This window comes from Thalia democratica, chromosome 7 (assembly GCF_965202585.1).
Source record: "Thalia democratica chromosome 7, ktThaDemo2.hap1.1, whole genome shotgun sequence".
Lineage (NCBI taxonomy): Eukaryota > Metazoa > Chordata > Thaliacea > Salpida > Salpidae > Thalia > Thalia democratica.
This window is the reverse complement of record NC_139171.1, coordinates 6,712,774-6,784,862: the sequence shown is the minus strand read 5'-3', so window position 1 is coordinate 6,784,862 and position 72,089 is coordinate 6,712,774. Positions and strand designations below refer to the sequence as shown.

The 72,089-nt window shown below is 24.1% G+C and overlaps 2 protein-coding genes across 2 annotated transcripts; both read right to left on the bottom strand.

Annotated features, from left to right (window-relative positions):
• Window positions 1-23,008: 23,008 nt before the first annotated feature.
• Window positions 23,009-29,117, bottom strand: LOC145840765 (spermatocyte protein spe-26-like). Its single transcript, XM_082948093.1, has 4 exons — window positions 28,883-29,117; window positions 27,247-28,152; window positions 23,957-24,032; window positions 23,009-23,129 (listed from the first exon to the last, which is right to left on the bottom strand). The coding sequence occupies exons 1-4, from the start codon at window positions 29,115-29,117 to the stop codon at window positions 23,009-23,011; spliced, it is 1,338 nt and encodes a 445-aa protein (XP_082804219.1).
• A 12,333-nt stretch (window positions 29,118-41,450) lies between these two features.
• LOC145840764 (kelch-like protein 26) lies at window positions 41,451-68,751 on the bottom strand. Its single transcript, XM_082948092.1, has 4 exons — window positions 68,235-68,751; window positions 67,822-68,101; window positions 46,031-46,221; window positions 41,451-41,845 (listed from the first exon to the last, which is right to left on the bottom strand). Exons 1-4 carry the CDS (start codon window positions 68,749-68,751, stop codon window positions 41,451-41,453), a joined length of 1,383 nt encoding a protein of 460 aa, XP_082804218.1.
• Between the last annotated feature and the right edge of the window lie 3,338 nt (window positions 68,752-72,089).

Below are 72,089 nucleotides of genomic sequence, written 5' to 3'. Positions count from 1 at the left end.
AAATTTGAAGGCTTAGGAAAATATGGAGAACTGTAAATTTAAAATTGACAATTACTAAGTTTATTTTTTTATTTTATCAAATTTCCTGACTTTTCCTGATTCTTTTTCAAAACCAACCCTTATTAATTCCTGACTTTTGTCAAATTTTTTAGTTTTTCTTAACTTTTTTAATTTTTTTACTTTTCCTTACCTTTGGCAGCCCTAAAGTTCAAAAAGAACTTGTATCTTTTTAAGTATATATAAATCAAGGTTGCCACTCGTTTTTCAAATTTTTTTCCAGGTTTTTCAAACTTCTTCCAGGTTTTTAAAAGTACACATTTTTGGGTTTATTTGTAGTTTAAAGTTTAATTTAAGGTAAGAAACGGCGTGAAACAGTATAAAAAGATTGAAAAGATACTGTAAAGCTACTTAAATGTATTTTTTAATAAAAAAATTTTTGGTGATGACAAAAATTTTTATCTATAAGATTAATTTTTTAAGTCAAACCAAAATTTTACTACTGAACATGAACTCTTAGAAATTCCAGGTTTTTTGCTCAAAATTCCAAGTTTCAGGTTTTTTTTTTAATTTCTTAAATGACAGGTTTTGCCAGGTTATTTTTGCCTAAATTGTCAAATTCCAGGTTTTTCCAGATTTCCAAGTAAAGTGGCAACCCTGATAAATAAACTTTTATAATTATTTAAACAAAAAATAAGACTTTTTTTCTTTATTTTCATAAATTTTTTTACTAAAAACAATACAGCTAAAACAAGCCAATTTAGCTCATTAACTGATAACAATAGTTTTTATTAACTGTTCTATGTTATAAAATTGTAAGACACGGTAAGCACAACAACATTCTAAAGTACAAATATAGAGATTTATTCAATTTGAACAAAAAAAAACAGCAGTCAGGTATTTAAGTATAAAGCTAACTTTCAATTATATTTTATGGGGGTTTTATATCTAAATATAATAGCTTATAACTATTTAACTGTTATTAAACCTATTACAAAAAAGAAAAACAAAGATTCTAAAAAATATGTCATTTAATTATTTTTTACACATTGAACTTTGTATAAAGTGGCCAAACAAATTATTAAAAACCTCAAATGGTAAATTTTTCAAAACCAATTATAAGATCCACCTGATTTCACTAAAGAAGACATTCAAGTTTCAAATGCTAGCAATACTAACTTTGAACTTTAAATTGCTGCAACCTCGTCAGAAACAGTTAATAGATAGTTTATACATTTATACATAAATTATTAACGCTTCATGTAAACTATTTCGTATCATTGCATTTTATATAACATTGTTGCCAAGCTGTAAACAAGTTGATATTTCTCCTTGAATCTCACCTGTCAATCAGCAGCACTTGATTTCTAAAATGCATCTTACGAAATGCTGGTCAATGGTTGCACCAAAGCATGCTTAAATTTTACAGATTTACTGTTGAGCCACATATCTTACTATGTTATTATACACTCAGAATGCTTATGGTCATTCATTACCTCTAGATAGCTCAGGATTTTAAAGTTTTTTGAAAATATCAGTTTCTAAATCTTTTAATCTTATAAGACTTTATAATTTTTAGGATGACTAAGGACAGCTTCTGAGACATATAAATTTTGACACTAGTTGCCAAAAGTGTGTTGTAAATTTAGCGGTTGTAGGCGCAATAGCTACAATTCTATGAAATAATTACTAAACATTCACTCAAGCATAACATTTTAACTAAAAATAGATAAGTTTTAAGTAAGCAAAAGTTTAAGAGATCTTAATACTGAATAATGTTAATTTAAAATAAAAATAATTTTCTCAATGTTATTTAAAGCTTACTTCAAATTGTTAATATTTACTGCTAACTATACTAATTTAGAAATTAAGATGAATGTTATTGATTTAAAGTTTTTCACTTATTAAATGTTCAACTAATGTTTAAGTACATATTTTCATATTTTACATAAAAAAATGTTCCAATAAAAAATTAAACTTCTTAATTTTAACTAGAATACAAAAATCAATACAAATCACAGCTTAAGTTCTATTTTTTGTTATAAAATGCTAATACAAAGCGTTTGGTTAAAATGTACTATTGTGATTATTGTTTAAAAGAAAATAAGTAGCACAAAACTTAATAGTTAAAATAAATGTTTTATAAAACAAAAAATTTCTTTAATGACAAATAAGATACTTTAGTATTTAAAATAGTTAAGTTAAATGTTGAAAACTTAGCCCTACGTTACTGGTGTTTTTGTTTATATGATTAAGTGTAAAAAAGTTATTTTACTATACATTTTTAGACAGAACATCGTTAAAAAAAATAAATTGTCTTATTATAATTTAAATAATTTTCAAGCACTTGCAAAACATCAAAATAAAGCCAAGTTTCAAATTACCAAATATTGTAATTTTTGATAGTTTTGTATAAATAAAACTCAAATAAATTTCATAAAAGTTTCTGTATAAACAAAAAATGTTTTACTTTATAATACTACTTTTACCGTTTTTTCGAAGTGAAAAGTTTTGAACAAATTAAAATAAAAAACAAAAACTGCTTTTTATACCTAAACTAAAAGATTTTTAAAGTAAACTTATGATGAATTTTTAGACAGAACATCGTTAAAAAAAATATATTGTCTCATTATAATTTAAATAATTTTCAAGCACTTGCAAAATATCAAAATAAAGCCAAGTTTCAAATGTCCAAATATTGTAATTTTTGATAGTTTTGTATAAATAAAACTCAAATAAATTTCATAAAAGTTTGTGTATAAACAAAAATTGTTTCACTTTATAATACTACTTTTACCGTTTTTTCGAAGTGAAAAGTTTTGAACAAATTAAAATAAAAAACAAAAACTGCTTTTTATACCTAAACTAAAAGATTTTTAAAGTAAACTTATGATGAATACTAACTAAATTTACATTTTTAAAAACTAGTTATATTTTTATCGTTTATGGTATTAAGTTTTTATCTCGTTTCAATTAAATATTAACTTTTTTTTTTAATTTTTTAAATACCGAACAAAAAGTTAGTATACAAATCTCTACGTGAACTACTTTAAAAAATTAAAAAAATTAGGTTTTTTAACAAATATGTTAAACAAGTATTTAAAACTACTATTTGTTAATAAAATCATCTTACTAAATATAATGTTTCAGTGTACTAGTTCACCATTTTTTAAATCTCTATAATAATTATAAGAGCAACATCTTGCTGTATATACATATAATATTAAATGGGCAATTCATCAATGAAAACAAAAGTGAGAGGTAATTGCTTAATTGCAGATTTATCTTAGAATATAATCTTTGATTAAAGCGAGTGTTTGTTGGAAGTTTATAGCTTTACAGTTATCTTTGTTTGTCGAGTGCAACATCATTTTTTAGTTCAACTAAACTGTATTAATATAAAAACAAAAAAATTTTGCTGGTCTTAATCGTTTAATATACTAAGTAACACAAGCTCTTTTTATACTAAAAAACATTATTACATAATAATATAGTTTAAAAAAAAATATTATAGTAGAACCATGTGTAGTTTTATGTTAATATGGTTTAAGCTTTTTAGCGTATAAAAGTTTTGGTTTATATAATATCTCTGTAATTTGACAAATTTACTTACACTTTTGTGCATAGCGAAAGTTTTGCTAAAAGTCTTAGTAGTGTTTATTGGATAACTGTAAAGTTCTGGATACAATAAAATTTTGTAGAAAAGATAAAATTATTGTTAATAAGCTAATTAAGTGAAACAGTTTAATCTAGAAAATTTTGGTTGTTTTAAAAATAAATTCACATAAGTTTAACTTCTTAGGTACTGCTTAACTTAGTATTTTTATTCAACATTAACATTAAGAATAATTTTTTAGTAGTTAATAGTTTCTAATGATATTTAGTTTGTTTTCTTGCTAGTCATGTATTAGTATTTTAAATTATATTTATACTAAAAGTTCGTAGAGTTTTTAAAAAAGTTATAACAGTGTATCTTTTGTATAACTTTGAATGACAACAAAAAGAAATAATTTTACAGCTGCGATATTGTAGTTTAAATAGATTAATTTTAAAAATTATTGTTACATTATTTCAACAGTCTTATGTTACTTATCAAATGAAGATTAACTTTTTCAATGAACTGTTTTATAAACAATTTTCTAAATTGCGCAAAAATCATTGCAATGACGATGTTTAAAAATCTGCAAACACTTGTTTTTTTTTACTTATATTACAAAGTACAGATTTCAAAATAGAAATCCTGACAATTTTACAGTATATATCGAACAACAATTGATTTATCTTAACTATTTTCATTTAGAAATTTTAAAATGATTCTTTAAAAAATTAAAGTACAAAAGTAATTTGCTTCTACATAACCTACCTATTATTTATTAAAAAAATATAGCAAAACAGCAAAGGCTTATGTAAAATTACTTACATAGTGCGATATTTCTTTTAATTTTCTTAGTATTGCATTTAAACAATTTTTTTGATTTAAAATACATTGTTACTAATAAAAAATTAATATTGTTTTACTATAACCATTGTTACTATATAACCTGGAAATTTAAAAAGTTTTTGTATATATATTAGTTTATTTGAAGTATTTACTCATTTAACAACAATTTATTTTATAAAGTTAAGAATAAACATTTTTTAAAAGCATTTAATGTGATATAAAGTTGTACTTAAGAAAAAAAAATAGTACATACAACTATTAGCTGTCTCGTTCAATTTTAAAAATATTCAAAGTTTAATGGTCCAAAAAAAGTTTACAGCATGATAAATTGTAGAATAGGGTTGTTTACTAAAATTAAATCTAAAATAGTTAAAATAAGCTATTTTAATTTACTTGTTTTATACTTAATATTTATTAGATAGTTTGAACTGCGCATTAGTTTTTACTGACAGTGCTATTAACTGTTTAATGAAAATATCTGTAAAATTGCTTAAAAAGGGGTGAATTGCTTGGGAAAATCTTATTTGTATTATCTCTTATATTTTTTTTTTATTTTTAAAAATAAAATTTTCCTTTAGTCACAGAAAGTTAAAGAACTATCCTTTTTTATATTTTAAAAATGCTATTTCAGTATGACTTTTACAGTATCTAATGCCAATTTAAAACCCCGTAGGTTTAACAAATCTTTGATCTTGTACTTTTGGACTTCCATCTCATATTTCAAAACAATTTAGTGAATGCTTCTAATTTCGGTTTAGCGGAAAAGAATTAAATACTCGTAGGCCGCATACCATGAAAATAGCATGAAGATAATTTTTAAATATAACATATTAGACTTTAATTATTTATAATATTATGCAAACATCGTTAGAACAAAATAGTCTATGTCTTTTTTGTATTAAATTTTGAGAGCCATTTATTCGCAGGCCATAATTTTACCTTTGCCGCGCTGGATTTTAGTACAACTTAGAAAAAATTGGCGGGCCGATCATTTTTACTTTTAGTACGTTGCTAATTCTAGCTCAAAACCGTATATTTACCAACTTTGCACTTGAATAACTACTAATATTTTGTTTTTTTAAAGATAAATATTAATTAAAGAAACAATTGAATAGTTTAGATACAAAAGATTTTAAAAAAATTAACCGAAATTTAAATATTGAACTATATGATAACCCTTATTAATTTCCTTTTAATGGAAATCATTTTAAATGAGATATTAAATTTGTAACTGAATATTCGAAATAAATATAAATAAATTATTTTGTATAAAGATAAAACTAACTAAATCATTTCTAATTAAATTGAATTATTTATATATACGCATTAGTTGCGCTACATACTAGTAAAGAAATTATCTAACTAATAAAAAAAAACGTTTGAATGATAAATATTTATGTTCACATATGTGATTAGTACTTATATTTACAATTTATAACTATTTTTAATGATAAATATCTATGTTGAAAGTAAGCGTTTGTTTGTCAGCGCTATTTAAACCTACCTGTCCAAAAACTATTTAATTATAACTAAAAGTTGTGAAAGCTTTAAAACTACAAATACTTTACTTTAAACGTGTTTTAAACAATAAACATAGTAATTTTAATTTTGATGATTTGAAGCTTTTTTATTTTCAAGTACATTAGGTAGCTATAAACTAACATAAGTAAAAATATTTACTACTCAAGCTATATTTATATTAAATAATTAAAACTCTGCAGTTTAAATATAAAGTAAATATGGTTTTTTAAAATGAATAACTGTAAATAGTTATTAAACAGCTATTATTCAAATAATTATTAAGTCATACAAAAATTATATACAAAAAAACTTATTAGATATGGTAAAAAAAACAAATAAACAATTTAAACAAAAATAACAATTAAAAGAAAATACAAATACGATAAAAACACATCAGTGGTAATGTTAAACTGCGGTGAAAACTTTCTGGCAGATAGCTTAGCTAAATCTAGACTAGAGGGGGGTTTATAATTGGCAACGGATCTAAATTGCACAAAAATAAAATTTCACGAGGATACTAAATGCAAGAGTGGACCAAATTGCACAAAAATAAGATTTCACGAAAGCACAAAGTTGCACGAAGCCAAACATGCAAGAGGGCATAAAATTGCACGAGGGAACAATATTGCACGAAGACGATTTTGCTCCAAGGGTCAATTTTGCAGGAGATATATTTTTGCACGACTGTAAAAAAAATTAAAAGTATAGAAAAAATAAAAAAATAAAATATTTATTAATCAAAAAAAAGCTTCCGACCGAGGGTAAGGGTAACTGTAATAGTAAAAAAAATACTAAATAAATAATTGAAAAAAAACAAAACAATTAAGTAACTTACCGACCGAGGGTAAGGGTTAAGGGTAACAGTGATAGAAGAAAAAATATATATAATAATTAATTAATAAAAAAAATAAAATAACCCGTGCAAATATGTCTCCGTGCAAAAGTGAATCATCGTGCAAAAAAGTTTTCGTGTAATTTTATCTTCGTGCAATTTTGTGCACTCGTGCAATTTTGTACGGTCACCAATTTAGACAGCTACCCTTGGAATTAGGCTCCATGTTCTTGATAAAGCTTTGAGTTTTAGACAATTTCAATCACTCAAAAAAATTAGACAAGCAAACAATGTTAAAAAACAAATTTAATCAATAAAAAGTCAGTACAAATTAATACAAATATAGAAAGCTATTAAGTTAAATATTTTAATAATAAAAAAACCTAGCGGTGCAACATTTTAAATTAATATAAACCCTATTTAACTTACAAACAGTAGCAGTTAGATAAATGTTCGTTCAGTTTATACTTAAAACAAATTTCTCGTAAAATAAACAGTGATTTTGACTACAAATAAGTAGACAATGAGTTTGTTTCCATTTCAACTATTCAAAACTAAATACAATACACAATTCTGGTCTAATAAGCAGTGATCTTGACTGCAAATTATTTAAAAATGAATTGTTTTAACTTTAGTCAGCAGCAGCAACTGTTAGTATATTTGTTGCTTAATTTTTACATTCAGTTACTTTTTGATATTTATAAAACTTCTGCTATTACCAAAGGTACATTACCTATGCTTTACAACAGGACAAACATATATTAAAAACAGTTGTTGTAGGTGTGATTTTTACTTTTCTTTAAATCAACTTTTGTTTAAACATTTTGATAGTTTATAATAAACTTTACACATTTAATTTTTTTAAATAAAATATTAATATACTGAGATTTTAAGTTATGCAATTATTTAAAAGAATAAATAATAGGATTTAACTTTTCTTTGAAAACAGCTTTTAAGGAAGTACTACAGTGTAATTTTTTGTAGTTTTATAAGTTTTAAATTCTTTCTTACAAAATGAAACGTTTTAAAACTAAAAAAAACTTTGAAGTTAATATGTAATCAGGTACAAATAAATATAACATAGCTTTCTTGAAAATAAAGTGTTAATTAGTTAGTTTAAGACATCTTATTTAATTAAAACTTGTTTTAACCATTTAAACAAAGTTTCATGACATAGCAGACGATAAAAATTTTAATAATATACTCATATTTAGGTAGATTGATACTTTGCGATTTATAAGTGCTGAAATTAAATATTATTAGTTACTTTTAAAACACCTTTTATAAAGCAGTTAGAATATACAAACAAAATATTGAAGTTTACATTTGTGTTGTGTTCGCGCGAATAAAATTATGATTACTCTTTTGAAAATGATTTATTGACTTTAAGAAGTAAAACTATAAGTTAGAGAAATTTACAAATTTTGTTAAAAGGAGTAATTACTAACAATATCAAAGAACTTTTATTTTAGTTTATATCTTTATCATTAAGTGTAAGTTTATTATTATAACCTTAATTATCATTTATTAACTCTGATACACATATCTAATATTAGTGTAACTACTATTTAATTAAAGCTAAAAGTAAATTTAAAGTAAGTGTACATAAACCTTTACAATTTGACACAAATTTTTAAAGAGTAGTCAAAAAATGTAAATTTAATTTGATGTTTTACGTTCTGACAGCACTAATAATTAATAATTTTATATGAAAGTTTAAAGTAACTCTCGATATAACACAAACATTTTATTTTTTAAATTACGAATTGCTAGTCAAAACAAATATATTAGAAAATACAACTTGTTTTTGTACAAGGTAAGGAATTGTTTTTCATAAAAAGATTTGCAAAACACTGTAATTCTTTTAATTTTTTGGTAGAAAACTAATTATAAAAAAAAAATTTAAATTAGTATTTGATAAACTATAAAAATTATAAACGCTGTAATATTAATTTTAAAATTGCAATAGATTTTTTTTTCAATTTAGTAAAAAGCATCCGATTTTTTTTTCACAGTAGCTAAATAGTTATCTAACATATAATTTTTATTTATTAAGTACTTACCACTTGCTTAACAATAAAGTATATTAAAATTTATAATATATATTGATGTAAAGTTGGCAGTTACTATGGTAATTTTGATGGAATTATAATGTTTGTTTATAATACTACGTGGTTTATGAATAAAATAAATAAAACTTTCAAAACAAATATCTTCGAAAAAAATAAAATAAAAAACCTTAGACCAATTTACCAACTTATTTAGAAATAAGATTTTCCCTTTTTACTTAAAAATTGATTTTTGTAATAAGTAATACTAAATTCACAATTAAAGTTGAATATATCCGTCTTAAAAGAAATTTTTCGTTTTTTTTCAAACACACTTAACAATACAGCGATCCAGAAAAACTCATTGTAACTATATATAATAACTGTTTATTATCGCATTTATTTACACTTGAAATCTGAAACAATATTTATACAATACAGCCTGTGTGTTATATAAATTGCAATGTATATGTTCTTTGAAGTATCCTTGACGTTTTAACCATCTTTTTGATTTAAATTTTCATTAAAAAAGTTTGTATTCGGTGCCTAAATAAATGCCGTCACCTTATAACTTTGTTATGTCAAGTATAGTAGTACTTCTAGTAATCTAATAACAAAAATACTTTTAGAAATCCACAATTAACTACCATAATCTCAAAATTTGACCAAATAAATAAATTTTTATAATACAAGATATGTATTTTATTTGAAACTTGCTCACCTTTAAAATTCAAAGCTAGTTTTTTATAAAAACAGTCAACAAAGATTTATGTAAAAAAATTGTATTAGTATACTTACAAAAATAGCTGCTAACAATTTTAGACAAGTGGCCACTTGGGGTTTAGAAAAGATATTAAGAAGGCAAAAAGGTGAGCTTTGAGCAGTAAACGAGTCACCATGGGGGCCATGAAGTCATAAGTTTAAAATTACACTAGATGCTCTGGAGTTCTCGATGAATGGCAAAAAAAATGTCTTAGGTATTTAATGTGGTAGTTTTTCAGTAATCTTTGTACATAGGGGCCATAGTTTTTTTAATTTCTAAAATGGGGATATTTGAAACAAAAAATTGGATAACATTGATCTAGAGCAGGTTTTGGGAGGCAATTTTAGAAAGTTAGGGGGCAATAATTATTAAAGAGGTGGGGCAATTTCAAATTTCAAAAACTTACATAAGATGTTCTTGAAGGCAAAAAAAGAAAGGTTCTAGATGTTTTAAATCGTAGTATTATTGGAAGGGGCAATAGCCTTTTTAATTTCTTCAATGGGGGCAAGTTGAAATTTTTTTTTTGAAAATCCTTGCTTAGAACTACTATTTTCAATAAAATAAAATACTTTTATTCATATGTTTTCTCTCTTATATACTAAATAAGTCATAGATGGATTGAATCCCTCTCCCCTGACATATATGATACTATGATAACCTGACATGTATGCTATCTAGGATTGTAAATTGTTATGTTAAAATATTTAAATAATAATCGCAATTAGCTGATGAAATATAAGAAAAGCTGTAAAAAAGTTACGCTATAAAATGTTATTTGAAAGTAGAACAACATTAACATAAACTTTATTTTAATAGTTTTTAAGAACTAACTGCTTGCATTACATCAAAATAAGGTTGAAATATAAAAAAAATCCCTGTTAGTAAGTACAAGAAAACAGTTTTTCTTTTGTACAGAATATTTTAAAACTTTAAACTCTGTTTATTAGTTAAGTCACCAACAGTTGATTATTAATTTTAAGAAGAAAAATTTCACAAAAATAGACTCCAAGTTTAAACTGTTTGTAACAGTTAATTAACTCATACAAAACTTAAATTTAAAACCAGATAAAAATTACATATAAATTTTTCTGCAGTTTTATACTAACTTTTACATAAATTTGTACAACTTTTGTATAAAGTTTATACTTATATAACTTTAAAAGTGTACTAAAAAACAATAAAAGATATCTTTTCAAAGTTATGTTTATTACACAAAACCAAAAAGCTAGTAATCTCTTTGGTTATAGTTTTTTTTTACAAAAATCAATTTGTGAACAACATACATTTTTATAGCAACTTTTAACATTTTCAAATGAATTTTAGATAGTTTCTTTAGAACTTTAAATAGAACTTCTATCATGTCATGAATTATAGTTTTTTAGATTTTTATAGTTAAAATACATTGTATTGCAGACAGAGGGCGCATGGTTACTTTCTAGTTGTAATGATCAAAAAGTCACTCAGCGGTAAACTGTGGGGAATTATGAAAGGTTATAAATTATTTTGAAGCTTAGAGAAAGTTTAAGTATAACTTAGTTTGTCTACTTAGTTTAGACATTTTTCTATAAAATAAACAAATTAACGATAGCGATTAATTATCTATATTATTTGTTGAACAATTATGAAAATTCAAAAAAAACATTTTGATTTAAAAATTGTCTTTGTTTACTTAATTTATAGGTTTTGTTTCTGTCATTAGAATATCAGTTTAATCAATGATTACTTTACACTGACTATTTTTTGCACTAGTTCATTATTAGTTTTAATGTTTCTTTGTTTAAGAAAATACTATTTATAATTTTTAGTTTTTTTTTATTGTAACTTTCTGATGAAAAGTAGAGAAATACTTAGAGTCAAAAAAAATTTAATAAAAATAAGATCATATATATTATTTTTAAACTTGTATTTGAGCCTAAATAAATTTATCCGGGTGACATTTCAGTTCGAATTCGAACAACTCAAAATCCGAAAATTCAAATTCTAAAAAAAATTCAAAAAAGCCTTATCTTAAAAAGTAATATAAATTTTAAAAAATAAGAATAAACAAGTAGGTTTTATTGATATCTACCAGCCACTGTTTTTATTTTTTCAAATTTAAAATACTTTTCAAGTTTCTTTAAAATTACTAGGAAAAAACTATGTTTTTTACTTTATTTAAGCCATATCTGAAAAAATATTTTAATTTTTGTAAATAGGAAATGGTTGTAGATGTTGATATGACCTAATTATGTAATTTTTATATTTGTCAAATATACATTACTTTTTTTTGTTGCTGTTACAAAATTTATTAAGAATTTGAATTGTCAGAATATGAATTGTCCGAATATTTATAGTCGTGCATCCATTTTACCGAACTGTAAAAAGAGTAAAAGTAAAAAATGTAATTACTTAATGAAAAATATGCAAGGTAAATTAAGTATTAGCAATAAAGAAACACAATACTATACATAATTTAATGTTTTGTATATATTTATAGTAAACCATGCAACAACGTAACCAAATAATCAACGAGAAATCAGAATACCGAACAACATTTATTTTAAATATAGATTATTTAACATTAAAACATTAAAAAAACCTCTAGTGATACTCATCTATTATATTTAGCTCTTAAAATCCTTAAAATATGACTTAAATAAGTTAAAGACAACCCTGTCTAACATATAAAAAAATTCTTTTTCGAACGTATAACAAAGAATAACTATAAAAACTAGTAATTAAAAATAAAATTAATACTAATATAAATAATATAATATTTTGTACATATTTATAGTTTACAAGGAATAATGTACCCAAATAATCAACGAGTGTTTGAAAGAAAAAAAAATATACCGAATAACATTTATTTATACAGATTGCTTATCTATCATTTAAATCACACAAAAAAGTTGTAATTAAAACCTGTATTGCTACACAACTGTTGTTTTTAGCTGTTAAAAATTTAAAATAAGACTCAACCAAAGTATAGCCAAGTCTAACATTTTTCAAAGTTTTTTTACAAACTTATAACACACAATAACTATGTAATTTAAAATTTAGATAGTAAAAAAATGTTACTTTTTGGTTTCTATATACTAAGTTTACTACTGTTTCTTAAGAAGTTGTAATAGGTATTTTAGCACAAGAAAAGTTTGATATACTTTTTGTTGCTTCACATGTTATTTCTGACCATTCATCGTTTTCAACGTCGTATATTTCTAAATTACCTTTGTCGCGAAGCACAAAAAGCTTGCTTCCAATTGTAATCACTTCATTAGGATCATATAAATAAGATCTAGAATGTAATGTAGGTTGTTTTAACAAAACAAACTTATTAGTAGTTGAATCAAAAACTTCAAAAGGACTAATTGACCCATATACACCAATTACAAACAATTTGTGTTTTACTGCAACTGATTTGTGACAATTTCTTACATTAATCATATTTGGCATGTTTTCCCAGGTATTTCCAACATGGTCATATGCTTCAACAGTGTTTAAACTAGTAACATTACTATATCCACCAGATACAACAATTCTTCCTTCAAATACCGAACAAGCTGAAAACCTTCTTGTCATGCTCATTCCTGATATTTCTTTCCAATTAAGACTTTTTGTGTTAAACACAAAAGAAGTAGCTGTATCGTCCTTTAATCTTAGAAAATTATCCATACGGCCGCCCATAATGTATACACAATCCATAAAAGAACAAGAAGAAAAATATATTCGGTTATCTATCATGTTAGTTACATATTCCCAAGTGTTAGTAACAGGTGAATACTTTTCAACTGTATTATTATCAAAACCACCAAACACATAACATTCACCTTTTATACAAACAGCTCCAAAACTTTTTCGGGCTTGTTTCATTTGTGGAAAATTATCAAATTCATTAAAATTATTTACTCCAAAACATTTGACATCAGTGACAGGTTTACGTAAATTAAGATTTTTACCCCCACAAACTAATATTTTAAAGTTAGTTTGGTTGCAGTACCTCCTATCGATATTGCAAATATTTGTGTTTAATTGTTGTTTTTTGTTTAAAACAGCTGAAATAGTATCACCACATTCTTGATAATTTAATGATACTCTGTCTAAAATTTGTTTTAATGCAGGAATTGATAGAAGCGGAAGTCGAACTTTAGACAAAAGAGTTTTCGCGTACTTTCTACGTTCAGTTATGTCATGACACAACCATCTATCTACTGCATTAAATATTTGCAGTTCTGTGTCAATATTTAATCCACTGCTTGAAAGTATCTTTATAATACAGATAAAATCTAACTCTAGAAAATTTTTAGAATCAGCAATAATTGGAAAACAGCGCTCAATAAGATTCATGGAAAGTTTAGTCGAACTTGATAGGTTGAAAATATTTGATAAGCTATGAGTTACTAAACAATTTTTTATATTGGTTTTGGAAATCATAACTTTGTTTATTTTAATATCTTCAATTTTATTCGGTAAAATCTTGTTAAGTTTCATTGACGTCACAAGTTCGTACTCGTCCATAGGGTAGTTTTCTATAAAGTTTAAATGTTAACCATTCAAAAATTTAATTCATTATTTATTTATAAAACATAAAAACTTTTAGAAAGCTACTTTTATCTGGCAATATCCCCATTGTTTCAATTTTTGTGGTCAGGGTAACTAACTAGCAAAAGAGTTAAACTTAGTTGTTTAATTTTATATAAGAAAGGCTATATCTGATAAATGGGCTATTATTTTTAGGTTTTTGCCTAGCGAGAGATGAATGAAATAGTTTTCAAAAATATTGGTTTAATTTCACAGTTTTTATAGTTCAATAAATACCTTAGGTTTTTATTTGACTAAAGTCTAAGTAAAATAAAATTCATGAGACAAATAAAATGACAAATATAGACTGTTAGTTAAATTTGTTGGAAAACATTGCTCAATTAAATTCATTGAAACTTCAAGCAAAATTTGATAACTTGAAATTTTTCGACGAGTAATATAGTGCTAAATTTTTTAATATCTATTTTTTACAATATAATTTATCATATTTTAATCCTTAACATTGTTCAAGAAAATAATAGCTTTAAAAATTACATCTAGCAAACGTTTGTCCCAATACAATTTAGGAATTTCTATAGAAATTACATTATATAATAATAAAACTGAATTAAGTTTTTCATTTTAAATAAAAATATTAAATATAAAAAAATTTATTTTGGTCACTAGTTTTTTAGAATTTTCTAAAAATAACAATATTACTTCTTAGGGTTAATTTTTAATATTAGGCGAAACTAATTGGTATAAGACGATAACTAAATAGGTTGATAACTAATAAAAAACCTATAATTTTTAAACTTGTTGCCAAAAGCGCGTTTATCAAAATTAATTTTTAAATTCCAATCTAGTCCTATAGTTTTTACTGATGCATTAAAAATTATTAAAGTAGTTTTTAGTTATATAATTAAACATTTTACAATTCGAATAAAGAAACTTTGAACTATTTTATTGAATTAAATATATAAAAGTTAATTATTAAACTCTAAAAGAAAACTATTTTTTATTTAACGGAAAGTATTATGTAGTTTACAAAATTATATATATATTTAAACACAAAAATAGATAACCTTGCTTCCCGTAGTCTTTGATATTATCAAACACTTTTTCGTTCAGAATTTTAAAAGTTGCTTTCTTGATCAAAATATCAAATTCAGGGCAGTTTTGGTCGACAGTATTTGTTTGCGACTTGAATATACTCTGTCTGGCATGTTCAAGTCTTGTTTTCATTCTACTTGGCTCTTCCTTGCAGATTTCCGCTTCTTTGGCTCGTTTTCGCGTATTATTTTTGAAGGTTTTTGACATTTTTAATGTTTAATAATGTTACAAAATCTAAAAATTGAAAAAAATCATAAATAAGTACAATTTAAATGAAAGATAATCATTGTAAAAAAGTTTGAGAATAAATGTATACAAGTGTAAATCAGGAATTTCTAAACGTTTGGGTCATTTAGATATTTAGTAGGCCATAGACCCAAAAGGAGTCTTTGAGTAGTACATGGGACATAGGATATCAATAATGCCATTATTTTACATCTTCAAAAGATATTCTTAAATTGATGGTGAAGAGCAAAAAAATATGTTAATTGTCTTAAAGGTGGTTTTCAAGCTTTTCCTAAATTTTATGGGAAATTTTAAGAAGTTTAGGCACTATAAGCTGTTAAAGGAGGGCCACAAGGCCATAATTTTAAACTCACACTTATTTTTCTGAAGTTTAAATTGATGAGCAAATAGTAGGTCTTAGGCGTTTTTAGGGTAATTTGGATATTCTATAAATTTTATCGAAAGTTTTCAGAATATTAGGTCGCTATAATAAGTGAATGGGGGCCACAAGGCCATAATATGAAACTTACACAAGAAAAGATGATGAGAAGAAAAAAAAAAGTTTTTAAATGTAGTTTTTTGAGAAAACTTGTCAGAGTGAATTATAGATCTTCTAATTACTTTTCTAATTATTTTTTGTAACATCTAAAAGCGTGTTACCTAAAAATAAACTGTTAATATGAAATATATCAATTAAATTAATAAAGTATACCTAAAAATTGAAAAATTTTTACTAGAATACTTCATTTCTTTTTAAGTATAAAAAATATTCAGCGTCTTACATAGTGTTTTTGATAATTATTTTTGTAACTTTCACATGACTAAATATTAATTTGAACTTGTCTCACGGCACAGGTTGATCTATTCTAGAGTTTGTCTTTAAAAAATATTTTGCTTAAGTTTTATTTTTTATTTAAACAAATAATAGTTTACTCAGTTTTTAGATACCTTCATTCTACTTTCACCTTAATATGTAATATGCATTACCATAAAATGTCCTGCTCGAAAAATTATTTTGCGATTATCTTCTAGAAGTAAAGCAGCTACGCCCACTACCTCTAGATTAACACCATATTACAATTTTTGCAACAAGTGTGTATTTGAAAGTCTAAGAAAAATATCTTGGAGTAAACTTCAAAAAAACTAAAGTGAGAATTTATTAGAGCAACAGCATTGAATAAGTAATGCTGTGAGACAGGCTCATACTAGCATAAAGTCGTATGATCAATAAAAGATACTATCATTAAAAACCCTACTTAAAACCTGACTAAATAAAATATTTACAGGGTGGCGACTAACCCTGGAATTTGGTAATTTAAGCTTATAATCCTTAAACTTGAGAAATAAGAAAAAATTCTAGAGTTTTAAACCATTTTAAATGTTAAATAGTTAAGTTTTGACTTGGTACAATTTTTTTGTCATTATTAAAAAAAAAGTAATGAAAAACACACTCAAAGTACCTTGTTGTTATACTACTTAACATAGTTTTTAATCTTTTATTTAAGTTTGCAATAAAAATTGACCAAAAACATGCACTTAGAAACTTTTATTTTAATTTAAAAAAACAAGGGCCTGCCTGTGCTTACAAGCAGAGTGCCTGTGCCATTTTAACTTCCATGATGTTTTAAAACTAAAGACTAGAAAATATTATAAATAAGAAATAAGTATTTGTAGTAACACAACTACATTAGGCACAATAAATATAAAATGATTTTTATCAATGTGAAATATGGAGAAGAATGTAAAATACGTTAAACTAATTTTAGTAAACAAATAAAAAGCTTCCTTTTATTTCTAACTATACTTATTTTTTTAATGAAACATTTTAACATTTAAAATTAATATAACAAGGGTTAAACATGCTGTTAAACTTTCTAATAAAAACTAGCTAAAAAAGCAGATTTTTTTTTTTATATTAACTCTAAATTGTAAAATTGTTTGCTTACTTAGTAAAATTTAAAATCTAATTAAAATTATTTGTTTATAAAGTATTTACTTCAAAATTTTCATTAAAAAGTTATGTAATTTTTTGAATATTACTAAGTAATATTAGAACTGAGAAAATAAAACATTTACAAAACTTAATTTTGAAACTATAACAAATGGTACAAAAGTCAATGTAGACCGGGGTTTCCAAAATTTTGCCAAGTGGCCTCCTTTTAGACCGTGAAGAGCAAAGGACAGTGGGCATGAACAGTAAAAGAGCTAAAGGAGGCAATGAGGTCATTATTTGAAACTTACATTAGATATTCTGGAATTGCAAATTAAGAGCAAATAAAAGAAAGATTTATTTGTTTTAACTCTAATTTTTGCAGTAACCCATTTGAGTGGGCCAGAGCTTATTTAAGTCCATTAGAGGAGGGCTTTAAAAAAAACTTAGAAAACCTTGATATAGATCTAAAAATTTTTTTTGATGCCAAAAAAAAAGTAAAAGTTTATTTAAGTTATTTTTATAATTTTAAAAACTAATTCTTATTTTCAGCGCAAAAGTATAATGTTTAAATGATATCATTAAAAAAGAAATATATTAAAAAATAACTCAATATTATTTTTTATCACTATCAATGGCTTTAGTCAAAGTTGCTAAAGTTGATTTTCCAGCAGTAAATAAAAATATGCTATAAACTCTTGTTTTTTTTCTTTGAAAATTAATTTTGACTACATAAAACTTTATGTTTAAACCACTTTTAAGTTATTTTCAAAACTTGAGGCAAATAAAAATAAAACATAAGATTGTTGCTCTATATCAACCTTTACGAAAATTTATACAACTTTTGTATAATTTCGTGTACAACAGGGTTGCTAAACTTTTTTTTCAAAATTTTCTTCAGGTACAGATCTTTAGATCAATTTTAGTTTGAGGTAAAGTTTAAGATAAGAAACTATTTTAAATAGTCAACAAATATTGAATAGATAATGTATAGCTTGTTAAAATGTGTTTTATAATGAAAAGAATTGTTGATGGTGATAAAAAAAAATATCTATATAATAGATTTTTTGTGTCAAGTTAAAATTTTACTACTTAACATGTTATTTTTTTTTTAATTCCAGATTTATTTAGGTTTTTTAAATGATTTTTCTTAAAAATCCGTTTTTTTTTTCAAATTTCTTAAATTCTGGATTTTTAAGGTTTCCAAGTATTTTTGTAACCTTGTGAAAGGTTAAATTGACATGAATTTGAACCAACTGAGATAACTAACAGAAACTACTCATTGAAAGTCAGAGGTATGTTTTACATATAAGGCTAAGCAAAACCAACTAAAAATATAAGTATATTTATAGTATATAAGTAATCTAACAAAAATCAGTTTGTAAGTTACAGACTTTTTCAAATGAACTTTTAGTAGGTTTTAACTGCTCTAAATGTGTTTCTATATAAAAAAAAAATATTATAAGGACCATCTTTTTCAATAATATTTTTTTTTTTGTCTCATATCGAAAATTTTTTACTAAACAAAATTTTTTTTTTTAATTTTGAGTTTTTTTACAAAGTTTATCACATTTTAGAATCTTCCAGGTTTTTTAGGCTGAAATTTATAATACAGGTTTTTCTTAGATTCAAGGTTATGTGGCAACCCTGATATTAATAAACAGAAATTTTTACTCAACTTAAAAATAAAATGTCAAATGACTTGTTAGCATTACTAAAAAAATTTTAATAATGCAGTTCTTTAAAACTATACACTGCAGCTTTGCTTTCAAAATTGTTCCATGATAATTACATAGTTTCAGATACAGTTAGTTACTTGAAGATCAAAAATTCACAAATATAACTTTTATCTCTTTTTTTTATAAACACTCTAAGTTTGGAATATCTTTATCTATTAGAAACCTGTAAATTAAAAAATATGAAACTTAAAATGTTTAAACAAATATCAAGTGTTTTAATTATTGCCACACATTAATATTTACTGATAAAACTAAAATTGTAAAATACAGTCTCAAAACTTATTAAAAATTTTTTTATGAAATCGTTTTAATTATTATAAAATTGTAAGTAACAGTATAAGTTAAATAAAATAAAACCATTGGGAAGATACTGTTAAATGTATTTTAATGAATAAAATCGTTGATGGTGACAAAAATATATCTATTTATAGAATAGATGTTTAGTGTCAAACCAAAACTTTACTACTGAACATTTTTAAGTTGTTAAAAACTCCATTTTTTTTTATTTTTTTTTTTGGTGTTTTATTTCAACATTCCTTGTTTTTTTTTTCAAAATTTCTCAAATTCCAGGTTTTTCAAGGTTTCCAGGTTTTTTAACAACCCTGTTAACTTTACATAAGTTTACAACCAAAATAATAATTAACACTAATCATTGACAGTCAGTGGTAAGTTTTACATCTAAGGCTAAGCAAAACCAACTAAAATTGTATAACTAATCTAATAAAGATCAGATTGAAAGTTACATACTTTTTAAAAAAAACTTTTAGTAGGTTAAAACTACTACTGCTCAAAATGTCTTTCTTTAATTAAAATTAAAATATGTAAAAAAAATTTTTTAAATAATTTTTTTTTTGTATAAAATATTATTTTATTTACTTAACATAAAAAAATTTGTTTATTTTTCTATATTTTGCAAACTTTTATTCATTTTACGTAATTTTAGGTTTTTAAATCTCAATTTTTAACATCTAGGTTTTTTCAGGATTTCAGGTTTTTTTTCCACCCTGCCCTAAATGAACAGAACTACTTACTAAAACAAAAAATAACCTCAAAAAATTTACAACATTACTAAACAAACTATGATAATGCAAAGGTTTAAAACAAAAAACTGCAGTCTTGTTTGAAAATTGTTCAATGACAGTTAACTAATTTTAACTACAGTTAGTTACTTACAGAAAAAAAATAGATAATTTTAACTACTTTTGTATATAAATAATTAAAACTATAGACTATTTTAGCTATTTAAAATATGAATTTAAATATTTTTTAAATTTTAAAACAAAAATCAAACTTCTTTTTTATAAATTTTTTTAATAAAAACATCAAAGCAAAAGTTAACAAATTAAGCTTATAAACTAATAACAATAGTTTTCATCAACTCTATTTTGTTATAAAATTGTAACTAACAGTAAGCACAACAACATCACTAAGTACAAATAAGGAGACTGAATTAATGTTTGCTAAAAAAACCCAGCAGTCAGGTATTTATAATATAACTGACTTAGAATTATTTATTATACCACTATTACATTTAAATGAATTAGCTAAATAACTGTTTGATTTAATTAAAATTTTACAAAGTATAAATACAAGCATACTTAATCTAAAAAAGTAAGTTATTCAAAACTTTCTTACAAATTTTGCTTTGGATTCAGTACCCAAACAAATTAATAATGACCTCAAACTCCAAGTTCTTCCACATCCATATCAAGTTCTGCTTGGTTGCACTTACAAGACATTCAAACTCCACATGTTAGCATTACTAGCTTTGAACTTCTTTTTAAAGGTTCTCCATCATAGTTAGAATCAAATAATTAATAAATTTTACCAAAATTTAACACACCATTTAACACATGTTAACTATAAGGGATAATTGAATTTTTATTAATATTCTTGCCAAACTACAAAACCAATGTTTTCAAATAAATTTTACCTGTCAATCAGAAGCACTTTGCTCAAGTTGCTTGCGCACTTTATTTCAAGTATGCACCCTACAAAATGCTGGTAAATTGTTGCACCGAAGTTTGCAAGAATGTACAGGTTTAACTGTTAAGCTATATATATTACTGTGTTAGCACACAATCTAGATGCACATAGTTTCAATATAAAATAACTAAAGATTTTTTAAATTAAAAAAATATGTTAACATTTTTAAGGTGTAAGATATTTAAAGACAGCTTTTTAAAAATAAATAATTTTGACACTTGTTGCTAAAAGCATGGTGTGGTTTTTTAACTTTAAAGAGGAAATCTCCAAGCAATTACTTGAACATTATATCTTTTCTGAACAAAAATAAAGTTAAGAATACAAAAAATTAAGAGTTTTGAAACCTTAATTTAAAACATTCATTTTAAATTAAAAAACCCTTTTCATGTCATTAAAAATTTAGTTTACATTGTATAGTTCTATACTCTTTAGCTAACTATGTAAATTTTAAAAGTTGTAAAGAAATTAATTTATTTTAAATATGTAAGGTTTTATTTTTGAACGAAGAATTAATAAAATACTTTCTATACTAAACGTAAAAAAATTTATTATCAAAAGTTGAACTTAATTATTCAAACTAAGAGTAAGTGTTAAATAAAGATCATAGCTTAGGTTTTGTTTTATTTTATAAAGTATTAAAAAAAAACTAATGTTAGGTTATAATGACGCTGGAAACAATGACACAAAACTTTAATGTGATAATTAAATCAATTAGTAGGCAAAAAACTGACTTGAAAAATTGAAATTGATACTTTAATACTTATACTTCTTTAGTGATACCTTAAAAAATAGTCATAGTTTGCTAAGGCTCTTTTTTTTACATAAAAGTGTAAATAAATGTTATGCTATATTTTTCTTTATATTTAACATAGAACAATATAAATTTAAATCTGTATTATAAGGTAAAAAGTTTCATACCTTTTAAAGACTACCATAAATTATAATAAAGCTATTATAAAAATCACAAAATTTTTCTAAGTTTATTAGTAACTACTCAAAAAACATTTTTTTTTTTCTTTAAGGAGTAAGTTTCACAATAATAGAGTACAAGCTTAAGTTATATTTAATAGTTATGTACACTTATAAAAAATCAGGTTTAAGAAAAAAAAAACTTTAAATAAATTTGGACTTTTATTTTAACTTTTATAAAAAATTATACAACTTTTAATAATACTTAAATTTTCATAAAGTAAAAAATAATCTGAAAACTATTAAAGATGCCTTTTGAAAGATATGTGTAATACTTCTATACAAAAACTAAGTACACTATTTGATTAAAATTTATGATAATTTACAAAGAACAACTTGTGAGATTTATACATTTTCAAATGAACTTCAGACATATAAAAACTTTTTATAGTAATAAACTACTATTATGTCGTGTGTTATAATTTTTAAATAAATTTTACATAAAAATACAAAAGAATTAAATTTAATGGGAATATACTATTAAAATGAATAATTAATTAAGAAAATAACTAGAACTAAAACAAAAAAAATCAATTATTAGTATAAAACTAAAAAACAGTTATTTTTTTTTGAAGGAAATAATTTGCACTATGATAAACTCCAAGCTTAAAATATGTTTAATAGTTATTAACATTTATAAAAATAAGGTTTAAGGTAATGAAAACTATTTTTGAATTATTTTGCACTTTTATACTAACTTTTACATAAATTTATACAACTTTTTACAATATTAAAACATTCATACAATTAAAAATATTATGAAAACTATTAAAAACATCTTTTAAGAGATTTCTGTATTATATCAAAACAAAAACTAAGTACACTATTTGATTAAAGTTTATGATAACTTACAAAGATCAACTTGTGAGTTACATACATTCTCAAACGAGCTTTAGACATTCAAAAAACTTTCAATAGTATTAAACTACTATCATGTCATGTGTTATTCAGTATTTTTTAGTAAAATACATTGTGTAAGTGCCAAAAATCGCCTGGTTCCTTTCTAGTTCTGGGGCTAATGTTGAAGAGTTAGGACGACCCTCAGCGGCCACTTGTTTGGCTGTTTTTCTTTTAAGGATTTTTGTCATTTGTTTAATATGAATATGGAACAGAGTAAAAAAAGGTAAAATTAGACGACATTAGATAGATCAGAAATAAGAAAGAGAATACGCATACTTTAGTTGTTTAATCGCGACTATCAACACTATTCTAAACGACCTCAGTAAAATTGATTTACCCTCCACTAGATGAAAGATTGGTTTAACAAAAAAAAAAAAACTGTGGTAGATGACTTCTGTATTGTTCTCTTGTCTTTTTATAAACAACATTACTTAAACACGATTAGAAAGTTGAACTTATTAATATCTAACGTTTATTTATTCTTTTTAAAACTAAACTTTGTTAATTAAAAGTTAATATATCACAGAAACTTAAGTTTTTAAAAAAATGTCTTATAATTATTTTTAACACTGAGGTTAGGTACTTATATATTTTTTATTTTGGATATTTAACCTTCCTAAATAGTGACAGGTACTAAATAATCTACATACGTAAATACATTGAGAAAGACAAGAACTAATAAGATTAGATTTCGATACTGATAAGATTAAAGGTATAACTTAAATAACACTTTTGTTTCATACAAATAAAGCACTGTAAGGAAGTAACTCTACTTTATATACGTAAACTTCACCAAACGACAATATCACACTTTCAACAACGTTTTTATATTCCGGAAATTCCTGTATAGTTAGCTTAAACTGGGCAATAAAACAGGTCAAAATGCTTTATAAGTATGATGTCTAAAATATTTTGATTTGGACGAGTTACTTTTAGTTTTAGATGACCGCTTGACTAAGCTTCTCACTTAAAAAAAAATCACAAAATTATTTAACTTCGACTTGACATAACACATGACGTAATAACCAACAAAGCTTCGCAACTCTTTATTAGAAAAAGAAACCCAATACGCTGTTACGTTGTAAATTATTAAACAGTAACATTGACTATTAGGGTATAAAAAATCCTTTCATCATCAAATATAGCGCTTTTTAGCAGAAATAGTTTGAGAGAGTTTGATTTCTCTCGGCAATCCACTTAGTTAACTGGGGAAATTTCCTTTGATTTAATAAAGTAGATATTGAATGGGCAACACTTTTCAAGGCGAAAAAGTGTCATACATTCAAAAAAAGCGGCAGAGATGACTTATATACTTTTTAAGGTGACTGTTTATTTTATGTTTTATGGATAGGACAGTTAAAGGTCATTTTCTTCACAAATGCCTTGACTTAACAAAAGATTTAGAAAAGTTTAGAGCTATGAATTTTAATTAAAAATTTTTTTATTATTTTTTAAGGAAGAATATTAAATTAAATTATACATAAATAAAATTTAAATAATTCTTAACGCTTTTGTTTAAAGCGAGCAAATACTCCTAATAGTTTATTTTATTATTAAAGACATTTCTTTTTTAAGAGTTCACTTTGTTATTGATTAAAGTGAGCATTCGTTGGCTAGATGATAAAGTAACGTCGAAATGTTGTTATTTCTTTCAAAGTAGTACTTTTAGTAACAGAATACCACAAATACTAATAGAAACCAACGTTTAAGTATTACAATATCAAAATATAATCTTATAAATGAAACAATGTTTACATGACATACTTTTATTTGATACATGTAAATCTTCAACACATGTTAAAAGTAATTTATATTTTTGAGTATTAATTAACACTTCGATAATAATTTTTATTCATAATTGTTTACAAAATCATAATTTGTTTATAACTAATTAGTAATTAAATATATTTCTTTTATTACAGTTATAAAAATAACAAGTCTACCTTTATTGCTTAGATAGGCAGTTTAATAGTAATTAAAAAGATCATTTAATGATAATTAAAATAAAGCTGCAAAAAAATTATTTTTTTCATATTTTACAAATGCATGTTGTTTTTATTAAATGCCTAAATTCAGCATCGAATTATTTGTATATTCTAATAGTTTTTAAAATGTACCTCTTAGAAAATTACACATTTACGTTATATTTACAATGCAGGATGTGTTCTCAAAAACTGTTTAATATTAGCATTTTAGTCTACAAATTGAAAATTTCAAAAGCGTGTTTTATTTTTTAATCTAATAGTTCGTGTACCGGCTATTTCTAAAGGATTTTTTTATTTACTTATTTTCTTTCACTTTATTTTTTGCACTACACTCTTAATGCTAATTAAGAATTATAAATTTAATTTTCAGTATTTTTATTTATTTTTGTTGTCATTGGACTGTATAGTTTTAACATATTTAAAAAATAAAATAAATTAAAGTCTTTAAACTTCAATGTTCATTAGCCAAACTTATATGTTTCTTGATATTAGTCATATTTAGTAAGTTAATACTTTATAAATATAACTTTTATTTTGTTTTTTTAGAAGTTTGTTTAAGCTAAATGTGACGTTAGCAATGTAAAACACTACTGCTTGCGAAAATCTTACTTTTATATTTAAAAAGCTCTTAATTAACATCATATAAATTTTCAAACTAAAGTTTAAACGGTGCTAAGCCCCATCCATAACTTTTCTTTCCAATTTTTTAACTAAGTCACTTATGTTTGGAAAGTACTGAATTTATTTTATTATATACTAAACAACTGAATAATGTCAAAATAAAAAAAATATTCAAACAGCAGCTTAACCAATATTCTTCATCAACTAAAATTATAAAATGGAATATAAATAATTTATGATTTACATATCTTAATCAATAATTTGATAGTTAGAGTTAGTTAGTTTCAACTAAAAGCTCAAAATCATGGAACAATATATTGTTTGATTGTTAAACACAAATTATCTTAAGGATTAAAACTGAGAAATGAAATGTATCTTTTACAGAAGAAAAATAAACCTAAAACTGCTTGGATAGGCGTTGAATTTTTAACTTTTAGATTTAATTTTGTGTTGACGTTAATGTCTTACACATATTTTAAGCTCTAAAAGGCTTATTTATAAAGCGTAAAAATATCTTACGTTTAAGGTCCTGATTATTACCCAAGATAATTAATCACGTGGTTAACTAAAATAACTGATAATTAAATTTTAATATTAAACCATTTTCTAGTTTTAAATATTATAAGACTATTTTAAATTTGTTTTTTCTGCCTATGATTTTTTTTTTTAACAAAACTATTTAAGATAAACAATCAAAACAATAAAGATAGGTTATATGGGTTATTATCTTGCGAAAAAAAAAAGCTCAAAATAATTAGTCAAAAACCTGTTGTATAAAAATCTCTTTTTTGCTTATCAAGTCGGATAAAACTTGGATTTTGTTTATATGTTGTTAAAGAAAAAAATACCAACATACTACAAATGAAGTATGAAATTCAAAAGTTTTCTTATCATAAAATAAAATAAATATGTTTAAGCCAATAGTTGCTATTCTTAAACTATGTGTACTACCTACAATCAACAAAATTTATAATTTAAACATAGAAACAATATTATCTTTAAATAAACAATATTATCTTGTATAAAAAGCAAAAAATATGTCGAGTATTTACATTATACAATATATTTATGATAGACAATAAATTTGTATACCTTTTAAAAATAATTTGATAAGGTAAACTTTTAAGTTAAATTACTATCACAAAGAAAAAAAGTTTTCGTATAGAAAAAACTAGCGAACAACAATTGTTTGAAAATTTTATGAACTATACATTAAATCTTAAAAAATACCTGTACTGGCACTAACTTTTTATTAAACTTCAATGTTATCAAACTCTTAAAACTTACAAAAAATTATTTTGTTTTATCAGTTCTACTTCTATCTGTAAAACACGTAAAAAATACATGTCAAAAAATTTAAAGCAAATGAAAATAAACAATGTGTTTGTTCTTTTTTTACTGAGTGTTTTTAATATTTTTCTGAAACGATTTGAAAGGTATTACAACACAAGAAAAAAATCTTATATCTTTCGTTGATTTACAAAATTTAACTGACCATTCATCGTTTTTAAAGTCATATATCATGACTTTACTGTGATTGCTAAATACGAAGATCTTGTTGCCAATTTTAATCACTCCTGAAGGGTCATGTAAACAACGTCTAGAAACTATTGTAAGTTGTTTTAAAAGAGTGAACTTATTAGTAGCTGAATCATAAACTTCACAATTGTATGTATTACTTCCACCAACTACAAACAGTTTGTTTTTTACTGCAACTGATTTGTGGCTATTTCTTCCATTAATCATACTCGGCATGTTTTCCCAGGTGCCTCCAACATGGTCATATGCTTCAACATTGTTGAAACTACTATTATAATACCTTCCACCAGATACAACTATTCTTCCTTCAAATACTGAGGAAGCTGAAAGCATTCTCGCGTTATACATTCCTGATATTTTTTTCCATTTCAGACTTTTCGTATTAAACTCAAAACAAGTTGCTAACTCGTGACTAGTTATAGCAATACCCATACGGCCGCCCATGATATAAACATTATCCATAAAAGAACAAGCAGAAAAAAAATTACGTTCATCTGTCATGTTAGTTACACTCGTCCAAGATTTGTTATCTAGGGAGTATTTTTCAATTAATTTTATAGCATTTCCTTTATAATCAATGCCACCGAAAACATAAACTTCACCTTTAATACAAACTGCAGAAAAATAGCATCTGGCTTCTTTCATGTGTGGCAAGCTATTGACTTCACTAAAATTGTTTGCATAAAATAATTTAACATCATTGGAAACGTTTTTTAGTTCCAAATTTACACCACCGCAAACTAATATGTTAAAACTATTTTGGTTGCAGTACCTGGTTGATTTTAATTGTTGTTTATTATTTAAAACAGCTTCAATTATTTTACTACATTCAGGATGCTTTGATGACACATTGTCTAAAATTTGTTTTATTGCTGGAATTGATAGAAGCGGAAGTCGAACCTTAGACAAAATATCTTTTGCATACTTCCTACGTTCATATACGTCATAACACAACCAGCTATCTACTGCATTGAATACTTGCAGTTCTGAGTCAATGTTTAAACCACTGCTTGAAAGTATCTTTTTGATAATAATAAAGTCTAATTCTAGAAAATTAACAGTGTCAGCAATCATTGGAAAACAGCGCTTTATAAAACTCATGGAAATTCTAATTGAACTTAACAACTTAAAAATGTTTGATAAGTTATACATTACTAAACATTTTTTTATATCAATTTCAGACATCACACATTTCTTTATTTTATCATCGTTAAATTCAATAAGTAAGACTTTATTAAATTTCATTGATGTCACAAGTTCATCCTTCTCCAAAATATAGTTTTCTGTAAAGATATAAAGTTTTATATTTAGAAAACTTTATATAAAATATTGCGTAACATAGAAATTTTAATCAATCTCTCTAGCTTTTACTAAACTTCATTAAATGGGCTATATTACCCCTTATGGTTAGTTTTTTTATCAGGAAAACGACTATTTAAGGGGAAAATAAAATTGATAAGAAACTGTTAAAAACAATTATTTGATACGGGTCAATATTATTTAAAAGATTTTTCCTAGTGGGTGAAAAAGAAAACGAGTTGCAGAAATCATAGTTTAGTCTTACATTGTTTATAAGTGGTAATGAATTACTTAATTTTTAATTTGTAAATATCTAAGTAAAAATGTTATGTTTTGCATTTCAAAACAAGTTACAACTTTGAACCTTAACCTAAATAAAAATAAAGTAAACAACGATACAGATATAAAATTAAAAAAGGAGATACTTGGTTTTTATCTAGATAAAAACCTTGCAATATTTAATTTAAAAATTAAAACCTTGATGTCCAAAGTCTTCGATTTTCTCTAAAATTTTTCTATCAAGTTTTTTGAAAACTTTTTTCTTGTTAAACATAACGAATTCAGGGCAGTTCTGGTTCACAGAATTTGTTAGCGACTTGAACACATTTTTTCTGGCATTTTCAAGTCTTGGTGTCTTTCTCCTAGGTGCTTTTATGCAGCTATTTGCTTTTTTAGCTGGTTTATGAATACTTCTTTTCAGAATTTTTGGCATTTTAAAAGATTTTACTTTTTTAAAAATCTTTAAAAAAAAAATTAATAAGTAGAATTTAATTAAGATTGTTTCACTATATAAAAAGTTAACGATAAAAAATTCAATTGTATAACAAGATTTTCGTAAGATCAATACTATTCAAGAAGTTTAAAGGGCCATAGTTGCAAAAGGGGTAGCCACAAAGCAACAGCATAAAACTTACACTGGATATTCTGGAACTGATGATGTAAATTGACCAAAAAGATTATATGCGATTTTAAAGGTATGTTTTTAAGAAATTAAGCCTGAGGAAGCCGTAGCTTATTTATTTTTATAAAAGTGTGCAAGATTTTTTAGGTGATATTGTGAAGGTAAATAATAACTTTGATAAGTAAAATTTAAACATTAAGGGTAGTTGAGGGTAATGTTAGTCTCAGAGGTAACAGTCATAGTAAATAATAAAAGAAAAACAACTTAAAAATATTATTTTTAAAAATAAGATAACAAAAATAAAATAATGAAAAGTTATTTAATAAAATTACGAAAAAACAATTACATACTGATGGTAAAAGTTAGGGTCTAGTGAAAGTAAAAAATAAAAAAATGAGCTATATAAATTTAAAAAAATCATAAAATTAAAAATTATTTTAAAAAAAGTTGTTCACCGCCAGGAAGGGTTAGGGCTATCAGTGACAGTAAGAATTTAACTAAAAACAAACAAAATTAAAAAAAAGATAAATTAAAAACTTTTTCATCTCGTGCAAAATTGACACTGTTAAAAAGTGTCACAGTGCAAAAATGTACTTGTTTCAAAAGTGACTCTTCGTGTGAACTTGTTTTAATGCAAAAGTGTCCCTAAATGAAAATTTGACACCTACCCATTCTAAGGTTTGACTCTGAAAAAACAACGCTGATGCTTCAGTTAAGTTTACTTAAAATGAACCAAAAAATAAACTTATGTAAAAACAATCTTAAACAATTGAATAAACAAGTTAAAATGTCATGCTTGAGTTCGAGTCGCAGTTTAGCGATTTACATACAAAAATACAGCAGCCACTACCACTAGATTCACACAACACTAAAATTTTGGCAATTGGTGTTTATATAAAAGTTTGAGAAAAATATCTTGGAAAGTACTTAAAGAAAACACTAGTGAAATTTTATCAGAACTAAAGCATTGAATGAAAAGATCTGTGAGACAAGCTCAAACTAACATAAAATTTTATGATCAACAATAAATACCACTATCAAATACAATAGTCAACCTCTAACTAAATATAATATTTACAGAGTTGCGACTATACCTTGAATCCTGTAAAAACCTGGAATTTGTTAATTCAGGCAAAATAATCTTGAACTTGAGAAATTTTAAACAAAAATCACTAAAAAACTTAAAATTTTAAATTGTATTACATACCAAGTAGTAAAATTTCGACTTGACACAAAAAATCTATCATATTTTTGTCGTCATCAAAATTTTTTTACTAATAAACACATTTAAAATAGCTTTTTTAAATGTTCTTATAATACTTAACACAGTATCTAACTTTAAACTTGACTTAAAATTTAAAATGACCAAAAATGTGTACTTTCAAAATTTTTAAAAATTCTTTAAATCTAGTGGCTAGCCTGTACATACAAACAGGCTTGAAACTTTAATTTGAATATTTTTTTAAAAACTAGGACTTGTAAATAATATAAATTGAATTACAAGTATTAGTAGTAACATAACAACACTAGTCAGAATTACTATAAATTAACTTAATTCATGGTGAAATGTGGAGAAAATTGAGAAATGTTTTAAGTTTACTTGTAACTTTACTAACCAAAAAAAAGTATTTTTTTGTTCTAGTTATACTTACTATTTTTAATGATACTTTTATAAAATTTAAAATAAATATGACAAGTTAAAACATGCTTTTAAACTTTATGATGAAAACTAATTAAAATTAAAAGTCCTATTTTGTTGAGATTAACTTTAAATTTAAAGTTTTTCTGCTTATAAAAATTTAGAACTTAAGAAAAATATTTCTTTATAAAATGGTTATTTAATAATAATATATTTACAATTTATTATAAACTTATATGTAACATATAGAATACAAAAAATAAAAAACGTATAATACTTTCTAAATTAAAGTAAATTGTACAAAAGTCAATATAGACCAGGGTTCTCCAAAGTTAGCTAATAAGCATACTTCGGGACTATAAGCAGCAACGGGGCCAATGGGGAGTCTAAGCAGTACAGTAGCCACATAGGGGCCATGAGTTTAAGGGGGCCATAGATTTTTTAATTTCTTTAATTTGGACCTTTTGAAATAATGCCTGGAATCAGACATGTTAAAATGCTAAGAGTTACTATGGTTATTTAACAATGAAGCGTATAAACTTTGGTTTGTTTTAAGTTAGTAATTTCACGCTCGAGTACACAAAGCAGTGCTTTTTAACATGTTTGCCTGGAATATCTTGATTTAAACCAAAGCACAGATTTTTTTTATTTAAATTTCTAAAAAACAAAAAATTACACGTTAGACTTAAATACGGTTTTATACACTTCAATTATATTATTTGAAGTTTTTCTTATTATCAGCACAAGATAATAATTATAAAAAAAAATCATTTAAAACGGAAAGTAAATATATTATAAATTTAACTATATATATGTAATTACTAAAAATGTTTTAAAATAATAACGAAAAGCTTAAGTCAAAGTTGCTAAGGTTTTTTTTTAACTTTTATCAAAAGTTATGTTATAGAATATTTTTTATTTTCTAAAAACTAAGATTGACTTTTTAAAGCTTTAAGCCCAAACCCCAGTTAAGTTATTTTCAAAACTTAAGGCAAAAAAAAAATTAGAATTTGCTGTTATAATAACCTTTATAGAAATTTAAACAACTTTTATATACAAATAACTTTAGGTAAATCTATAACAACCAAAATATCAAATTGAAATTATTTTTTAAGAGTGGTGTGTATGGTTTATTTTAGATCTAAAGCTAACTAAATCTTCTAAATTAAGGTGTTAAAAGTTTAAGAAATCTTAAATAAGTCAGTTTCTAAGTAACAGAAACTTTAAAGAAATTTTAGTAGGTTTAAACTACTACTGCTCTAAATGTGTTTTTTATAAAAAAAAATAAAGTAAACATTTTTCTAGTAATAGAGTTTTTGTGTAAAATTATTTTTTTTTACTTTATATGTAAATAGTTGTTTAAAAAAACATGCTTATCCAGGTTATTTTTCAAGTTTGTCACATTTCAGATTTTACTAGGTTTTTTGCCTAATTTTCTAGAATCCAGATTTTTCAAGGATTACAGGTTTTGTGGCAACACTGCTAATAATAAACAGACACTCTTAATAAACTAAAATTAATATGTCAACTAAATTGCTAGCATAACTAAATAATTAAAATAATAATAATGAAATGTTCTAAAACTAAAACCAGCAGTCTAATTACAAAATTGTTCAATGATATTTACCTAATTTTATATACATTTAGTTGCTTCAAGAAAACAAATTCAAGGGTTGCCAAATATCAAGTTGAGAAAAATTTCCTGACTCTCATGACTTAATCCAGACTTTTTACTAAAATTTTCCTGCCTTTTTTAACTCTTAATTAAAACTTTTTTAAAATACATTATAAAAAACTTAATAATATCTTAAGCTTTAAATCTTATTTTTGACAATTAAATTATCTGTGTATGATTAATGTATTTTCAATAAACAGCTCTACCAGCAAAATATAGTCAAACTTAGCATAAAAGTCGTAAAATAACCTAAAAATTACTTATCTAAAAATTGTAATACTTAAACAAATTATTTACTTAGTTTTCAGTACTACATAAACAATTTAATATAAAATCCTTAAATTTAAAATTAATTAGATATGAATATACTTAAGTAAGTGTAAAAAAGTACGAAATAAGTAAACTATATATATGTTGTATAAAATATTTCCCCTTATCTTTCAGTATAAATTTTGTAACAAATAAATCTACAATTACTTATTTAAAAAACTCAAGTCATTCTACAAAAATTTCAAATAAATTAAATTGTCATGGAATATAGCTCTCTTACAATTTATTATTCAAGTACAAACAATTTAAAATAACATAAGTAGTTATAGTATACACATAAACCTGTTACATAAAATACTAAACTTAGTGCTTAATTTTATAGAACTTAATTGTTTACTTTAACAAAAACACTTTGATTCTAAAGTTATGCTAGAAAAAGTTTTGTATATATTTTAGTTTCACTATGGAAGGGTCCTTGCTAAAAATCATCAATACTAAAAAGCATACAAAATTACCTATTCAAGTAGAGTAGTTGTTCAATACATCAATAGATATATTTTGCAGTTTTATAAAGGACAGGGTTGCTACTTAATTTTTTCAAACTTTCAAAAATTTTTCCAGGTTGTTAATAATAATTATTTTTGGGTCTATTTTTAATTTAAAGTTAAGTTTAAGGTAAGAAACTTTGTTAGAAAGTTTTAAAACGTTTCACAGCTTCTTTAAATGTGGATTTTTGATAAATAAAATTTCTATGATGACAAAAATTTTACCTTTATGAAGGATTTTTTATGTCAAACCAAAATTTATTACTGAACATGTTAAACTTGTTTAAAATTAAACTTTTTTCAAGGTTTCCACGTAAACAGGTAATCTAGAACGGATATTTAATTAATTTATACCTGATGAAGGCATTAGAAATTCAGTAATTTTGTATAGTTAAAGAAAATTTTTGCAATTTTAGCCTGACAGAATAATTTTTCAATTGATATTTACCATTAAAAGTCTTAGGAAAATAAGGAGTTTTGTAAATTTAAACTGACAATATTTAACTTTATTTTTTAAATATAAATAAATTTCCTCACTTTTTTCAAAAACCCTCATTAATTCCTGTTTTTTGTCTATTTTTTTAAATTTTTCCTGACCTAGTGGCAGCCCTGAAATTCACAAAAAACTTTTATCTCTTTTAATACATATAAATAATTTAAGTTGTGGATTATCGTCATCTATCAAAATTATGATTTTATATAAACTCTTTAAGTATTTTAACAAATATTAAGATTTTTTCATTTATTTTCATACACTTTTTTTACTTAAAACAACACAGCTAAAACTAACAATTTTAGCTTATAAACTAATAACAATGGTTGTATTCATTAACTGTTCATTCTTATAAAATTTTAAGAAACAGTAGGCACAACATTTTTATTAAGTACAAGTTAGATATTGATTCAATTTAAACAAAAAAAGCAGTGAGGTATTTAAATATAAAGCTAACTTTCAATTAAATTTATAGGGGCAATATCTAAATAAAGTAATTCATAGCTGTTAACTTTTATTAAACCTTATATAAAAAAGAAATACAAAGATTCTTTATAAAAATAGTCTTTTAATTTTTATTACAAATTAAACGATTGTATTAGGTAGCCAAACAAATCATTAATGACCTAAAATACTAAGTTTACCAACCCCATTACAAGTTCCGCTTGATTGCACTAAAAAGACATTCAATTTTCAAATAACAGCAATACTAACTTAAAATTTGAAGTTGCTGCCACCTGGTCAGAAATAAGTATTAGATAGTTTATACATTTATACATAAATTTTTCAAGCTTCATGCAAACTGTTTTGGATTATTGCATTTTATATAACATTGCTACCAAGCAGGAACAAGTGGATATTTCTCCATGAATTTTCATCTGTCAATATGCAGCACTTGATTTTTTATATGCACCTTACGAAATGCTAGACAACAGTTGCACCAAAGCATGTTTAAACTTTACAGATTTGTTGTTGAGCTACATATCTTACTATGTTACCATTCACTCAGGATGCTGATGGTCATTTGTTACCTTAAGATAGCTCAGGATTTTAAAGTTTTTTGAAAATATCAGTTTCTAAAAATTTTTAATAATTTAAGGATTTTATAATTTTTAGGATGACTAAGGACAGTTTCTAAGACATATGAATTTTACAGTAGTTGCCAAAAGTGTGTTGTAAATCTAGCGGTTGTAGGCGCAATAGCTATAGTTCTATGAAATAATTACTAAACATTCACTCAAGCATAACATTTTAACTAAAAATAGATAAGTTTTAAGTAAACAAAAGTTTAAGAGATCTGAATACAGAATAATGTTAATTTAAAATAAAAATTATTTCCTCAATGTTATTTAAAACTTACTTCAAATTGTTAATATTTACTGCTTATTATACTAATTTAGATATTATGATGAATGTTATTGATTTTAAGTTTTTCACTTATTAAATGTTCAACTAATGTTTAAGTACATATTTTCATATTATACATAGAAAATGTTCTAAAAAAAACTAAACTTCGTAATTTCAACTAGAATACAAAAATCAATACAAATCACAGCTTAGGTTCTATTTTTTGTTATAAAATGCTAATAAAAAATGTTTGGTTAAAATGTACTCAGTAATTGTGATTATTGTTTAAATTAAAATAAGTAGTACAAAACTTAATTGTTAAAATGAAATGTTTTATAAAACAAAAAACTTCTTTAATGAAAAATAAGATACCTTAGTATTTAAAATAGTTTAGTTAAATTTTGAAAACTTAGGCCTAAGTTACTAGTGTTTTGGTTTATATGATTAAGTTTAAAAAAGTTATTTTAATAAAAGACAGAACATCATTAAAAAAAATAAATTGTATAGTTATAATTTTTATAATTTTCAAGCACTTGCAAAACATCAAAATAAAGCCAAGTTTCAAATGTCCAAATATTGTAATTTTTGATAGTTTTGTATAAATAAAACTCAAATAAATTTTATAAAAGTTTGTGTATAAACAAAAAACGTTTAACTTTATTATACAACTTTTACCGTTTTTTCGAAGTGAAAAGTTTTGAACAAATTAAAAATAAAAAAAAACTACTTTTTATACCTAAACTAAAATATTTTTAAAGTAAACTTATGATCAATGTTAATGAGAACTTACATTTTTGAAAACTATTCATATTTTTATCGTCTCTTATATTAAGTTTTTATCTCGTTTCAATTAAATATTAACAATTTTTTTTTGCATTTTTTAAAAAGCCGAACAAAAAGTTAGTATACGAATCTCTACGTATATAATACAAAAACAAAATATCTTTTTACTGGAGCTTAGTTTTAAAAATTAAAAAAATTAGGTTTTTTTAACAAATATGTTAAAGAAGTATTTAAAATTACTATTTGTTAATAAAATCATTTTACTAAATATTATGTTTCAGTGTACCAGTTCACCATGTTTTAAATCTCAACAATAATTATAAGAGCAACATCTTGCTGTATATACATATAGTATTAAATGCGCAATTCATCAATGAAAACAAAAGTGAGAGGTAATTGCTTAATTGCAGATTTATCTTAGAATATAATCTTTGATTAAAGCGAGTGTTTGTTGAAAGTTTATAGCTTTACTGTTATCTTTGTTTGTCGAGTGCAACATCATTTGTTAGGCAAACTAAACTGTATTTGTTTAAATAATAAAGAAGAAAAAACTATTCTATTTATTGTCCTAATTGCTCAATATATTAAATAACACAAGCTCTTGTTGTTTAAAAATATCATTACATAATCATGTAGTTTTTCAAAAATAATTTAAGTAGAATCATGCATAGTTTTATGCTGATATGGTATAAATTAAAGGCATATAAAAGTTTTGGTTTATTTAAAATGTCTGCAATTTAACTGCTTACACTGGTGTGCGTTACACAAATTTTCGCATAAATTCTTAATATTGTTTATTGAATATTTGTAAAATTCTTGATGCAAAACAAAACTTTACAAAAAAAATCATATTTTTTCAATAAGTAATCTAGAAAATTAGAGTTGTTTTTAAAATAAATTTACATAAGTTTAACTTATTAAATCTTTAATATATATTGAAGTATTTATCCGTTGTTTTATAGTAAAACTTCATAACTAACGAACACAGGCTAAATCCACTAATATATATCGAAAAGTTTTAAATAAACAATATTTCTAAAATGTAACAACATTAAACATATATTTTTCTTTTGTTTTGTTAAAATGAAGTTAACGTAACTATTTCTTTAAACAGTTTTTGCATGTTTAAAGTTTTATGTTGATATTAAAAAATAATTAGTAAGTTATATTTTAAATGTAATTTTAATATCTGTGTTTATTACCACAGGTATTTTAAGAAAAGAATCTTTAAATCTTAACAAATTAGTTAAAGTGTACATAAACAGTAAGCTTAAAAGTATTTAAAATTTTTGTATTTTAATTGAAGTTTAAAATCACTAACAGTATCATATAACTGTTTTATTGTAACTAAAGGACTTAAGAAAGTGTAATTATCAATAAATAATATAGTAAAAATTAGTCTAAAAAATATTTTTATACTACTTATTAGTGTTTTTATAAAAATAAGATGCAACTTAAAGAATAAAATCAAAATTCAATGTAAATATTGAGAGTTTGTAAGGACTATTACATTAAAAATAATAGTTATTTAAAATTATATTGCAAACTGACTAACAAAAATTTGTACTAGTATGTTTTGAAATGCATGTTAATTAAAATTTATAAAACTATCGCATTTTTTATACACAAAGTCAGTATTTATAACTGCAATCATCAACATAGTTGACATGTTTCGCACCATCAATAATAGTTAATGAGCTTTACTACAAGATCAACAACAACATCCGGGACATTCCTACGATCGTTTTCGTCCAAAATAGGACTTATCAGGCAGGAATAGTCGCGAGAAACCGCTGTTGTGATCTTAACCAAGCGGGATTAAGTATAAAGTACTGAAGCGACCGTTTGTGGGCAAAATAAAAAAAAGTTCTTATACACAAAATAAATGATTTTCACAAAAAAAAATAATGCTATAGTAATAATGTTATTTCAATATTTCAATTGTAAACAATACTCTTACTAAATAACAAGTTTGTTTTAGTTTTAAAGTACTAACTATAATATTTGTCTTAAAGTAACATAATTGAAAAAAAATTATGAAACGAGAGATCTCTGAACTTTTTTGTTTTTTAAATAAAAGAATTGAGACAGCTTTATTCTACGTTCGTTTTTAACCAACTTTATTTTGTTTGATTCACAATATTAAAAGCTGACCAAATTTTATTTTAAAAAAAGAAAATTAAATCGAAAAATATTGAAAAAAAGTTAATAATAATAAAAATTATTAATATTTTTAGACACGCTACGCGTACTATAAAAGACCAAAATGTTTGAATTTTTCTATGGGCTGGACCCTAGCATCAAGCAAATAGATCCTATAAAATAAAACATATATCTTTTTGGCTGTATCCTTTAGCTACTTATTTCTTTACTTAAAAAAAAAAGTTGTTCGTTAAATCTTGTAAGTCAAAAAAAAGTCTTAAATCTCATCTTAATTTAGTATAGTTTTTATTCAGATAGTTTTATATAGTCAAAAGAAGTTCCATTTAATCAGATTGATATAAATAAAAAATTCAAAATAAAAAAAACATTTCGAAATTATAACAAACTTAAATAAGGTAAATTTTAAAAAGTACATTTTAAGTATAACTTAGTAAACAATTTGTTTTGTTCGAGATAAAATAAACTTATATTTCAATAAAAGAACAATTTTATAAAGTTTTCCTTGTTTGTAAACTAAATCCTGACTAAAAAAATATAAAAAAAACAAAGTTTTACTAATTTAGTTACATATTTACGGTTTAAAAAAATATCGAGTTAGACATTATCGGGTTAGAAGTTATTGGTTTAGACATGATCGAGCTAGATAGCATTTAAAAGAGTCGGGTTAGAAATGATCGGGTTAGAAATGATCGGGTTAGAAGTGATCGGGTTAGAAGTGATCAGGTTAGAAATTATCGGGTTAGAAATGATCTGGTTAGAAGTGATCGGGTTAGATATTAATTGGTCAGAATCATACGCGGGTTAAAATGGTGTACTCCCAATTTTTAAAGTTAAAGTTAACATAAATAAGTTAGTTAGAATAGTTATTTTAAGGCACAAAACAATAAGAGCTGTGTAGTCAACTGATAGTATTAGTTATAGTCTAGGACTTTCTCAGAGTACTTGTAGTTTTTGTAAACTTTAATGTAAAATTCAAGTTACGCAAAAGTTTTCTACATAACTAAAAGGAAAATTGTCTTTTAGTGTCTTAAAAATCTAAAGAAATTAACACCAAAAAAAGTCAATAATGTTGCTTTATGATTTTAATACTACAAATTAACTATAAAAAAAGACTTTTTTTTATCTAACAAAACACCTTAATAAGACCTTAGATTAAATAAAGTTTTAATATTTTTGTACGACTGTTTTGCTAAACTAAAATATAAACATATTTGATTTATTTTAAAGAATATAATTTTTAAGTAAACACGAGATTAATAACTGGATTAGACTGGAATAATTATTAAATTATCTTTAAGACGATTAATTTGTCAATAGCTTTTTTTAATACTAACTTTATAATCTGACAAACTTTATTAGTTTTAGCTTATTTCAAAAAGTTTTAAGTTTTAAATAATGTTTTTTTTTTGTTCTTGACAATTTCTATGAATGTTTTAAATGTAATTAAATACAAGCTTTTAAAATGATTAGGACTTGAAAAGCTCACAAAAATAACAAATTGTTTACTTTAATTAGTGTTATTTTTAAACCGTATATCTTAAAAAAAACTTATATTGTAAGTATATTAAGTTTAAATTTAAATTTGAGGTTCTAATTTATTTAATTTTCTAATTAATTATTTAAGTTGTAACTGAAGATATCTTAAAGGGTGAAATGAAAATCATCATTTAGTTTATAGGTTTTTTAAAACAATAAGTTATTTTGCATGTACTTATAAAAAACGTCATGTTTATTTATTTTATAAACCTAGATATAGTTTATTCGTGTTTATAAGCAAATTTATTTATATATTTACTACTAAGTTTATACGGCAACAGTTTAGTACCTTTTATAACAAAAATATTTTGATAACAAGTATTTAGTTTTAATTTTAATTTTTTTTTTTTTTCAAAAACTATTAATTGACTTTATAACAACAAAAGCTACATTGAGTTTTTATTTTTTCGGTAATTTACATTCGATTAAGGTTTGCTATTTTTCATATAAATATATAGAAACCTACAGAATTAACTCAAATTGAATTGAAAATATTTTTACACTAATGAAATGTGGAAACTTTTGTTTGAAACCAATGTAAAGTTGAAAAAATTAATAATCAAAGCTAGTATATTTTTTCCACTACGAATTTCATTATGAAAATTGGTAATGTCCACCATTTAGCCTTTATTAAAATCGACTATTTTTATTATTTATGCATTTACTTATCTTAATTTTGTACCTTTTTCTAAAAGCTAAACAAATAAAAGGATAATAATTTGTTATATATATTATTTATCAAAACACAAAAAAAAGTTTTAAGTGATTGGTGCGCTACATGAAAATAACTTTTCGGTAAAAGAGTCGTACAAGAATTGGTTCAGTTTATTCAGATCAAGTATGAAATAAAAAATTCTCAACACACAATATTAAAAAATCAAATATTTATAATTTATCGGCTCTTGCAAAATTATATTTATCATTTAAAATCAACAGTTGTTTTTTCAAGAATAAATTTAATTTAGTTTAAAATGAGTTTATACGTTAAAAAAAAGTATTTTATACTAAAGAATAAAATGTTAAGTCTATAAAGAAAATCGAAAATCGTTTTATGTAATGCATCTAAAATTTAAAAACCTATTAATAAATGATGGATATACGTATAAACTAGTTTTAAAACAAATTTTTAAGAAAATTTTATTAATTTCTCATTAAGATAGAACTAACTTGAAGTGCTACAAAACTTTTAATAACTTTTTGGTGTTCTTGCCTCAAATACTTCTAAATAAACTTTACTAACTTGTACCTAGGATTTTGAAAATTCTATTCATTACCTATGATACACGCTAACACTAGATATCATAAAATTTAGAGCAATGTATGAAAGAAAAAAATACAATGTTAAAGGTCTTTTATTACTGAACTTTATTAATATTTTCTAAGACCATTTCACGGGTATTTTAACACAAGAAAAAAACATTATACCTTTTGTGGCTTCACATTTTTTTACTGACCATTTTAAAATCAAAGGTTTTAACTTCATTGTTTTTCTGAAAAACAAAAATCTTACTGCCGATTGTAATCACTTCAGAAGGGCCACATAAATCTCGTCCAGAAGCTAGTGAAGGTTGTTTTAACAGAGTAAATTTATTAGTAGCTGAATCAAATACTTCACAATTGTTTATAAAAAATCCACTGATTACAAACAAATTGTTTTTAACTGCAACTGATTTGTGACGAAATCTTCCATTAATCATATTTGGCATGTTTTTCCAAGTGTCTCCAACATGGTCATATTTTCAACAGTGTTTTTACTATCATTATGAAATCCACCAGATACTACAATTCTTTCTTCAAATACCGAGCAAGATGAAAGCCTTCTTGGATGGTTCATTTTTGATACTTTTTTCCATTTAAGAATTTTTGTATTAAAGTCAAAACAAGTAACTGTAGTATTACTTCCTATAACATGACCTATACGCCCGCCGATAATATAAATATTATCCATAAAAGAACAAGCACAAAACAACCTACGACCATCAATCATGTCAGTTACATATTCCCAAGTGTTGGTATTTGGAGAGTATTTTTCAATTAATCTTACGGTATTTCCATCATAGTCAATGCCAACAAACACATAAATTTCACCTTTAATACAAACTGCTCCTTAAAATGCATCTGGCTTCTTTCAAATGTCGCAAACTATTGACATCATAAAAATTGTTTGCATTAAATAATTTAATATCATTTGAATCGTTTATCAAGTTAACATTTTTACCCCCACAAACTAATATATTAAAATTAGTTTGGTTGCAGTACCTGGTTGAGTTTAATTGCTGTTTTTTGTTTAAAACAGCTTTAATAATATTACTACATTCAGGACACTTTGTAGATACATTGTTTAAAACTCGTTTCAATGCCGGAACTGATAGAAGTGAAAATCGAACCTTAGATCAGACTTGTCAAATGAATTGTTTACAATTCATTTTTTACTGTATATGAAAGTCTCTCGTAGGAGAATACCCTATTTTTAAAAATATAATGAATGAAGTTCACTTTGATATTAAATCAAACAAAAATTAAAGTAAAAAGGAGATAATGAATCAAAACAACCATGTAAGTTTTTTATTATTGAGGTTTTTAAAGATAAATAAAAAATGGTTAAGTTATCTTAACTAAAGAATTGAACAAAACATTTAAATTTTAGAAAATACTTAAAAAAATGGTGTGGTGTAGTTTAAGTCTAATTTAAAGTTATGTTATAATTTTGCAAATTAAATTATGTTCAGAACTTGTTTTGCTGTTTTGTCTTTTAATTAAAAATTTGATTGTATTTTGCTTGAAATCATATATATTTTTTATAATTATTATTGAGATGTAAAATGTTGTTATAGTAATTCCAATTCTACTTCTATACTCAAGTCAAAGTTTATGATTATTTTCAAATATGCTTATAACTACAAGTATTTTTTAAATATTTTGTTATTTTTTAGTTAGTTAAATTATGTAGTTGTCATTTTGGTTTTAAAGTTAAAAAAAGGATAAGGGTTTAAGTGTATTTATAATAAACATAGTATGATAAAATTAGTTTATTAGATAAGTTGTTAAGTCATATCTTTTCATAGTATTTTGAAATTACCACATACCTAAGGTGAAAAAAAAAGTGTAGTTAGATTATTATGTAAAATATGTAAAAAAATAAAAAAGAGTGAAGGATGGTTGAGTTAAACATATTGATGCTGGTAAAAGTAGTTGTTTACTGAAAATAGATCTATTTTAATTAAAGAGATTTTGGCTGTTAAAGTCAAAGAGTACTGTAAAATAATGTAGAAAGGGCACACTAAAATGTCAAATAAAGTTATCACTAAAAACCTATCTTCAATCAATTTTTATAGCTTATGACCTAAATTTTTTTTTTAACTGATCCTTGTATGATTAAAATTAAGTCTAAATATTTTTTTTTCATATAATTAAAAATAAGTGTTTTATTGAAATTTTAAATATTTGTATTTTTAATTCTTTAATATTTGTTTTATCAGGCAAAGATTGCTTAAAAATTAAGGAAAAGTATAGGTCTAAGTAAAAAACTATAGTCTATATTTATAGTCTTCTTCTTTTATAAGCAACCTATTATACTTAAATTGATCAACCAAATCTCAAAAATGTTTTTATTTTCTAAAAAAGGTAAAACTAAGATCAATTTTACAAACTTAAAATTATACAAACTTAGATCAAAGTTGTTAATAAAAACCTGACCCCTTCACACTCCCCTATGGCTCAAGTAGTTCATTGAATGTTCTAATAGTTTTAATAAAAATTAATTTATATTAAATTTTTAATTGCAAACTTTTGAAAAAAAAAAACGAAAAAAAAAAACTATATTTCTAGCTTATTTTCTATGGTTATGAGATGACATTACTTACCACTCTTTATCTTTGGCTTAGTTCATGTACTAAATATTAAATGTGATATAAGCAAAATTTGTTTTGAAATAAAATAAATTAGACTTGTTAAAACACAAATTTTGTTGACTAGCAAGTTTAGGCAGAGTTTAGAAATTTATTTTGTGCTTTGGACTCAATTGTTTTTAAAAAAGTTGTAATGGTTATACTTTGTATATATAACATATTATAATAGTACTTTGGTCTTTTATAGGTATCTTTAGTTTAAATTATTTAGATAATTATAAATCTAAAAAGCTAGTGTTTAAAAACTATATGAAATATTTTGAAGATGTGTTTGAGTTTAAAAGTTTTTTTTTTCTGTTAAATTAGTGTATTTAAATTTAATTTTTATATATTTTAGCAATATTTAAAATAACGTAACAAAGTATAACTTTTTTAATGTTATTATGTTAGTAATTTGCAGAAGTTTTTATTGTCAAAATATTAATACCTAACTATCTACATGATATGTTTCATTTAAATTTTTTTGCTGTTCTACAATTTTAATTTTAATTTGACTTATAGTAATCAGTGAATCTGTAAAACAGATTTTAATAAGTAGTAAATGCTTTGAGAACTTATCTACTGCAATATGTTAAAAAAATGTTTAAGAAATTTCAAGTCATTTTTAGTGCACTGCTTGATCAGCAGCTTGATCTTGTAGATTTTTAGAATAAAACCAACAATACAAAACGTTGACTACTTTTAACTTAAGAAACTTGTTTATAAAACTAGAATTGTATAGTCTATATATAAATTTAAACAAACATTTCAAACATGTATTTTTACACATTTAAACTACAGTTGCCAGTATACTTTCTATTTTCAAACAATATGAATTAAAACTGTTATACAAATTTAAATGCAATATTCCAAAATTTAACATTAGTATTTTCAGATCAACTTGCAAAGCCATGGAATTTTGTTTCTGAAACTATCCTTAAAATTAAATTATGATGAAAGAGGATGGAAAGACTAGCCTCTTAAAGACTGAAACCATAATGTTTAAGAAAAATTGTCAGTGGCAGACTTCAAGCTTTTTCAACCAACAAAACAAAAACTGTTATAAGTGCAAATCAATACTATTAAATTCAACACATTATTATGTAGATCAGTGTTACTACAATACACTTAAACAAGCTATATATTTAGTATAATAATAATATATATTGAATTTACATCTGTTTTTTTTTGTCAAAGCTGTTTTAAGTGTTAACGTTTTAGATATTGTTTAAGAATGATTTTTAGTTTTACCTCAACAAAGTTAAAAATTAACACTTCAAATCAAAAATATTAACAAAAAGTAAGTATGTTTTAGATTTTTTTTTAATTAATATCATACAGAACAATTTTTTAATCAAAAGTCATCGATTAATTTTGTTAAAATTTTCTGTTTTTACTATATGTTGTTTCTTTGAAAAGTTTTCAATGCTTTTGTTTTATTTATAAAAAACTTAATTTTTTTGTAAGTTTAAATGTGAATATTACAGTTTTATTTTATTTAAAACATTTTTACTTTGTACAGTGTTTATGAAGCTACAATAAAAAGATGAAAAAATACATGGTTTTAAGTTCATAGATATGAATGTATTTTAAATTAACTCCTTATATGTTAGTTTGTAAAATTATAGTTTTAATTTGTTTAAAAGAATTTCTATTACATATAACATAAAATAGTTACATTATAATGTCACTTATTTATTCTTGTTTAAAACAAACTGTTTTGTAGAAATATATCAATATAAGCACCTTTTAAATTTGTCTTACATAATAATAATAAATTTTAGTTTGAGATTGGTCAAAAATTATTAACAATTGCGCTTAGTAGAATCAAATTAATTTATAAATTTTACATAAAATCTTGTACAGAAATCTAAGACAAAATTCATTCAAAAACATCTTTATAAAGCAACAAACAAGTAAAATCGATTTCGGCTAACGCTTTTCAATTACTTTAGTTAGCAACTAACTTTAAGATTAAATTTTGAGTATATAAATAGTTAGAGGTTACATCAGAAAAATCAATTAACACTAATTAGCTTAATTGAGCAAAATTAATTAGACATTCACAATTCATAAATGCATATATAAAACAGTTTATCAGTAATTTAACTAAGATAAGCAACATTAAAATAAAATAAAAATAAGCGACAAAATTCAAATAAAATCTATAACAACTTATAAAGATTAGATTTATAAACATATTGTTGCTTACACAATTTAGGTTTATATGTTTTTATAAATAGAGATTCTAAAACACTAAGGTGATAATCGTTACGAGCTTTACTTAAAATTGAAAAGTTACTATCATTATAGTTCTTTGCGCAATCTGAATTGTTTAATAAGTGTTCAGCTATCGCTGATGATCTATTAGATGGTTTTTTTAAACCAGTGTCCATCCATCTTCTGAGGGAATTAAAAACGTGTTGGTCCCTTCTAATATGGAATCTTTGAGACGTTCTGCCAATGTACTCACTGTCACAGTGGCACTTGTACATATAAATAATTTTGCTTTTTTCCTGATCGGCAGTACGGTCTTTACAAATTCCATTTAAGGGCTTTCTTGTAGCATGACTGCTTCTTAGTTGTACAGAGTTAAAAGTGGAGTTTACAGTGTATTTTACAGTCTTTTCTAGAGCAGTTGCTACTTTACCGAAATATGGCAATCTCAAATATACAGGGCATTTTCTAGGACCAAATTTAACCGGTTTTTCAAATTTTGAAATTGTATTGTTAATTGTCTTTCTGACTATATGCGATGGATAACCAAGAGCTTCAAAAATATTTTTTATTTTATCTAATTCCTCGCATATAGTCAGAAAGACAATTAACAATACAATTTCAAAATTTGAAAAACCGGTTAAATTTGGTCCTAGAAAATGCCCTGTATATTTGAGATTGCCATATTTCGGTAAAGTAGCAACTGCTCTAGAAAAGACTGTAAAATACACTGTAAACTCCACTTTTAACTCTGTACAACTAAGAATCAGTCATGCTACAAGAAAGCCCTTAAATGGAATTTGTAAAGACCGTACTGCCGATCAGGAAAAAAGCAAAATTATTTATATGTACAAGTGCCACTGTGACAGTGAGTACATTGGCAGAACGTCTCAAAGATTCCATATTAGAAGGGACCAACACGTTTTTAATTCCCTCAGAAGATGGATGGACACTGGTTTAAAAAAACCATCTAATAGATCATCAGCGATAGCTGAACACTTATTAAACAATTCAGATTGCGCAAAGAACTATAATGATAGTAACTTTTCAATTTTAAGTAAAGCTCGTAACGATTATCACCTTAGTGTTTTAGAATCTCTATTTATAAAAACATATAAACCTAAATTGTGTAAGCAACAATATGTTTATAAATCTAATCTTTATAAGTTGTTATAGATTTTATTTGAATTTTGTCGCTTATTTTTATTTTATTTTAATGTTGCTTATCTTAGTTAAATTACTGATAAACTGTTTTATATATGCATTTATGAATTGTGAATGTCTAATTAATTTTGCTCAATTAAGCTAATTAGTGTTAATTGATTTTTCTGATGTAACCTCTAACTATTTATATACTCAAAATTTAATCTTAAAGTTAGTTGCTAACTAAAGTAATTGAAAAGCGTTAGCCGAAATCGATTTTACTTGTTTGTTGCTTTATAAAGATGTTTTTGAATGAATTTTGTCTTAGATTTCTGTACAAGATATGTAGTACTAAAAAGTTATTTACATAAAATCAAATAAGTTATTATTCAATTTAAGCGAGTATCTTAAAATGAAAATACTAACATAACTGACAAAATATATGTTTTCCAATCCATAAAAATATATCATTTCCAATGTTTCAATTATTGTTAAGTACATTTTGTTATTGAAATTAACAAAATTTGATCTAATAAAAGCAATCACACATAACATTTGAGAAATGTTTAATACACAAAAAGTTATTTAAACATTTTAAAGTCATAAAAAAAGGAAAAGTATAGTTGAGAAATGCATTAAAAACTTCTTCTTTAGCTTATTCTCTCAATTTTTAAACATTTTTTTCTTTTGTATACTACAGCGCGTGCTTAGCGACAATCTCGTTTAAACAGCTTCAATTAAGTTAAAAACAAATTATGACAAGTCTGCCTTAGATAAAAGATCTTTTGCGTATTTGCTACGTTCAGTTACGTCATGACACAGCCAGCTATCTGCTGCATTGAATACTTGCAGTTCTAAGCTATGTTTAAACCATTGCTTGAAAGTATCTTTTCAATATAAATAAAATCTTACCCTAGAAAATTATCAGAATCAGCAATCATTGGAAAACAGCGCTCAATAAAGTTCGTGGAAACTTTAATTGAACTCAATGACTTGAAAATATTTGATGAGCAATATGTTACTAAACAATTTTGTTTATAACTTTCGGACATTATAGTTTTCTTTATTTTTTCATCTTTAATTTCTTTAAGTAAAATTTTGTTTAATTTCATTGATGTCACAAGTTCATCCTTTTTAAAAATATGGTTTTCTGTGAAGATTAAAAGTTAAGTATTTAGAAAGTTCTATATCAGATATTGCGTAATATAAAAATGCATATTAAACTTTTTCAAAAAAATATAAAATGGGCAAAATCACCCCTTTTGTATAATTTTAGTTACTAGGAAAACAACTAGTAAAGGGGCTAAATTAAAAATGGATAATAAACTTGTGGAAAAATTATCTGATACGAGCAAATATTATTTTAAGAGATTTTACCTAGTGGATGAAAAAGAAAACGAGTATCAGAAATCATAGTTTAGTCTTGCACTGTTTATAAGTGGTAATAAATAACTTAGTTTTTAGTTTGGAAAAATTTAAGTAAAAAAACTTTATTTTTTATTTCAAAACATGTAACGACTTTTAGGTGTTTATTTTAAAGTTTATGAAAAAATATCTTGGATTTAACCTACAATAACATGAGTGAAAATTTAACAAAGCCAAAACAACCTCAAATTAACATAAAGTTCTAAAATAAACAATAAACACCACTATTAAATAAACTACTTAACCCATGACTAGATAAAATAATTACAGGGTTACGACTAAACCTTGAATCCTTAAAAAACCTTTAATTTTTTAATTTAGGAGAAAATTTTTTAAAACATTTAACTTGAGAGGTTTAACTGGAGAAACTTTGAACAAAATTGACTAAAAAACATGAAATTTCAAACAATTTTACATGTTAATTAGAAAATTTCTGACTTAAGACAAAAAAACCTGTCATACATTTTGTCATCATCAAAGCTTTTTTAATTAAAAAACACCTTTAAAATTGCTTTTTTCAACATTATTATAATACTTAATACAGTATTTAATTTATGCTTAAACTTAAATTTAAAACGGACCAAAAATGTAAACTTTCGAAAGTTTAAAGAAATTCTTAAAACCTAGTGGCTAGCCTGTACTTACAATCAGATCTGCTTTTTTAACTTGCATCTTGTATTAAAAACTAGATACTTGGAAATGCTATTAATTAAATAATGAATTGTAGTAGTAACAAAAATACACTAGTCAAACTCACAATAAACATAACGTAATTTATGACTTAATGTGGAGAAAAATGTAAATTTTTTTTTCTCACTATACTTAATTTTTTTAAAGATACTTTTACACATTTAGAATAAATATGACAAGTGTTAAACATGCTGCTAAGTTTTCTAATTAAAACTAATAAAAAGAAAAAAATTCTTAAGATTAACTTAAAATTTACAATTTTTCTGCTTATTAAAATTAAAAATTTATTTTAATATTTGTTAATAAAATAATAATTTCGTATTTACTAACTAATATTTAAGTATATATTTTTTATGTTACAACTAGAATACTAAAAAATAAACAAATATACTTTTTGACTTTAAGAAATGGTACAAAATTCAATTTAGACAAGAGTTTCCCAAATTTGGCCAAGTTGCCCCTATCGGGGCATGACCAGTAAAGGAGCCACAAGGGGTTCTACGAGATCAAAATTTGAAAATTATATTAGATATTTTGAAGTTGCAAATGAACAGCAGAAAAAAAAGAAGGTTTTGCGTGTTTTTAATGGTAGTTTTTTGAGTAAAATTTTTAAAGGTTGTAATTTTTTAAACTTCTTTTAAGGGGGCTTTTTTTAAAAAGGATTGGACAACCCTAGTTTAGACCATAGCAAAGGTTTTTTTTTTTTAATAAAATAACTAAATGTTAGATTTAAGATATAGTTAAATGCTTTTTATTATACTATTTAGAATTATAACCTTTTACAACTTTTTATCACCTTAAAATCATAAAGTTTAGATAAAATAAGTTAAAGAAAATAAAAATATATTAACAAGTTAATAATATATAAATAACTACTTAGAATATTTTAAATTAATAATTTAAGCTTTAGTCAAAATTGCTATGGTTGTTTTTACTATGATATCATAAGTTATGTTATAAAATATTTTCATTTTCTAAAAACTAAGTTTAGCTGTTAAAGCTTTAAGCATAGAGACCATTTAAATTATCTTAAGCTTAAAGCAAAGATGAAAACTTAAACTGTTGTTATATATTAACCTTTACGTATATACAAACAATTTTTTATCATTATTTAATTGAGCTAAATCTATAACAACTAAAGGATCTATTTGAAATTACTTCTTAAGAGTGGCTTGTTTTACATCTAAAGCTAACGAAATCTATCGGTAAACTATTAAGGATTTTTTTTATAAAAATGTCCCGCTTAAATACAAGAGGTATGTGTTAAAATTTAACTAGACTTAATGATTTTCCTGTTCAAACGGTTATATTTTCGGTTTCGTTTCAAATGGTTGCCGTAAAAACAAAAAACAAGTTTAAAACAAGTCTACTTTAAAATAAACGGTTATAGTGAACTGGTTAAGTGTAGTATCTGTAATCAAAGCTTTCATAAAAAAATGTAACAACGTTTGTTTTAATGCGTAAACAAACTCAAAATAAGTAGCCAGTTTTAGATTATATCAAAATTATTTAGATTTTTTACTAACTTTTATGCTTTTAGTTTTAGCAAGCCAATTTATTTTGAAAATGTTAACGTTTATAATGTTAGTGTATAATATCTGACTTTTTATTTACTATTTATTTTGCAATGAAGTAAACGAAATAAAGTAAGAATAATTTATGTATAAAACAAATGTATTGAGACAAATTTAATTTTTTTAAAAAGTATGTTTAACTCTAACTGTTGAAAGTTAAAATAAAATGATACTACCAAGTAGTGAAAGTTAGTTTTATCTGTTAAGAATCTCTTCAATAAATACCTATTTTTTTAAAACTATAACTAAAATTAAAGCGATAATAAGTATGAAAAGTTCTTTTATCTTAATTGAGTATATATATGAGGACAAATTATGTATTAAAACAATACAAACGTATTCAAATGCTAGATTCCGTAAAGGTTATCTAAACTTTAAACAAAAACTTAACTTATCTTAAGAAGTTTTTTCATATAATTACGACTTTGACCTATAAAAAACAAAAAGCCAAATGATGCATTTACAATTTTAAAATTAACCTTCTTGTTGTAACTTAACTTTTGTAGCTTTCATCTAAACAGAATAGGTAATTTATTTTAATTCCTTTAAGAATTTATAACACGAAAAAATAAGGCTGCCTTAAATTTTTTCTTCAAGTATTTAAAATTTCTTTTGAGTTTTTAGAAGTAAACATTTTTTAGTTTACACTTCAAAGTAAGTTTATGGGAAGAAACTATTTTAAACACTATAGAAACATAAAAAAGAGTAGATGTTTACGTAAAGCTGCTCAAATTTCTTTTTTTAACATAAAAAAGTTTATTGATGACAAAAACTTTTTATTAAAATGATAAATTTTTTAGATTCAATCGAAAAATTTCTATTTATTATTTCGAAACTATTAAAAATTACAAGTGTTTTCAGTAATTTTGTTCAAATTCAAGTTTTTTACAAGGTTTTTTCTAAAATTTATTAAATTCCAGGTTCTTAGCTAAATATATCTAAATTCAGGATTTTCTAAATATTCAAATTTTTTGGTAATAATAAATTTTAATTAAGCATAAAAATATATCAATAAAAATATTTAAATATAACTTAAAATAAAAAAAAAGTACTTTATACTACATTACTATTGTATTACAGCAAAAATAAATTAGGTTGATACATAGTAATTCTCATAATGACATTTGTTGTGTATCATACAAATATATGATAACTTGAGCTTGTCTCACGGAACATGTTGATCTATTCTAGAAATAGTCTCTAAAAAAAAAATTGTGATGTTTTATTTAAGTTTACTCCAAAAGAATTAGCAGATAAAAATATGTAAAGTTAGTTAAAAAGCACATTAAAAACTTTTTTTAATTAAACAAATAATATGCTATCAAATATTTAGATATCTTCATATCTTAAACCTTAAAATGTAAATAAATTAAATTGAATATTATAAATCATTGAAAACTAATTTAAAAGATAATGTAAAGCTACTTTAAGTGTATTATTTGATAAAAATAAATGGTTATTACAAAAATTTTTAATAAAGGTTACATTTTTGTGTCATACCGAAATTTTATTACTTAAAATAAATAAAATTGTTAAAAAAGCTAATTTTTCTAGTTTTATTTTTAATTTCTCAAGTTTTTTAGCCTTAATTGTTAAAATTCTGGTTTTTTCATGAGTCCAGGATATTTGGAAAAACTGTTTTAAAGTTTAAAAAAATACTTTGGAGTAAACTTAAGTAAAACATGATCAAAAACTTATCATAGCCATTAAGACATTGATTAATAAGTCCTGTGAGGTATGCTCAAACTAACATAAAAATGTATGATCAATAAAAATTTCTTGAAAAACTAGGCAATCCCTGAAAAATATAATACTTACAGGGTGATCATTAAACTTGGAAGCCTTGAAAATTTAGGCTAAAAAACATGAAATTGCGAATAAAAAAAAGGAATTTGCACATAAATTACTAAAATGTTCGAATTTTAAACAATTTTAACATGTTGAACAGTTAAAATTTAACTAAACACAAATATTATATTATATATATAGACTATTTTTGTCATCATAAAAAAGATTTCATTGAAAAACACATTCATAGTAGCTTTTTACAATGTTGTTTTACTACTTTACACAGTTTTCAACCGTAAACTTAACTTTGAAATAAAAATAGTCCAAAAACGTGTACTGTCCATGTTTTAAAAAAATTCTCGAGAACTTGTGGCCACTTTTTACTTACTAGCAGACATGCTATTTTAATTTGCATCTTGTTTAAAAACTAGAGAATTGAAAACACTAAAAATATATAATAAGTTATAGTAGTAACATAAATACACTAGACACACTTATAATTTAAACGACCTTGTTTATGGCTAAATGTCTAGAAAAATATAAAAAGTTTTAAGTAAATTTAAGTTAACAATACCAATTTTTTTTTTAATTTTAACTTTACTTGGTTTTTATTAATACAAATTACATTCAAAATAATTATGACAAGTGTGAAACATACTCTTAAACTTTTTAAAAAAACTAACAAAATTTTATTGTTTGTTTATATAAACTTTAAATATATTAACATTTTTATTTTATATATAGAAAAGATTACAGTTTTAGTTAAGGCAAAAAACTATATTACATATAGAAAATAAAACATTAATAAAATTTAACTTTGAAAATATTAAATTTGTACAAAAGTCAATATAGACCAGGACTTCCTAGTGTTTGCGAAATCACCCCTTGAGGACCATGAGCAGCAAAGAGGTCAAAGTGGGGTGGGCATGAGCCGAAAAGGAGCCAAAGCAGGGTAATGAGGTCATAATTTGAAATTTATACTAAGTTTTATGGTGCTGCAAATAAAAAACAAATAAATAAGGTCTTAGGTGTTTTAAATGGTAGTTTTTGTAGTAATGTTGTTGTAAGGGGCCATAGCTTTTTTAACTTTATAAAGGAGACATTTTGAAAAAAAAACTTTCATAAACCCTGATATAGACCAAAGCATAGGATTTAATTTTTATTTTAATTGCTAAAGAAAAAACAACTAAATATTTAATTTAAATATATTTTTTTACCTTTTTAGTATACTATTCAATTTTTTTTAGCACAAGATTAAAATACACAAACAAAATTATTATATACCAAAAACTTTTATTGATAAGTAAATAACCTATTCCATAAATTATAAAGGATAACAATTAAAGCTTAAGTTAAACTGACTTGGTCTGTTTTATTCACTGTTATCAAAAGTTATTGTTTGAAATTTTGAATCTTTTTCTAAAAGTTAACTATGACTAAAAAAACTTTTATTCTATACCCCTATAAATTGTCAAACTCCCTGTTTTCAAGGTTTTTACGTTTTTTTTTGCAAACCTTATAATAATAAATTTTACTTGAAATACATCGATAAAAAAGTAAAAACACTAATAAAAAAAAATTACCAGAATACTACAGTACTTTGTAGTAAAAATGAGATAATTAGCAGTTACATATTGTTTTTAATAATAGTATTCGTTTTTTATCGAGCTTTCACTCGATTTTTTTTTTAAAGCACATGTTGATCTTTTCAAGAATTTGAATCTAAAAATATGGCTGATGTTTTACTAAGTTAACTCAAAAAGAGTTAGCAAAGAAAAATTATTTAAAGTTATTTCTTGTATTTATTTCTTGATACCTCAAAATTTAACTGTTCTAACTTGAAATGCCATGCTCAGGATATTGTAAAGCAATTTTCAAATAAAAATAAAGCCGCTTCGCCTGCTACCTCTATTTTGCACAAAACTACAATTTTGCAACAATAGCTTATCTAATATTTTGGTAAAAATTTCTTGGATTAAACTTAAAGAACACTTGAGTGGAAATTTATCCAAGCTAAATCATTTATTTCAAGTGCTGTGAGACATGCTCAAATTAACATAAAGTTCTATGATCAACAAAAAATACCGCACTTAATATTTTTAAAAACCCTACTGACTAAAAACACATACATACTTACAGGTACGTCATTAAACTTGAAATCCTTAAATTTGCAAATTTAGGCTTAAAAACCTTAAACTTTAAAAAAAATCTTGAATTTTAAACAACTTTTACATGTTAAGTAGTTAACTTTTGACTTGACACAAATATCTATTACATATATACACATTTTTTATCATCAAAAACCTGATTTAATAAATTATATATTCATTAAACCTTTTTTAATGTTGTTATACTACTTAACATAGTTTTTAGCCTTATATTGAATTAAAAAAGAAAAAAAATACTTATAAAACTTTTAATTAATTTATCTAAGACCAATGGCAAGCGTGTAGCAGATCTGATACTTTTATTTGATTATACTATTAAAACGTAAACATTTGAAAATACTATTACTTGAATAAAAATTTTAATAGTAACATAACTACACTATTCATATTTAATTTAAAATTAATTTTTATACGATTAAGTATGGAGAAAATTATAAAATATTTAAATTAACTCAAGTTAACTTTCTAGTTAAAACTAATTTAAAAAAAAGTTTTTTTTTTGATATTTAGCTTAACATTAAATTTAAAGTATTTCCAGCTTATTTAGTAAAATTAAAAACTTATTAAAAATTTTGTTTATAAAAAAATTATTTTAAAATTTCCCATCAATTATTAAGTATATTTTTTCATGATACTGATACAAAATAAAATAAAGACAAAAATTAACTTCGAATTTATAATAAATGGTACAAAAGTCAATATAGTCCAGGTATCCCAAAATTAACCAAGGAGCCGAATGGGGGGAGGGAATAAGCAGTAAATTGCTACAGGGAGATATGAGGCCTTATTTCAAAATTGTATTATATATTCTGGGGTTGAAATTGGAAAAAAAAAAGTTCTTGGTGTTTATAATTGATAGTTTTTTGAATAGTGTTGGTTGAGGTGTAATAGTTTTTTTTATTTTCTTTAAAAAGGGCCTTTTGAAAAGAGTTTAGGAAGACCTGATATAGACCATAGCATAGGTTTTATTTTTGTTAAATAGAAAATAAATAAATGTAATATTTATATGTATTTTTTACTGTTTTATTATATATTTTTAAATTATTACTTACTTGCAGCACCAAATTATAATGTTTAGATAAAATCATTTAAAGCCTATAATTTATATGAATAAATTAATAACATATAAATTATTATTAAAATATATATAATTAATAAAGCTTCAGTTAAAAATGTTTAGTTTTGTTTTTTACACTGTAAACAAAAGTTATCTTATAAATTTTCTTTTGCAAAAATTAAGTTGGACTTTTTTAAAATTTATGTCTAAAACCCCTTTAAGTTACTTTCAAAACTTAAGACAAAACGAATTGAAAATAATATTACTGCCTTATATACCCTTTACAAAAAATTATTAAATCTTTCATAAAGATGGATAGCTAAATGGTTTTGGCAATTTTTTCCAGTTTAATAAAAGTACAAGTTTTTGGGTCTATTAAGTTTAAAATAAGAAACCAAGTTGAATAAAATAAAACCATTGAAGAAGGTACTGTTAAGCTACTTTAATTGTATTTTAATGAAGAAAATTGTTGATGGTGACAAAAGTATGTCTATTTATAGAATAGATGTTTTGTGTCAAACCAAAACTTTACTACTGAACATGTTTAAGTTGTTAAAGACTCAATTTTTTTTGTGTTTTGGTGTTTTATTTCAACATTCCAGGTTTTTTTTTTCAAAATGTCTCAAATTCCAGATTTTTCAAGGTTTCCAGGTTTTTTGACAATCCTTTTAACTTTATATAAGTTTACAACCAAAATAATAATTAAAACTAATCATTGACAGTCAGTGGTACGTTTTACATGTAAGGCTGTGCAAAACTACCTAAAATTATATAAGTAATCTAACAAAGATCAGATTGTAAGTTACATACTTTATAAAATAAACTTTTAGTAGGTTAAAACTACTACTGCTAAAAATTTCTTCTTTGATAAAAATTATATTATGAACAATATTTTTAAAATCATTTATTATTGTTATCAAATAGAATTTTATTTACTTTACATATAAAAAGGTTGTTTATTTTTTTTTTATACATTTCACGTTCTATTAGGTTTTTTAATTTGAATTTTTAACATCCATTTTTCAAGTATTTGAGGTTTTGTTTCAACCCTGATTTTATTGAACAGAAATACTAACTAAAACCAAAAAATAACCTCAAAAAAGTTTGTAAGATTACTAAACAAATTATGATAATGCAATGGTTTAAAACAAAAAATGCAGTCTTTTTTAAAAATTGTTCAATGATATTTAACTTACTTTAACTACAGCAACTTACAGTAAAAAAATACAATGAAAATTTTATCTATTTTTGTACATAAATAAATTAGATTATAGCCTATTTTATCTATTTAAAATATGTATTAAAACAATTTTTTCTAATAGTTTAAACAATAATCATTTTTTTTATACATTTTGTTACTAAAAACATTAAAGCAAAAGTTAACAAATTAAGCTTATAAATTAATAAAAATAGTTTTTGTTAATTTTTTTTTATTATAAAATTGTAACTAACAGTAAGCAAACAAACATTATTAAGTACAAATAAGGAGATTGAGTTAAGGCTAGCTAAAAAAACCAAGCAGTTAGGTATAAGTAACTTTCAATTATTAATTATTTCACTAACATGCAAGTGAAGTAGCTCAATTAATGTTTAACTTGTATTAAGCCAAAATATAAATATACCAGCATCACCTATTCTAAAGTCTACTTTGTATTAAGTACTCAAACAAACTAATAATGACCTCAATTGCCAAGTTTTTCTGCACCCATTTAAGTTCTGCTTGATTGCATTTACAAGACATTCAATTTCAACCTGTAAACATTACTAATTTTGAACTTCTTTTTAAAATTGCTGAAACATGGTAAGAATAAAATAATAAATAATTTTTACCAACATTTTTACAAGCCTCATGTGAACTATATTATATTATTACATTATTATTATTGTCGCCAAGCAAAATAACCGATGTTTAAAAAAAAAAATTAGCTGTTAAGCAGCAGCACTTTGTTCTAGCTGCTTGCACAATTGATTTCAAGTATGCACCCTACCATGTGCTGGTCAATGACTGCACCTAAGTTTGCTAGAATTTCACAGGTATAACTGTTGAGCTAGATATACTACTGTGTTACCACACACTCTAGATTAGAGTCGGGCAACGTACGGCCCGCGGAGTGAAAATGACCGGCCCCAAAACCTTTTTTAAATTTAAATAGAATCCGGCCTGCGGACAAAATCGATTTGGCCCGCGAGTAGATGATCCGGCCCGCTAACCATTTTCAAATCTTGTTATTAATTAAATTTATATCAAATCCGACCAGCCAATGTAAATATTACAAAGTTTGTACAAAACGTTTTTAGAACTATTTTAATAAAACTAAAACATTTGTTAAGTTTTGTGACCCTGAAAACGATTGTAAAATTGGCTTTTTATTTTTGTGGTGATAAAAACACTCTTATTTTTTTTTTATACCCGTATATTTTACTGTTTCGAGTCAGTTGAAGTAATCCTTTCTAAAATTATCCAAAAACAATTGTTTGCTGAAATAACTTCGATGATCTTACCGACCATAATGACTTTCATAAAAGATACACGTGTTAAAAATTGCTTTCCAGAAGTGTAGTGAGTTGTTTTTGTACTTGTTTAGAAAAGTAAAACAAAAATACTTTTAAATATTGACAGTTATTTTAAGTCAAACTGCTCAAAATTGAAATATTTCAAGTTGAGACTCCAATTTGCACTCTTTTCTGCTACTAATTTTTTTATTAATGACTTTTTATTTACTTAATGGTTAAAGTTAATTGATGACTAATTGATGACAACAGTTTCACTTGATAATGAGTTTTATTGTCGTTTTGCAGACTTTCAACAACTAGTAGAAGAATTTGATATTGTGTCATCATAGTTGACGTTTGACACCGAAAATGCACGTAGTAATATACAGTTAGAACTGTTAAACTTCAATGTGACAGTACTACACTTTAACACTACACTAAAAAAAAATTCAAAACCTTAAAATTTGAAAGATTTCATGCCCTACTTAACCAGTCATAGTTTGTTAATTTAAAAAAGATAGCTATGAATTTACTTGTTCTATTCGGGTCTACATATATTTGTGAACAAACATTCTCAATCATTTATATAAATAAAAGTAAGCTGCGTTCAAATCTTACTGATATCTATCTGAAGTCATTACTGAGAACATCTACTTCGAAAATACATCCAGATTTTAAACAAGTTGTAAAAAACTTTGATGATCCACAAATGTCTCATTGACTTTTTTTTTGATGTAACTAATCTTGCTAAAATCTTAAAACTTGACATTTAAAGTATAACAGGACAGTTTTTTATGTTAGTTTTTCGTTTAGTAATATTTTCGTTTTTTTTTTAACATGGATAAGCTAATTTTAAACCTAATCGGTATTTCAGTGCACTCGCAGATTTTCCCAAAGCATCATGCAACTAGATTTAAACAACAGTAATATATGATTAACCTTAAGTGTTTCATCGAGATCTTTTGATTTTATTTTTTCGGTTTTTATGGTAAAACTATTTATTATATCATAATTATTTGTTGTTTTGTTTCTTTTATACGTGCAAAAATATGTAATGAATCTTTAATAGTTTGTTTGATTTAAAAGGTAGTAGTTTAATACTGTAATGTTAGTTAACTTTTGAATAATATAATTAATGAAAACTCCAGCCAAGGACTTTCAAAATTTAATGTCGAATAGTTAACAATTTTTTAATGTTTTAACTTGAAATATTAAACTCGAGTAACCTTTAGTAAGTAAATTGTTGTTTTATAAGACTAACTAGTATTAACTCGGTCTAGAGTTATAATAAATATAGATTTATAAATACTTAACAACAATTAACACAAAATTTCATACTTTAGAACTTGGTTATTAATATATTGATTCAAAATTGTGAAATACCCGATCAATTAGCATCCAGCCGGATCAAAATCTTTTTCAAGTTAGATTTCATTGGGATTCGGATCTTTGTCTAAAATTAGTATTTAGCCGGATCAAAAAATTAGGCTCCGGACCTAAAAAAGGATCCAACTGAATCCGGTAGATCACTTACTCGAAATGCTCCGGCCCGCTGAGGTCTTTTTTTTTGGATCCGGCCCATCAATTATTTACGTTGCTAACCCCTAATCTAGATGCTCATGGTTTTCATATATGAAATCCAAGAATTTTGAAAAAAAAAAAAGTTAAAAATGTTTGGGGATTTTAATAAAACTTGAGGATTACTAAGAAAATCTTTTTAGAGATAAATTATTTTAATACTTGTTGCCAAAAGTATGGTTTATTTACTATAGTTTTAAAAGGAAATCTCCAATCAATCACGTAAATATAATATTTTTACTAAATAAAAATAAAATTTAAGAATAGAAAAATTAAGAATTCTATATACTGAATTTAATTCACTTTTTTTAAAATCAAAATGCCTTTTTAATGTTATTTAAAATTAATTTACTTTTATACTAAATTTACATATATCTTTACTTTTTTTTTTTCATTTTTAAACTTTCATAAATTCAAAAAAAAAAACATTTTGAAAACTATTAATGATATTTTTTTAAAAAGATATGTGTATTACATCAAAACAAAAACTAAGTGAGCTATTTGATTAAAGTTTATAATAACTTACAATGATAAACTTGTGAATTGCATACAATTTGAAATTAACTTTTCAGACATTTACAAAAAAAATTTAAATTGAATTAAACTACTATCATATCATGTATTGAATTTTCTTAGTAACTATTTAGTAAAATAAGTTGTATATCTGGCAAAGAACGCATGGTTACTATCTAGTTATCGGGTTAATGCTGAAGGATTAGGACTATCCTCAGCAACCAAGTTTGTTTGGGTGTTTCTCTTTTGAGGATTTTTATCATTTGTTTATTATGGTATGGACAATGAATAAACTTTAGAGTTTGAAAATATAATTTTTTGGAACTCAGAAAGAGACACCTTAGTTGTCTAATTGCGAAGAAACAACACTAATCTAAATAATCTTAGTAACATTTAATTTCCCTCTACTAGATAAAAGATTGGCTATACAAAATTTAAATCGTGGTCGAGGACTTATATATTGTTTTTTTAATTTTATACAAAACGTTACTAAAACACGGGTAGAAAGTTAAGCTTTCAATATCTAACGCTAATTTGTTTTTTTTTTGTTTCTAGGCTTTGATTCTAAAGTATTAATAACACGTAGAAAATTGAGCTTTCTGTAACGATGTTAAATATAAATACAAATTAAATGTTTTGTTTTTTAATACTAAGCAAAGGAACTGAAATACTTTATAGCCTGGGACTTTAAGCTTCCTAGACAGTAAGCGGTTCTCAATATGATCAATATTAAGAAAGATAAAATAATTATAATTAGTTTACGTTCTTGATTAGATTAAACGTTTTACTTAAACAACATCAACAGTGTAAGTTATTAACTCTACTTTTTACACGTAAAATAAACAAAACGACCCTAACTTACTTTCAACAATGTTTGAATATTTTGGATAGATTTATTTTTATAATCTATAATTGATTAATTAACTAAACTTAAAACTTAATACTTGAAAATTAACATTTTAAGTTGAACGTGATTTTTACAGTTTTAAATGCTTAACTAAATTTATTAACTTTTTTTTTTTATTTATTGCTTCTAATCTATAACTCTATTTCATTGAACCCATTTTACTTATTTCAATTTTTATTAATATAGTTAATTATTACACTAACGAATTCATTACTATTTACTTTTTACTGCTTGAAAAAAATTGTTGTCATTTATTTTAATTTATAATCATTTATATGTAATTTAAAATAACTAGTTTAAATTTATACAATCTTACATTCCCAGTAAAAGAAGGTTTAAAAATATAACTAAGCTTATCTGTTAAGTTTAAAATGTTAAGTTTTTGAAAGCAAGTAAGAAAAAACAAATTTATTTTTATACTAAGTTTCAGGTATTTTCATTTTCTTATTTTATTCTTGAATTTGAAAAAATTGCTTTTTTTTTATATTTAAATATTATGTTAAAATTTTAATTTTTAAAATTCTTAACCAGTTTTAAGTACCAAAAATCATTCGTATGTTAGAAGTTTTGATATGTAAAAAGTTGCTATAATTATCAAAAACTAAAATGTCAAATAATTTAGTTGTTAAAAAAGTGTTTAAAATATAACTATCATCGGAAAAGCATTTAGTTCTTTTTCTTCTAAGCTATAAAAAACAAGTTTGTTACATTAAGTTTATCGCAAGATCCATATCTGAATAAAACTAACCTTTTTAAGTTTTTTTCATTTTTTTCCTTACTTTTTTTCATTTGTTTTATTTCTTAAATACTTATCAAACTTCCTTAAATGCCATTTTAAGCTCATTTTAAAGCATAATAGAACAAATATCTATAAATATGTTGAAATTGCAAAACAAATAACTGTTTTTACTTATTTTAGACTTCATGAAAATTACTACGGCCTTTTGACTGTATGTTATTTAAGATTTGTAAATTATAGACATTGACCATTTGGGGCAGACAAGTTTTTTAAGACACTGCAGTAGTATTTCTTTAAAAAAAATAATTTTGATCACTCAAATTACAGAGTTAAAAGAGTTTCTTAATTATTATTTATCAGTTTGATTATTGATCAGTTGATCAGTATATTACAAGACTGTACTGTTAGCTTAGCTTCAAACATTATTAGCCTTTATTTAAATGCATATCAGATATAAAACACTTCTCCAAGTTGTCTGTGGTAGTTTAATACGTATTTCACTACTTTTCGTCAGAACCTAACAGTATAACATAGTATAAAATTTTAAATAGCTTTTTAAAATAAAAACACAAAAAGTAAAAATTAACAAAGTAATTAACGCAAAAAATAATAGTAAATGACGATATCACGTTTTTTTATAGTTTACTAAAAAGAAACTAACTAAAAAAAATTACATTCTCCGAATATAACAAGTGTACCTGTTTTAATTATTTGTGAATTTTTTAACATTTAAGTATTTAAAATATTTGTAGACGGTTTTAATTTTAAAAAAGACAATAGTATATATTTACTAAACTATGATAATATAGTTCTAATGTCGTTTGGTAAAATAGCAAAGTATATCTCAAATTAATACCTTAATACACTTACATTTTGTCATCATTCGGATAAATATTTCAAATTAAGCGCGTTTGAAGTACAAACAAAAAATAAAAGTCAAAACTAAATAATAAAAAAGACTCGAACAAATCTAAGGTTTGTGTGGTTTTAACTTTTAGTAACATATTTGTAAATCACTATACATAGATATGATCGCTTTACATTATTTATACATACTTTTTTTTTAAATCAATAAAGAATTTACTTTTTAATGAAAAGTAAGTTTCAACAGCAACTATAAATAAAAACTTTTTAGAAATTAGAAAAATGTACTAACATTACAGAGTTTGTTTTTCTTAAATATATTAGTTTTTATACTAAATAGTCTTATTCTTTTAATAATGATGTTAAAGAATCACATCTTTGATATGCGTTATCATTGTCTAAAAAGTTCAAAACAAGAGTTACTAATCAAAAACTCTACAAGTGTTAATGTAAAATAACTATAATGTTACACAAACCTACTTAAAGTTCTTACAAACCTATATTTATGTTGAACTGAAATTTGACTTGTTTTGTAAGGAGAGTACAATGTAATATGATTTATACTTTTACTTTGCAGGTTTGTCGAACGCTTTTTTATAAAAAACCCATTAACACCTTGAGAATAGAAAATAAAATTTACACTATTTAAAATTCTAACAAACACTTATTATAGTTTTAAATAAAAACTGTAAAGTAAATGTTAACAATTTAGTAATTAAGAAGTTGTTATTTATAGTGCTTAAGAGCACGTTAAAATACTTTTTACTCTTTTCTAAGATGAGTGCTAAGATGCCTACTAATGCTACAAAGCTAGAAGAAAATTTTTTTTTATGTTCTGAATTAAGTTTCATTAATAAAATAAGTCAACCAGCTTTATTTTTTAATCTTTTTTGAAACAATAATTATTTAAACAATAATAAAATATTTTTAATAATCATTAAACACGTCGTAGTACTTATGCAAGCCTATGTTTTTCTGATAAGCATCGTCTTTATTAGAATATATCATGATTTTTTTTTTCTGTCAATATAAAATATTCTCAACATCATATGTGTAAAATATGGCGCACCATATATAGCTTTAATTTGTATTTAAGTTATGTTTCAATATTGTAAACTTGTAGCTTTGATGTGATAAAACCTTTCAAGTGACTAATTGATAGTTATAAATTTAAATTTTGAATGACTAAAGCAAGACTAAAATAGGCTGAGATTGATTCTGATTTCAAATAATGTGGAAACCATATTGAGAAAATTTTTTTAAATTTAAAAAACTTTTGTTGATATAAGTTTGTTAACACGGAAGAAGTTGAGTTTTTAATTAAAAACAATCATTTAAACTTTAAAAATGATAAACTGAAATAACAATTAACTGATATTTAGCGTAAAAAAGCGCAGCAAAAATTTATCGTAATTACTATGAACATATATTACTATTTAAAGGTGTTTAACAGAAAAAAATCTGAACCAGTTTATACAAAGAAATAATTTTTAAAGTATAGTTGCAGCCACTGTTTAAATAACGAAAATTAATAGAGGTAGTTATAAAGTGACAATAAAAAAATTATTTATTAAGACTTGAATTCTTTACTAAATGATAAATAATAAGAAATTGTAGTAACATAAGAAGTATATGTAAGTAAATGAAATTTTAGTTATAATATATTCAGATTAATTTTGATCAAACGTTTCAAACTAACAATACAGACCGTTGTAAGCAATTTTTTTAAGTAAAAAAAAAACTTATAAAATCTTACATATACTTTATACATTAAATTCTTATTTCTGTTAGTTATCGAAAAAACTTAATTATTTGAATAACTCAAAGTTTACGTGCCATTTTTTGTATACATTACAATAGAAATGTTTATTTAGAAATATTGGTTTTAGCACTTTTATTTTCCTTTGTATTTTTTGAAGTTAAGATACCTTAAACTAAAGTTTTGCTTTATATTAAGTATAGAAAATGGTTGTTTTCCAATAGTTGACAAAGGTAGATTAAAATTATTTACAATCTCAACTTGATTGGTTAAATATTCGTCATTAAATTAAAGTTTCACAATTTAAGTTGGAAATTCACAACTTTTTTTCTGTCTTTTTTAATATCATTAAATACCTTCTAGGTATCTGCTGAACTTTTATTAAAACATTGTAATCTCTTTCAAAATATTTTTTTTACAAATAGTTTTGATTTTGTTAGTTTGTTTTGGTAAGTTTTTAATTTTTGTGTATTACTAAAATTGTTTTTGCATAGCAATTTGTAAAGATTGTTTTTACACTTAATTGACTTACGGAAACCTTTGGTTATCGACGGTTTTAGTTTCAGTTTTTGTTTAGATTTTGACAGCTTTACAGGGGGAACATTTTTGTTAATGAATTCTTTTACTTTTTCAAACAAGCACTCAAAATTTAAATTACTGAATCCTTGGAATTAATAAATTCGTTAACTTGAAAAATATTTATAATTTTAATAGTATCAGTTGATAGATTGTTAGTACTAATTTTAAAATGATACCGTTCAAACTGAGTGTTTACATGATTCTATGTTAAATTACAACTTTTGATTCTTACATATTATGGAAACTTATCTGAAATTTCAGATAAAAGAAAATTTGCTTTGTGCACTCTTTGGGTATTAGAACAGTAAGAGTTATCAACTAATATGCCTCCCTTATTACTACCTCTAGTTTGAACACCAATTAGATTTGTAAATCCAAAGCTACAAATTTCATGAAGATAATTTATAACCGATGAGTCTTAAAAATATTAATTTATTAAAAACTAATTATCACTTTATGGTTATTGTTTTATAATAACAAATTAACTTTCTACAGCTTGATTTCTCGTACACTGAATTTATTTATTGTTATATTTTTATATTACTCTAAACTCTCGCTTAAACTCATTAACAGTATTTGATTGCTTTATATATATTTTTTTTAATAATGTGTAAATTATATTTTGATATCACATAAAAATTTTAATAACGATGCATTATTACTTAATCAATAGTAAATAATAAATTAATTTTCAAAGATCTAAAATTATAAAAATGCTAGCCCACGAAAACAGTATCTTTATATAAGTTAAAAAAAAATAACTTTAACCGTTTCATAAGAAATTTATATTTATATTCTAAAAGTACTTTAAACAAATTTTAGAAAATTTAAACTTAGTTATGGATATTAATTTTTTAACGTTAAAACTCACTAGAGACAAATTGTTATAGTCATTTATGTGTTACCACGTTGTTAAAATGTAGCTGGAGAGCAAGAAAAGTTTAAAAAATGTATTTTTGCAAAGTTCTAAGTCAAAACTTTCATTAAATAGTTTGAAAGTTTTGCATACAAATTTATAAGGTTAAAGATTATTGTAACTTATGTATAATAAGTAGTATCATTTTCGTTTAATTTATTTAAAAAAAATTAATCTAAAGTAAGCAAAATAGTTAAATTTAAATTATTCTTCTTTTTTTTGACTAAAAAAATAGTAAAAAAAAATATATTAACAAAAAATTATCGTCGCTTCGTTTAATATGTAAACTAAATAAATATAAAAATTTCAGAGTATTAAAGATAACAATTTAAAATATGTAGATAAAGCAGCCAATGACATCGAACCGCTCATCAGTCTGGTAAATAACACAAATTATTTCAAATATATTATTTAGGTTTTTAAAATTTTACCGAAAAATATAGTAATAAAAAGACAAATAAGACCAAACTTAATCGTGAGTAAAAAATAGTATTTTTTTTATTGTTGTCAGTTTAATTTAATTAGTTTTTTAAAAATTGAGTGTGGAGATTGAGAGTGATATTTTTTATCAGTAATTATATAATACAACTGGCTGAAGTGATTTGACGTTATTTAGTCAAATGACGTCACTAAGATATTAAATCATTATATCAATTTAAATAACTGATTACTTAAGTTTATAATTCTACTATGTTCTAATACTAAATATTATTAGTTAAAATTTATTTATTCATTTTTATTTATGTATAAATTTTAAATTTTTCGTAAAATTATTAAAACGATTCGGATAAATAATAAATAAACAACGATAACGATAGGTTATATAGATTATTTATTGAACGACAAAAGAACGGTCAAAATAGTTTTTCAAAAGAATAGTTATATGAAATATTTTTTTGTTGTCAGGTCTTATAATACTTAAATACTTTTTGACGATTTATCAAAGACAAAAATACTCACATACTACGAATGAAGTAAACATATAAAGATTTCCTTAGCGGTAAAAGCAAACTTTAGAAAATTTTTAGCTAATAATTGCTGGGAAAAATTATGTGTACTACCTAAAATAATTTATAATTTGTTGTTTATATAAACAATATTTTTTTGTATAAAAGTCTAAAATCAATCGAGTTTTTACATTAAAGCATTATATATATAGTCGACACTAATTTATTACATTTCTAGAAATAGCTCAATAGGGTGCATTTTAAATTTAAATAACTACTTGAAAGAGACAAGCTTTTAAAAAATTATTGAACAACATTAATTTTTTTTTGTCTTATTTCACATTTAACCTAACAAAATATTAATCTCTACTTCTACAAGCTTCACATTAAATTTCAATGATATTTGACCGTTAAAAACTTAAAATATATTTTTTTTTTAGTTTTACCTATAAAACAGGTGGACAATACAAATAGAAAAAACTAAAGCAAAGAACAAAAAGCAATGTCTCTGCAATTTTGGTACTGAGTTTTAAAAGTATTTTTCTGAAACGGTATCAAAGGTATTTCAACACAAGAAAAATATTTCAAATCTTTTGTTGCTTCACATGACTTTGCTGACCATTTACTGTTTTCGAAGTCATATGTTACGACTTGACTGTTTCTCTGAAAAACATAAATCTTACTGCCATTAGTAATCACTTCATGAGGTTCATACAAATCAAATTTAGAAGCTTGAGTAAGTTGTTTTAATAAAGTAAACTTGTTAGTAATTGAATCAAAAACTTCACAATTGTTTGTATGACTACCACCAGTTACAAACAATTTGTTTGATACTGCAACTTGTTTGTGACTATTTCTTTCGCTAATCATATTTGGCATGTTTTCCCAGGTATCTCCAACATGGTCATATGCCTCAACAGTGTTTAATCTCTCATTATGTATTCCACCAGATACAACAATTCTTCCTTCAAATACCGAGCAATCTGAAAATCTTCTTGCGTTATTCATTTTTGATATTTCTTTCCATTTCATAAAACTTGTATTAAACTCAAAACAAGTAGCTATATCGTGTCTTCCTATAACATGACCCATACGGCCACCTATGATACAAACATTATCCATAAAAGAACAAACAGAAAAAAAGTTACGATCATCTATCATGTTATTTATATATTCCCAAGTGTTGGTTGGTAGAGAATATTTTTCAATTAATTTTTTTTTGTTTTCTAGAACCATCCATGCTACCAAACACATATACTTCACCTTTAATACAAAGAGATCCAAAAAAGCATCTGGCTTCTTTCATGTGTGGCAAACACTTTACTTCACTCAAATAGTTAGCATCGAACAATTTAACTTCATTGGAAAAATCATTTACATTAACATTTACACCTCCAAATAGTAATATGTTAAAATAAGTTTTGTTGCAGTACCTGCTCGTAGTTTTACAAATGTTTCTGTTTAATTGTTGTTTATTTTTTAATACAGCTTCCATAATTTGACTACATTCATGATAATTTGATGATACTCTGTCTAAAATTTGTTTTAATGCTGGAATTGATAGAAGCGGAAGACGAACTTTAGACAAAAGATCTTTTGCGTATTTTCTACGTTCAGTTATTTCATGACATAACCAGCTATCTGTTGCATAAAATACTTGCAGTTCAGAGTCATTATTTAAACCACTGCTTGAAAGTATCTTTCTAACATAGATAAAGTCTGACTGTAAAAAACTGTCAAGGTCAGCCATCATTGGAAAAAAGTGCTCTATAAGACTCATGGAAACTTCAATTAATTTTGAAAGTTTAAAAACATTCGATAAGCAATATATTACTAAACTATTTTCTATATGAGTTTTGGACATCATAGTTTTCTGTAATTGATCATTTTCAATTTTGTTTAGTAAAATTTTGTTAAATTTCATTGATATGACAAGTTCATCCTTCTCCAAAATATTGTTTTCTGTAGAGTTCGAAATTTAGGCGTTAAAAAATGTATATTTATATTATTCAAACAAATTAACTTATTTCAAGTTCTATAGCTTAATTAGGCAATGCGTTACCCCTTTACTACAATTTATTAAGGGAACCACCTAGTATAGGTTGAAACTTAAATGGAAATTTTAAAATAATAAAAATATCTAATAAAGGATGCGATTAATTTTATAACTTTTACCTAGTATATTATAATGAATATAATTAAAAAAAATTTAATTAGTCTTACATTTTTTCCCTTAAAAGCTTAGACATTTTATTTTTACAAAAATTTTAGTAAAATAATCATTTTTGCATTAAAAGAACTACGACTTTTAACCATTAACTAAAATTTAAACAAACGAACCATTAACTAATTGTTGTAGAATAAAGAATTATACAGATATAATGTTTGTAAAAAATAAGGTACTTAATTTCTAACTAGAACATCAATACCATGCAATGTACAAAACAATAACATTAAAGCAAAAAAAAACCTTGATTTCTAAGCTTTTCGGTATTCCTTAACATGTTTCCACCAAGTTTTTCAAAAGTTTTTCTCTTGCTTAAAATAACAAAGTTTTGGCAGATTTTGTTATCTGGTCTTGTTTGAGACTTAAATACCTTTAGTTTGGTATGTTCAATTGACTTTCCGTTTTGTACTTTTATGCATCCTTTTGTTTCTATAGCTCTTTTTTCCGTTTGTTGTAGGAGGTTTTCAGGCATTTTGATTGTTAGAAGTTTTAAAATATCTTTAAGTTTTTTGATAACCATAAACTACAAAAGTTTGAACGAAAAAAATTTAAATTATTTAAAGTCAAAGATACCTCTATAAAAGTATTCAAGTTCTATTTTTTTTCAACAGTTATCATTTAAAAAGGTAGAAAAGACATTTCGTAACTTTCACATTCTATTAAAATATAAAAATTTATCATCGTAAAATAGTCAAATTAGAAATAAAAATGATTTTTACTTGTCGTTTACTAACTTAAATTAAAATATTTTATTCTTTTGCATATCCAAATACGGATAATTCTATTTTCTTTTTTTTAAATTAAATACAAATGTTTGAAAAAAACATACGCCAAGATAAATTACTAAAGAAGAAAGAATATAATAACTTATATATATACTTACTTTTACAAGAAATTATACCACTTTCATATAAAGGTTATCTTTACATAAATTTTAAATATAAAAAAGACTTATTTAAATTATACTTTAATAGTAATATGTCTTATTTCTAAGCTAAGCAAAAGCCACTAAAGTTATTTGGTTATAATTCTTTTAAATCTAACAAAAGACAGTTTGTAAGTCAAAGGAACTTGAAGAAAGTTTTAACTACAAATGCTTTAAATGTGTTTTTTGATAAAAAGATTATGAAATCAAAATGTTTTTCATCTGTTTATGAAATTTTTTGTGGCTAATATTTTTTTTATTTAAAATGGTTATCAGGATTTTTTATGTACTTTTTTTCAATATTTTTCTTATCTCGGTTTCTTCCGGGTTTTTTAGTCTAAATTTTTTATTTCCAGTTTATTCAAGGACTCCAAGTTTTGTTGTTTTGTGTTAAGTACCCAAACAAATTGATAATGACCTCAAATGCCAAGTTTTTCCACACCCAGCATAAGTTCCGCTTGGTTGCATTTACAAGACATTTAAACTCCACGTGTTAGCATTACTAGCTTTGAACTTCTTCTTAAAACTGCTGCACATTGGTCACAAACAAATAATGAATAATTTTTACCAATATTTAACACGCCTCATGTGAACTATATAGGATAATTGCATTTTTATTAATATTACCGCCAAGCTAAATAACCGAGATTTTTTACATAATTTTTACCTGTCAATTAGTAGCACTTTGTTCAAGTTATTGCGCGCTTGATTTTAAGGATGCACCCTGCCAAGTATTGGCCAATGAATGCACCCAAGCTTGCTATAATTTCACAGGTTTAACTGTTGAGCTAGATATATTACTGTGTTAGCACACAATCTAGATGCTCATGGTTTTGCATATAAAAAACCTAAGATTTTTGAAATAAAAAAATAAGTTAAAAATGTTTGAGGATTTGAAAAAAAAATTGATTACTAAGAAAATCTTATAAGAGATAAGTAATTTTAACACTTGTTGCCAAAAGTAAGGTGTGGTTGCTATACTTTAAGGAGCAAATCTAAAAACAGTCACCTGAACATGATATTTTTACTAAATAAAAACAAAATTTAAGAATAGAAAATTTAAGAGTTCTGAATACTGAATTTAAATCACTTATTTTAAATTAAAATGCCCTTTTAATGTTATTCAAAATTAAGTTACTTTTATACAAAATTTACATAAATCTTTACAATTTTTTTTTATATTTAAACTAAATATAAAATTCAAAAAAAATATTTAAAAAACCATTAATGATATTTTTTAAAAGATATGTGTATTACATCAAAACAAAAACTAAGTGGGCTATTTGATTAAAGTTTATAATAACTTACAATAATCAACTTTTGAATTGCATACATTTTGAAATGAACTTTTCAGGCATTTACAGAAAAACTTAAAATTGCATTAAACTACTATCATATCATGTATTGAATTTTATTAGTAACTATTTAGTAAAACAAATTGTATATCTGGCAAAGAGCGCATGGTTACTATCTAGTTATCGGGTTAATGGTGAAGGGTTAGGACTATCCTCAGCGACCAAGTTTGTTTAGGTGTTTCTCTTTTGAAAATTTTTATCATTTGTTTATTATGGTATGGACAACGAATAAACTTTAGAGTTTAAAAATATAATTTTTTCGAACTCAGAAAGAGACACCTTAGTTGTCTAATTGCGAAGAAACAACACTAATCTAAATAACCTTAGTAACATTTAATTTCCCTCTACTAGATAAAAGATTGGCTATACAAAATTTAAATCGCGGTCGATGACTTATATATTATTCTTTTAATTTTATACAAAACGTTACTAAAACACGGGTAGAAAGCTTTCGAATATCTAACGCTATTTTATTTTTGTTTCTAGGCTTTGATACTAAAGTACTAATAAAACGTAGAAAATTGAGCTTTCTGTAACGATGTTAAATATGAATATAAATTAAATTTTTTGTTTTTTAATAC

Bases quoted from the DNA above. Each gene is read 5' to 3' on its own strand.
- LOC145840765 (XM_082948093.1), bottom strand. From the start codon at position 29,117: ATGCCAAAAATTCTGAAAAGAAGTATTCATAAACCAGCTAAAAAAGCA. The intron at 28,153-28,882 runs GTTTTAATTTTT...TTAATTTTCTAG, and splicing joins CGAAGACTTTGGACATCAAG to AATTAGACTTTATTATTATC. The intron at 23,130-23,956 runs GTTAAATAATTT...AATCCTTAAAAG, and splicing joins ATGTGTTATGTCAAGTCGAA to AAAAACAGCCAAACAAGTGG.
- LOC145840764 (XM_082948092.1), bottom strand. From the start codon at position 68,751: ATGGCTGACCTTGACAGTTTTTTACAGTCAGACTTTATCTATGTTAGA. The intron at 68,102-68,234 runs GTTCTAGAAAAC...TTTGTATCATAG, and splicing joins TGTGTTTGGTAGCATGGATG to GTGGCCGTATGGGTCATGTT. The intron at 46,222-67,821 runs GTTTGTAACTGG...TGTACAACTAAG, and splicing joins GTTGCAGTATCAAACAAATT to AAGCAGTCATGCTACAAGAA.